The following is a 64663-nucleotide window of genomic DNA, read 5'->3' on the forward strand; positions in this document are numbered from 1 at the left end:
AGGCATGGTAAAATTGATAGTTAAGTTTGAATTTGTGGACATATTTCCATTTGGTTGCCTCCATGGGGAAATCCCCTGAAAACAGTCACAGTTGGTAGGTATGAACTAATAGAGCAGAAGCTGTAAACAGTGACAGTTGGTAGGTATGAACTAATAGAGCAGAAGCTGTAAACAGTGACAGTTGGTAGGTATGAACTAATAGAGCAGAAGCTGTAAACAGACACAGTTGGTAGGTATGAACTAATAGAGCAGAAGCTGTAAACAGACACAGTTGGTAGGTATGAACTAATAGAGCAGAAGCTGTAAACAGTGACAGTTGGTAGGTATGAACTAATAGAGAAGAAGCTGTAAACAGACACAGTTGGTAGGTATGAACTAATAGAGCAGAATCTGTAAACAGTGACAGTTGGTAGGTATGAACTAATAGAGCAGAAGCTGTAAACAGTAGTGCTTAATGACTTCATATAGTGGTTGTTGTTGCTAAATGACAGTTATGACTAAACTTTTCAAGTGTCTGCCTATTATCTCAAAAACCACTAATGATCTATAAATTAACCCCCCTCTTTTTTGTTATTGTCTAGAGCTAGTGTGATCTAATTTACACTTTATTTAAATCAACGTATCGTATGTTGCTGTTATTTAATAGTATGGGTAGTTTAAGTATAAAATTTGATCAATTTAATCACATGTGGTGGAGTCTAAATCATTTTAAACCATTGTGTTGTCCTCAGCGTATTCTTTACCGTGGCTCATGGTTTCTTTTTCAAGAATCGACGCTTATCCAATGTATCTATATCACTGCATAAGAGAAGTTGCAGGTCTTATGGTTGGAGTGTATTTCTTTTGTTTAAACTCATGACAGTTCAAGTTGGTTGGGCTTGTTTCGTTCTTCCCTATTTAGCCAAGGTTTCAAGTTGTCCTATAGGTTAATGTTTGCAAGCAACTGATGCAAGAAATGCCATTGAAAATGTGTATTCCAAAGTTGAATGTGTGCATAGGTATATTTGGTATACATAGAAGAAAAATGTGAAGCTCAAAATGGGGGAATGCTAGACTGATTTGTATTTGGTGTTATTTTTCAATGAAACAAAGTATAGTTAACATTTATTTAATGGAAGTTCGATAATTTTAATTTATAGTTTAATGAAGTTTCAAGTATTTATAATCATGATAATGCAAATGAAAGATTCTGATGGTTTCATAACAGATGGTGAATTTTGTGCAGATATGCATGGGGACACCATGAAGATATAGCTCGACTTAAGCAATTGCAATAGCTACTTACCTGCTGTATACAAACAAGATGTTGAGAGACTTTTAAGGTGTGGTATATTGACAACGAAGAACGAACACTCTCATGATTAAACGGCCCGGAAAATTTACAAAACGAAAGGTATAGATACAGAAGCTGAATAAGACAGGGTTTTTTTCGAGGGCTGATAATCTGCTCCATCTATAGTAACCATTACAGAAACATTTAGTTCTCTTATGTTTATTTGTCAAATCATTTTAGATACAATTAGAATACCACAGTTTATCGAGCTTTGTCGGAGAAAAAACCATTGTTTGGGTTTATTGTAAATGGAAGTCTAGGGTAATTGATTGAACATGAAAGTTGATACTTGCGACAGAATAACACCAAGATAAATGCTGGTTATTTCAATTCTTGTGCAAATTCTGTGTAAGATACATGAGTATCATTATTTATAATGTTATTATTGAATGGCATAAAACCAATTTAGCCATGAAGAGCACCGAGTTCATCTTTATCACTTACGGTTTGCTCCCATTTGACAGCATTTAAGATCAAATTTATTGCAAACCCCAAAGTAGAATTAAAAGATCCCTTTTATGCCATTTTTGTTCAGGTACGTTGCTTTTGTCGCAAGTATGGTCAAGTATCAACTTTCATGTTCAATCAATTACCTTAGACTTTCTGGAGTCATTATATTATTTTATAAGTATATATTACTAGTAATTGGCAGTTTGTAATTCAAAACCTGCCTAATTGGGGATGATGAACATATGTCATGAATGGAGGTGGTTCATGGGAAGACCTTGTTCGAGGGGTATTGACGAGTGTCTGTGTATGGTCGGGAACTTCCTCATTTTGTATTCTCTTTTATTTTAACCATTATTCTCTATTCATTCGATTTTAGCACCTCATTGTTCTCTATTCCTAACTTTTTGAGTCCATTTTGTTCTATTCTTTTTACTGTTTGTCCATTATTATCTATTCTGTAAACTCCTAAAAATACGCACCCTCATTGTAACATCATTTTCATTGTCAAGTGGTGGATTGAAGAAACGGATATAAGGACACATTTTTGCCCATTGAATTCAAAAATGCTAAAAAAATATTATTAATCTACCAAATTGTATCCTTTGGGTGAAGACAATAAAATTAAGAAAGGAAATGGGGCATGTGTCAAAGAGACAACAAACAACCCGACCAAATAGCAGAAAACAGCCGAAAACCACCAATGGGTCTCAAGACGGGCTTCAGCTTGCCCCTAAGCAACAATATGTACTATTCAGTGAATAAGGAGATCAGACTAAACTCCAAAGCATATATTAAACTAACTACTTTTACAAATTGTGACTTGGATGGAGGGTTGTCTCATTGGCACTCGATGATCATACCACATCTTCTTATATCTATAAAATTCAAAAAAAAAATTTAAAAAAACAAAGGCCAGAGGCTACTGACTTGAGACAGGCACAAAACAACTGTGGCGGGATTAACCAGTAAAACTCAGTTTAAACGAAGTTCGAGTTCGATGTCCAGAATAGGTAACAAAAAGAAACTTCGCAAAATGACAATTATACATAGATTAACAAAGGACTACTAGCAGTTACTGACATCTCCAGACCTCAATTAAACTGATGAAAGAGTATTCACCATCATATGAAAAACAAGCAAAATCCCTCCCGTAAAGGGTTTAGTATACAATCATGAAATATACGAAAAGAACATAACCCGTACTTTGCCAGCAGTTTGTTTAAGAATAAATGTGTTTTCATTATGCAAACACCCTATGAGTGAATCAGTATTGATACCAAAATATGCCTGACAACAGAATCGTAACTATATCACTTCTGAACAATTCAGTGTAAAGGTTCGGTTGGCTTTATTTGTAGGTGATTGTCGACATTTTTGTGCTTTGTATAGAATATTACCATAAAAGATTGGATTTAAAATACCTGAACGTATAAAACTTCTGCATGTTGATTTATATTTATGAATGATGTCATTGTACCGATTTGTGACATCGAAAACCATGGTGTAATCATTTTTCAGTGATGCGGAGATTTTTGTGGTTGAAATATAAGTCTGTCAGATCTATGTTGGTTTTTTTTTTTCTTCAATTTTTATATTTTCAGCTGGATTTCTAACTTCTTTTATTTAACATTAAAACAGCCAAATTAGTCCAACTATAGTTAATGGATTATTGCTGGTGTTTAACGTCACTTTAAGTGGTGTTGGCCATATCGTGGCGGTCAGTTTGTATTGGTAGGTGAAGCTGGACGCCCTGGAGATTACCCGATCAACTTTCAGTTTCAGCTAACTCAAAAAGGTTTTATCCCAAAAAGATATTGTGTTGCAAGATGTACTTATAAAGCTGTTAGTGTGTGAACTATCTTCTTCCAATATGCTTAGTTCGATATGAGAATACTATATAACGATTTGACTGGTCAGTATGAGAAGTGACCAATCTCTGTGTTTAAAAAGTCTCAGGTTCGAGCGAGGATTAAGAAGGGGGCGCTTATTTGTAATTGAAGTATCCGTCATTTTTGGGGGCCAAAATATGGTCTTATAACTCTTAATGAATTGTCAAGTTCGACCCCCCTTAACATCAATTCCTGGGTCCTCGCCTTCATGTCTAATTTTTCCAAGAATTTATATATGGTCACTTCAGGTCAATTTATGTCAATTTTGACATGTTTATGGCCATGTCACCATTAGTGTACATTCTGAAATCAATGTCAAGTTATATCAACCTGTCCATTTATCAATCAAATTAACCTAATTTTGAAAGGCTTTAATAATTACACTATTTCTTCAATTTGGGGGGTCAAATAATAGCTCTTATCACCTCCTTTCCGTCTGGTTTATGTGTATTTCAGTAGCGCAGGTAATTTAAATCGTTCTCAGTTCTGTATGAGGATAACATATATATTTTCACATCTAAAATGCATGCTTATGGTTAAGGATAAAAGGGTTTAATTTTATTTCCTAATAAGTTTGATTGAAAATTAAAAATATTTGTATATTAACTTATAACAAGTATATAATCAACCTGATCATAACGGTAGATGGCCTTGGGCGAGTCAAGTATCTATAAATTTCAACCAGTTTAACAGTGTGATAAATTTTTTGTCATTAAAAGCAATGAAGTTATATCAGTATAAACGGTACATCGATCAACCTTGGTGTGAAATATTTCAAACTAGTCACATCTATTATTTCTGACTGTGTTGTGACAAAAGCTTTAGGCCTGTTGAGCGGATCAACTACATTATAGTCGTTTCACTAGCTACTTACAAAAGGAAAGACATGAAAGACGGATTCAGATAAATTTTACATTATACAGAAAAAAAAAGTCTTTTTAAACTCAAACAACTATTTGCTGTTTTAACTTTCAATTGTCATGGTATGATCTAAGAGAAAATAAAATCAAATAAATTACTAATACCACTATTATACTAGCTTACAGTATAATTCTAAACTTTACACAGAGGTAAAAGTTTACTTTTCTCACGATCACGGTATAATAATGTGAAAACTCGAAACTTTTATTGAAGTCAAACCTATCTTTATAGCCCTTGAATATATCAGTCATTTAAGTAACAGCATGAGAGTTATTTAGCCCCGCCCAATTTTGACAGATATAATTGGTTGTACTTTTTTGAATGATAATCATTATTTTTTTTTTCACCCTGAAATGTATTCGATTAGACGAATCTCTCACAATTATATATATACAGCGGTGAAACTAACCGTTATTTCAAGATACACATATAATACTGTTCAAAATAACTTTATAATCTAGACTTTATAGCTTGCTTTTCGGTGTGATACAAGGCTCCGTGTTGAAGGCCGTACCTTGACCTATAATGGTTTACTTTTATAAATTGTTACTTGGATGGAGAGTTGTCTCATTGGCACTCATACCACATCTTCTTTCTTTTATTTGCAAAAAATTCTAACAATAACTAATCACCTTTCGTTTTCATAGGTGTATTTTCTGTATTCGTCCGATTTTCACCAGCCATATGAGACTACTGATAGTTTTTACGTCACAACTATTGTAGCGTTTCTCTCACTGAACCTGAATCTATGCCTCACCTGTCGTCTAGCCGTTGTCAACAAATAAGATTTATATTTGACAAGGCCTGGTTGTTTGTACACTAATACTTTTGGAAAACGTTCATCTAGGGAATGAAAATTGCACTTTATCATGATTATAAATGTCTTGCGTACGGTGTGCTTTTATTGTTTTTCTTCGGCAACACTGAAACCTAACTATTTCGAAAGTCAGGGAGGAATTAATGCATATGATTTTTTTTTTGGCCAAAAGCTGGGACTATTAAGGTATAATATTCACAGCCAAAGGGTACCGATAAGAATATCCAGATTTATCAAAGTTAAACTTTTTTCTGAGGCAGTTGCGACCATAATTTCTACATATGTTTTAAGTGTGTCGAACAGGAATTGGAGAATAGTTTGTTATAAATCATGTCAGTACCAAAGTACTGACTACTACTGAACTGATGATTCCCTCGGCGACAAACAGTTGACTAGCAATGGTTTCGACCTAATGCTCGTGAATTTGAATAGAACTTTATTTTTCGTGTGTCAGAATCGCATTTCTTGATTCATGAATGATATAATAGATGTATGAAATTGTGATTTGGGGGAGGGGGGGGGGGGGTTGCCCTGTTGCCCAGGTCGGAAGTACCTGTTTTGAGACTATCAAAGTTTCGGATACCAATGTGCTCTATTATGTAATATGTTGCTTTTTTCTTCACATATAAGGCGGTATCAGATAGTTTGCTATGAAATAACTGCCGCTTTATTCTAACTTAAGTCGAAATAGCTATATATATATGAATGCTTAATATTTCATAGTGGTTTTATACCAGAAAAGGTGCGTTTCTGCTTTTCTATATAATTCTGGTGTTGCTTTTTTTTCTCTCTCAGAAAAATACCCCCCAAAAAAGAGCAATTGTTTAAGTAGACTTGAGGTGAATTTCTGACCCAATGGCTTTAATTTGCATGGAATATTTGCCACTGAACGTTAAAACGTGAAAAAAAAATAAACAAATCAATCCAATACACTTGATGCAAAGAAACACTGGTAGTGCTAAAGTCTATCCGATTTATACAAAAAAAATTGTCAGCCATTATTCCACACGGAAAATTAAGTGCTGCATAAATAAAAGAAGATGAGAGGTAATTGTCAATGAGACAGCAACCCAACTACAGAAATAACCAAAAGACATCGGCTAGAGGGAGACGTGTAATCTGCAACAATAGACAGCCTCAGGTGTCCTAAAAATATCTCACACGAGTGCTATCAGATTTATATTTTTCGTTCAACAATCCCTTGAACACCAAGGAACATCGACAGTGGTTGAAATGGCAATAGAGGTTAAACATGTGGCATATGAGACCGACAAACGTATAAATTTAACAAAACAACAAACTGCAGGGTCTAGATTGAGGCTTCTAATGCAGTAAACTAGAGAAATTGTATGAGGAATAATGGAATAATATGAAGGACATTGATTAATTAAAAGATATTAGAGAACTTAAGAATCAATGGTTCCACTGGGCTTTCATCTAGACTACAGGCCTTTTACAACGCGTTTAAAAATCTATTGAAATTTGCAGGATAAAACCTTTTTTTATTAAGATTGAACTGCATGCGACTGACAGTTGTTCTTCGATCACGGGACAACATTGGATTGTTCATGTATGTGATTGACAGATGTTCAACGGAGCTCGATTTCGGGTAACATGATGGAACAGGGATCGGTTATCAAAATACTAGATGATGGAACTTTCATGAGTGGTCCAAATCAGGGGTTATAAACGATAAAAAGAACATAATTATAGCACATGGAATTAAGCGAATATATCCCTTGTTTTCCAGTTTTCCAGTTTCAAATGCTAATGAATTGTTTTTATCAGAGGTCAGATAAACAACCAAATATGCATATCAGTTCAAAAGATAAAAGCAATTATATATATATATATATATAAAAAAAAGATGTGGTATGATTTTCAATGAGACAACTCTCCACAAAAGACCAAAATGACACAGAAATTAACAACTATAGGTCATCGTATGGCCTTCAACGATGAGCAAAGCCCATACCGCATAGTCAGCTATAAAAGACCCCGAAATGACAATGTAAAACAATTCAAACGAGAAAACTAACGGCCTTATTTATATAAAAAAAAAATGAACGCGAAAAACAAATATGTAACACATAAACAAACGACAACCTATGAATAACAGGCTCCTGGCTTGGGACAGGAACATGCAGATCTAGAATGTGATATTTTTTGTCATTTTGATACAGATCGTTGTGTCCTCTCTCTTCAAACGTCATTATCAACTATATTCTGTAGTCAAAGATTACTATAAATACAGTCTGCTGGAGAAATTCAAGGAAATATTAAGTCATTTTAGATTAATCTATCAGTAATTTAGTTTTGTCATATTAATTAGGGATATATAAAAAAAAAAAATGTTTAATATTCAAAAGTTATGACAGTATCAATGTTAAAAATACGAATGTCAATTTGCAACTTCAGTAGCCCAAATGAATTCTATCAGACATCTTTTTCCCGCAGATATAAAGATTTTTTTTATACCGACGATACCGTGCATAGTCATTTAAAATGAATACAGACTCAAACTGAGATTCGCTCCACCTTTACTTGCGATAGTGTATTCATTCAAACCGACAAAAACACGTAATAATTTATTTCAATGCCATGTTCTCTATAAATTCTTAATTGATACGCGTATTAGTTCTTGGAAAATATGGACTGGCGGGCGATTACGAGGTGCCGAACAGTAGGTTTGTACAAATAATTTCAAATTAAAAAATGATAGAGGCCATGGACTAATGTCAAGATTATTAGACTTGTTATTTGCTTGTGACTGTCACTTTCAGAAGAATGCACCCGTCCCCTTTTATTTATCTACTCCTACCACAGCGTGGCGACAAAGCGAATTTAGGACTTATATTATATATTAGTCCAAGCATACATTCTGATGATTTCTTTGATTTATTTTTGCCTTAATTGGATTAATACATCATTTTCTTCTGTTAATTGCGTGTTAAAACTTAAAAAGGGAATAGCATTTGAGAATACACAACTTGAATTGTTTTACAGTGTCATTTCGGGGCCTTTTATAGCTGACTATGCGGTATGGGCTTTGTTCATTTTTGAAGGCCGTACGGTGACCAATAGTGTTAATTTCTGTGTCATTTTGGTCTCTTGTGGAGATCGAGTTGTCTCTTGGCAATCATACCACATCTTCTTTTTTTATATTTCCTTGTTTCGTTAATTCATATGTGTATACAAAATCTGTTAATAATGATCAATTATGATATATCGTATAGATTTTGTTTTTGTTGTCTTAAAAGTTCATATGAAAAATATATGATGATATTTTATATGAATTTATGTAACTAAAATACCAGTAAAACTGGAAAGACGGTTGACGTTTGTCATTATGACGTTAAGCACGTAATTGCGTCAATGCACTGAAATGCGACAGAGCAATTTGATAAATAGCTCTTCTATGAAATCTAAATAGTTCAGCTTTATGAAATTTATATCCATAGATTAGGCAGGTATTACTGTTTCCAAACACATAAAAAAATATTCTTTAACTTTTCATAATAGTTTCAAATAATGATACAAATGTTGCCAAAACGTAAAATATATACGTGTCAGACGTAACAAATTATTCGCAAAATAACTTTTGCGGGAATTTTTGTGGTCTAAAAAAAGAGTTTAAAATCCGCGAAAATTCGCATGAATGATAAACGTCATCTATAATTTATTATGTCATTGCTGCTTTTTGTGTTGATGGAACGGTCAAAGCTGATTTTTTCAAAAATAAATAATCCTCGCCATGGTCAGGTTTCGGAAAATGGTAAGTTATCAAAAGTTATCGCTTTTTAAAATATCAGATGATATAAAATTTTGATTTCATAAATTATTCCTACAAAAGTGCTTAGATAGACCATTTCAAATCCGGAATTTGACAGCACTCACACCACAAATAAAAACGCATTGGCTTCGGGAAAATGTCTTGCAAGATTGTCCATTGTCGAATTTCGCCGCTTTTTACCAAAACACTGTCAGTTTCAACGTCATTATATTAAATATTCCATTTGTAGCATACTAAATAGTGCTTTTGCGTAATTGTGCTTTCACCCCACAATACGCTAACATATTTTTTGATAAGCTGTTAAGTCGAAATGACTTCGTTTTTTAACAAATCAAATGTCTTGCAAGTTTGTCCACTGAACAATTTTCTTACGTTTTGAACGTTTTCGATTCGGGACGCTATACATATATGTATTTTCAAATTATTTCTAAAAGTTTATTCTTTGTTTTGGTGTTAAACACCACTACATCATGTACATGTATAAACGACATTTGTTGTATTTTATTGGCCTGTCATCATAGGTAGGAGAAGCCGGACATCAGGCGACCTTAAGTTAAAATATTTGAGTCGAACAAATCTTGCCACGAGTTTATCTTAAAATCGCCGCAGGCTTTTTATCACTTTATATGAACTCATTAGGCCAATCACCCTCCTTGGCCATCGAAATTGAAAGCAGTTCGTATTATCATATGATATATGAACGACATTTCATTGTTTTTAGATAACAAGCACGGTTCGATTTCATGTTTTAAGACCATAACATATCAGATGAATATAATTATTTTTCACGCAATCATTCTCTTTCTTGATTTAATTACTCCGTTGTAAACAATAGAAGTCTTTTTTATTAAAATCCTTTCACTTATCATCACACCCCCCCCCCCTTCCCTAAAAAAAAAAAAAACACAAAAAAACAACAACATTTAAAAAAAGATGAAAGATAACAACACAAAACACAAAAACTATGTTATTTAAGCAATATGAATTGCTTCCTCCCTTCCCTCTCTTCTTAAATTTAAACGGGTGACCAATGCATTATATAATATACTACATGTATAGGCACTATTTTCTCACCCAAATACCTATTTTGTATTGTTTATTTTTGCTTGAGTTACTACCAGTAGGAAATATTTCATACATATTCAAGACTTTGAAGTATCCATATCAATCAAAAATGATTACAAACAAAACGAACAAAGTATACTCGATTACCGACGTAAAACGTCAATTTTTTACGTTACCAATTGGGACGCAACATCGTGCGTAACGTCTTTATAGAATGATAAAGTTATCAAATCGATTACGCATTGTGATGATTTCGTGATTAATTTTATTGATTTTATTAATCACTGAAACATTAGTTCCATGGACATTATAAGTTGGCTTCGAGCAGAAATCAGATACTAGTCACAAGAAAAACCAATGTGTCATCAACAAATCCGTGTACTTTTAAATTGGGACAAAAAACACGGTTTTATAGTATACCTGCATGACTGGGTATTACATAAAAAAATAAATCGGCATGTGTAATTATATTAATTTATTAATATTCGTACGTCAAAAGGTAGCCTGGTATATATAAAAATGTATTTCCAATATGTTCAAATGATATAGTAATTTTCTGTTGAAGCGAGAATTAATTAAAACAATTCGTTTTGATTAATTTCACTCAATATTTTAAATCCGTATTCTATCATACCTGAGTTATGACATCATTTAATCATAGGTGGCGCTAATAATTGAGCGTTAGGCTTGACATCTGAAAGGATATAGAAATGTTTACCTTTTCGAAATTACTGACCTAAATTCCAAACCAAGGTAGGGGCTGGGTCTTATTATATTATTTGTTCATATACGCAAGTATGATTTGCCTCTGTATTGGCAATGACTTCAGAAAAGTTCGATTTTATATGTAAACAATCCGACATTTTCACCTGCACATGCAGGTAAATTGTTCAATTGGCTAAAGGACGGCCTCAATATAACACTCAGTGTTACTGGCAAATAAAGACATCCATAAGTTGCAGATATATATTTATTGTTTTTATTACAGGTAACTTATTTTATTTAAAACCGGTGACCTCACGAGAAAGTTGTAAACAATCATGGCCAACGTTGATAGTCCGGAGAAAACTCGACGCCTTGCCCAAGCTGCCAGTTCAGGAAGGAGTGTAATTTGCAGAGTTTTATTATTAGATGGAACCACGTACGACATTGATGTCGATGTAAGATAGCAAATTTGCAAAAATAATTAAATATTTATATATCAGGAAGTGTTCGTTTGTTTTCACACCTGGGTAAATCTAAAATGAGAATTTCTACCACAAAAACGAACTTATAACATGCACATTTTGGTAGAAACAAAAACAGAACTAATTGATTCACCTACATCATACCTAATGTGGTAAAAAGTTACCTTATTAAAGTTTAAATATGCAGTCCCAAAGTAAGTGATCTACTAAATAAGTATTTTTAAGCAAAACTTTGTTTTATAACTATTTTTTATATAGAAATTTATAATAAAGCAACTTATAATATGAATATATTTTTATAATTTTATTGGTGATCCTCATTGCAAATAGTATCTTTACATCATTATACATACCTTTTATAGGAATAGTGCTACACATTATGTTTATTTAGTACACAAAAAAAAGATTATGTATGCTCTGAGACTACTTAATAAATAACACAGAGATTGGTCACTACCGATAAATGTAATGTGTTATAGTACATGTAGTCTCAGGTACACTATAATGATTGATTAATTCCAATGATCTCTATGTATGTCATCAACGCTTGTTGCTCAGTATAACTACTAAACTGCCACAGTGTTGATGCCATGTGGTACAAAAAGTCAATGTGTGGCTCAAACTCAAAAACATATTAACATGGTCTTGTCCTCAGATGTGTCTTTAATACTTGGCGCTGGACATTACACACTTATCCATCTGATCATCATTCACTACCAACATGATTCTTTTTTGTGGAACTTTCAGAAAGTCTCAATTAACAGCATTCAGTGAACAGGATGAATCTTCCTTTTTTCTTCTAATAATGCTTTTTGATTTTCACAAAGCAAAATTTCTGCAAGAATGATAAAGGGAGGTAGATATTTTATGATTGTAACTTAACTCCTAAACCAGAAATTTGATTTTGATTTTTGGAGATTGAGTTTTGCATAAGGTTCTGTTTTTTTATCATACACTTTAACACTTATTTACCTATTACAGATTTCAAGTATGACATTTGAAAAACACTCAATATTTGCTTCAAGATTTTGATAATTGTGTTAGAAATGTGTTCATAATTATCTCAGACTCTTAAGCTGAAGTTATATTGACCATATTTTTCATTTATTATTTCAGAAAAAAGCAGTTGGTTTGGTGTTGTTTGATAAAGTTTGCGATCATCTTGACTTGTTAGAAAAAGACTATTTCGGACTGAACTTTATTGATCCAAAAACTAACTTAGAAGTAAGTCCAACCTTTATTTTAAGGAAACAGTGTTAAAAATTCTATTGACATTTTTAAATAACTTATTAAAGAACTTAATTAAGTTTCAAGCTTCAGTAATAAATAGACTAATAGTGTACCATACCCAAAAGATCATCTGAAAGTAGTTCTGTAAACAGTCTAATTTTCAACAAAAGAAAATTGGCAATCCTTAAGAATGACAACCAGACAGAACTCTGGAAAATTAACATGAATATTATGCATTGCAAAATTGTTCAAATTTTATGTTTTATTATATAATTATATACATGATGATGTACAGTTAACAGTTAAAAAAATCGTCAAAAAGAGTCTTACAGTACACAGGGATGTAATCTCATACTCCCAACACTTATTCTGGTGTAACACAGTGTCACACTGTGAAACACAGATTTCTCTCCCAAAAAACACCAAGTAATTACTCCCATCTGGGAGGGTTTTATGACCTGTTAATTGCAGGTAAAAGTAATAAAGGTCAACAAAGCATGACTGCATGGTCTGACAGTGACATGTTGTCATGCGCATGCGTCAATAAGTGTGGACGTGTTTTTGTCAGGATAAAAATCTGAGGAAAATTTGTGATTTTTATTGAATTATCCAACTCCATAGACACTATTGAGATATATAGAAGTAAATTAGAAGCACATTAGAGGTTGTGAGTACAAAACATTGATAACACATTAGCGCATATATTTGTAAAAACTTTTGGTTAAATGCAAAACTTTGACCTTGCCGTTTTTGATCCACTCAACCGTAAATCGGCAGATACATATGTTCAATCAGTGATGACTTCGAACAATATAAAAACTACAACAGCACATATTCATTCTGACATGAATAAATATATTTATGATGAATGCGATAAAAGTATTCGTACCAAAAGGCACTTATCAAAAGACTCAAACACACCCTATAATGTTAAGAAGCTTAAACCAGTTAGTGACGACATGATTAACCTAGATATTTTACAAGATGAGTCTGAAATAAACATGGCCCAGCTTAAGGACAACGATTGCCAAGGTCAGTCGACGAACAATGAGCTAGGTGAATTGAAATCGTTGGTAAAGGGATTAGCAGGTACAATGAACAATTTTTGTGAGATGATTACAAAACGCATTGATGATTTTGAAAATAATATACCTAATCAAATAGCAAGTATGATTGACAAGAAAGTTACCATTGAAATACAAAAGGTTCAAAAACAGTTTCAGACGGAAATTAAAGGTGTCACCGAAAAAGTTGAATGTATGGAAAAATCATACGCGGATATAGTTAAACAAGCTTCGGTTAATACGGATATAGACAACAGTGAAAAGTGCCGTATTGTAATTAGGAATATACCAGAATCATCTAATGAAAACGTAGAAAACAAAATTAATGGTCTAATCCGTGATGGGCTTCACTTAAAAGATGTAAAAGTTGTTTCAGCGGAACGCAAGAAGTCATTTAGAGAGGGAAAAAGTGGTGTTATTATTGCATCCCTATCTTCTTCATCTGATAAGCGAAAAGGGAATCAAAAAAATCTAGAAATTATAAGGATGTGTTTGTGGAAAATTCTATTCCATTGGCCCAACGTATATTAAATAGTAATCTTCGCAATATTGTGAATGCTATTGGTGATGATAATCTTGAAGTGAAAGGTAGTCGTGTTCAATTTAAATCCCGAAAATATTGTCATAACAAAAATGTCGATAGTGCAAATAGTCAGTCACGTGATATAACCCGTATTCCAGAAAATGAGGAAATCAATAGGGAATCAAACGGCATGAATCGAGGAGGACATAATAAACGAGGAAGAGGAAATAAAAGTAATCGTGGATACCGTGGTCGTAGTTAGGTTTTATGCGGATTTTGGAATGTAAACGGTTGGAATGATGATTTTAAAAGTGATAAATATAATCTTTTAGTGGCTTGTATTAATTCTCTTGATGTGGATATATTGGGCATTGGTGAAACACATTTAATAAATTCTAATAGTATAAATATAAAAGGATATAAATGGTACGGCCATAACCGTAAGAATATTCATATACGTGCGAAGTGTGGATCAGGTGGTGTTGGATTTCTGATACGCCAAGAAATTGTAGATGTCTTTAATATTCAAATTGTGAATGATGCCACAGATGGAATTTTATGGGTAAAACTACAGGATAAACTATGCTTGTCGAATATATTCTATGTTTGTGCAGTGTATTTGCCACCTGAGAATTCAACACGAGCTGTTAACGTCCATGATTTTATGGAGACACTTATGACACAGATTTATACGATACCAAATGGTCATGCATTTTATATTTGTGGAGATTGGAATAGCCGCTGTTCTGACTTCTCTGACTTCATAGAGGGAGTAGATCAATTACCGGAGCGGAACATCGTTGACTTTCAGCACAATTCGTATGGCAGTGTCTTTTGCGACTTCCTTATTGATGTGAACTGTTGTATATTGAATGGTCGTAACTCACTTCATAATGACTATACTTTTATATCAACCAGAGGCTCAAGTGTGGTTGACTACTGCGTGCTACCATATGAACAATTAAAATCTTTCAGTGACTTTACAGTACGTAGAACTACTGAGCTAATTAAGAACATTGGTATGGTGGATAAATTTGACCTGCGTAGGATTGTTCCAGATCACTCAATTTTAACTTGGTCTATGAGCTTGAATTTTAACTTTGTTGATAATATTAGTTTAAATGATCATGAGCCTGTGAGAAAAATTAAATATAGCGCTGATAATATTCCACAGGACTGGCTTTTTGACCCCACTGTCATAACTAGTATTGATAATATTATTTCTTACTTAGAACATAGTGAAACGACACAATTTGCCATTGATGACATGTATGATAGCTTTGTAACAGTGATGAAGTCTGAGATGTCACAGAAATTACCATGTAAAACTGTTTTATATAATAGTAATAACAATAAGCCTAGGCGATGTCAGAAGCCGATGGTGGACTGACAACTTAGGCACTTTATGGAACGATGTTTGTAAAGCAGAAAAAGTCTGGACTAAATGTAAAGGAAATACCAGTAAAAATTTACGCCATATTTATGTGGAAAAAAGAAAACTGTTTGACAAAAGTGTCCAGAAAGCCAAACGTCAATATTGGTTTTCGTCGCAGGAAGAATTGATGAACACTGCCAGCAACCCAAAAGAATTCTGGCGAAAGATCGGCAAAATCGGTGTGGGAAATGAACGTCAAAACAATATACCAATGGAAGTAAAATTAAGTGATGGTTCCTTATGTAACAATCAAAATGTAGTAATAGATACATGGAAGAATAGTTTCTGTGATATGTTAAACCAAAATCATAGTAGTATTAGCTTAAATTCAAACCAGGTTATTTTTGATGAATTTTTAGATAATGTAATTTCAATAGATGAGGTTTATAAAGTTTTAAATTTGTCTAAAAATGGCAAATCACCTGGGATAGATGATATTCAAGTTGAATTGTTTAAAAATAATACTGCTTTGAATGCATTGACACATATTTTTAATATTTGTTATGATTCTGGTAAAATTCCATCTTTGTGGAGTAAGGGTATGATAACGCCAATTCCAAAGTCGTCCACTTCTGACCCACATGATCCAATGTCATATAGGGGAATAACTTTAGCCCCGTCATCATATAAACTTTATTGTGGAGTACTTAATGCTAGACTTACAAGTAATCTTGATGATTAAGATTGTTTAAATGATGAACAGAATGGTTTTAGAAAAGACCGTAGCACTATTGACCATTTGTATACATTAACAACTATCATTGAAAGCAGAAAATTAAAAAAGCTTTCAAATTTTTGTGCATTTATAGACTTTAAAAAAAGCCTATGACTGGGTTAATAGAGGCTTATTGTTCACCAAACTTGAGTCATTGGGTATAAGTTCGAAAATGTTAAAAGCATTACATGCTATTTATAATAATGTACAGTCATGTGTTAAAATAAATGGCCATATGACAGAATGGTTCAATGTAAAGTCAGGATTAAAGCAAGGGTGCATTTCATCACCTCTTTTGTTCAATATTTTTATTAATGATCTTATTGATGAGGTCAAGAGGTTAAATGTTGGCATAAAACTTGATGATGATATTGTTTCTGTACTTGTATATGCAGATGACATTGTATTTATGTGTGATAATGAAAAAGATTTACAAAAAATATTAGACATTTTAAGTCAATGGTGTAACATTAATGATCTTGTTGTAAATTTAAGCAAGTCAAAAATTGTTCATTTTAGACCCCAGTCAGTACAAAGAACAAAGTTTCAATTTATGTTTAATGATAATAGCATAGATATTGTAGAAAAATATACATATCTGGGACTAGTGTTAAATGAATATTTGAATTATATAGATATGGCAAAAGCTGTTGCTAAGTCTGCCAGTAGGGCATTAGGTTTGTTAATTGCCAAAAGTAAAGCTAATGGTGGTTTTGAGTTTTCAATTTTTACAAAACTTTTTGATACACTGGTTATGTCAGTTATTGAATATGGTGCCTCAATATGGGGAGCTAGGGAATTTACATGTATTAATGCAATTAAAAATAGAGCCATGAGATTTTTTTATGGGTGTTGGAAAATATACCCCAAATTTATCATTATATGGAGATACGGGCTGGATGCCATGTATAATTAAACAATGGTCATGTATTTTTAGAAATTGGTCAAGATTTTTGAAAATGAATGATACCAGACTTAATAAAAAAGTGTTTTTATGGGCAAATAGAATATGTAACAGTAAAATTAAAAACTGGAATTTTAGAGTTCATAGTAAATTTAGAGAACTTAATATTGAAAATTTTGGTAATATAAACTGTACTTTTAGTAAAAATGATATTAAGAATATTGAAAGTAATGTTTTTGATATGTACAAGAGAAAATGGTGTAATGATTTAAACACAAATGAGCGCAGTAAACTGCGTACATATAGATTATTTAAACAAGAATATTATAAAGAACATTATTTAAGTGTTCATATGCCAGGAAAATATAAAAGCGCCTTTGCTAAATTTCGATGTGGTGTGGCGCCAATAAGAATTGAAACAGGCAGATATGAAGGGGTTTTAAGTGAAAATAGATTTTGTTTTAATGATTCATGTATGCAACAGAAACTCATTGAAGATGAAAAACATGTTTTACTCAAATGCCCTTTATATTCACATGCAAGACAAGAGGCTTTTACTAGAGCAGTTTCTTTTAATATTGATTTTTTAGACTTAAATGATGATGAAAAATTTATATTTTTATTTACAAATGAAAATTTGTGCTTTTATTCTGCCAAAATCTGCCATGATATTTTAATTCAAAGGAAGAATGTTTTATATAGATAAAAAATGTTTTGTATTTTTATCGAGCTGTCCTTTTTATGTAAAAGTCTCTCATAACTCTTTTGAGAGTGGCTCTCGAATGTTTTTAAGATTGTTTTGTACTTTTAATTAAAACATGTTGTATATATTGTATTCATGTTTGTATTGTACATGTAGAGAGGTGAGACTATAATAAAATATTTGATTTGATTTGATTTGACATATAATTACAGGTCAACTATTATCTCACTTCTTCCTGTTTCAATGATTTCCTATTTAGTTTTATTTATGAAAGCTATAATAAAAAAGGTTAATGAAATGATTTTTGAAATTTTTATACAAATATGTATTTTTAGTTTGGAAAATTATTTACATTATATTTATATAATCTTCCTTTATTTCTTATCATTTAAATTTCGAAAAAAGAATAAATTCAATTAAAATATATATGTCTTCTATTTTCTATTAATTATACTCCCCTTACAGGTGATGTTTTGTTTGTTTTAATTAATTATGTTTCTTAGGTATGAAAAACCAACACTGTCAGAAAAAAATGTTGAATACAATTTTAATAAAGTTGTGTGCAGGATTCTTTAATAAAATCAGATTATAATATGTCTTTGATTAAATTTAACAAATCTCACACTTTTCATCACTTTTGTGACTGTCATTTAATGACAGGAAACACAAGAAATGTTTATTGTAGTCATTAACTACTGGCACACTTCAAAGGTAAACATAGCAATAAAAATCATGGTGTTGGGAGGAAATACACCAAGGTAATATACAATTTAGGAGTTTTAGGGAGGAATTACTCCAAGTTTCTCCCAATTTCCTCCCAAGATATGGAGAGTGTTGCTGGAGTTTCTTGGTGTGACACCAAGTTTTTACACAGTGTAGGGAGTATGAGATTACATCCTCTCTGTGTGTACTGTATAAGCGAACAAAATAAAAAAAATATAAGCAATTGCAAACATATATTAATTCATAATATATAGGACAATATTATCTTTTCAATCTTGATCGATGTTTAGAAAAATGTACAGTGAAGTATCGTGTGATTTGAGCTCTAAAAAAATTCTTACAATTGTAACATGTCAATTTAGGAAATGAAATATGTTGTATTATTTAGTTGACATAAGTTTTATATAAAATTCTAAATATGTTTGTTTTTTAATTTTCAGTCATGGTTAAATTTAGACAAGAAAATATCAAAACAAATGAAAGGTAGTGTATACATCAGTTTTCGTATGTCTTTGTGAGGGGTCTCATTGGAGGTTCTGATCCCCAATCCCGCTTCCACTGTACGTTAGCAATTCTCATTTTTTTTTTGTAATTTCCCGTGTCCTGCAAGACTTCATTTTTCGTTTTCACGGCACAATAATTTGACTTTCACGTGTCACGCTTACAAAAAATAGGCAATCCCACATCTCACTTAGACACCAATGGGACCCACTTTGAGTGTCAACTGTGGTGAAATGATAAGCTGAATAGTAATGATTTTAAATTAAACCATCTGAAAGAATAGATTCTTAGCTTAGTCAAAACTATGCAATACCAAGATCATCAGGTTTACTTCTGCATACCTGATTTGTAAACACAAATTCCCAATATTTATATTTAATGTAGGATTTGAAAGAAAAATGACAGAATTATTTCAAACCATTTAATAAGGATTGTTTCAAATAGCATTGCATGTATTTGAAAAAGTGTCTGAATTGATCCCAACTGTTTGAAACTCATAATTAATAAATGCATCTCATAACTTGTACCATGTTATACCTTTTAGATGTCTGATTATTTGTGCCTACATTTTGCATTTGTTTTCAAACTTTTTTATATAGTTGACTGAAGTCATCACCTTATAAAAGTTAAGTTAAGAGGAGAGCTAAAAGTTTACTATAATGTACAAAGATACAGTAAAACCTTGTTATTATAAATATCATTTGTTTGGAAAGATACATATGGATTTTCTTGCTTTCATGAATTCATTTTGCTTTTTAGATCAAGCATGGCATTTTAATTTTGAAATAAAATTTTATCCGACTGATGTTCACCAGCTGCATGAGGATTTAACAAGGTAATGAATGTACTAATATATTAAAGTTGTTTTGAATGTTATGTAAATGGTGTTGATGTATTAATGAAGAATTTAATTTGACTGATGCAGTAATCTTAACCTTTAAATTAGATTTGATGAAAATAGGATTATTTAATATTTTGTTTCTGTCATAATTCTGTATATCACATATCTCCCTTTATTCATATTTGTTGTATTTAGTATGAACACATTTTTTTTTATTTACCTTTTTATTTTCACTGAAAAGCAGTTTGTTTTGTTATATGATTTGCTGTTTGAATTACTTAAAGTGTGTATATTTTAACATAAAGATCTTTAGATATGGCATGTCTGGAATGTATTTGTTGTACATAATTTCTATTTTGATTCCAGAGTAAAAGAATTTAGAAAAAAATATGGTCTTGAATCAGGCCATAAAATAGCAATATGCTTGTAAGAAACCAAGGCATGACATTTCACATAAATATTATCAGTTGAAGCACCCTTAGACCTGTCGTTATTGACAAAACGTTGGTTTCTGGCCATCAAATTATTATCTTGGTTTTCTAATCACATACTGTATCCATTTGTTACAACAATACCAATTACTTTAAAAAGTCTACACAACTTCACACTTCTCATAAATATTAAATGAATGATTTTGTAGCTCACCTTGTTCCATGAATCTTATGTTGCATATTTTTCTTTAGAATATGACTATTTATGGCACATGTATTTGTATCAAGAAGAAGTATAAATGTTTAATATATCAGAATTTTGAAATCATAATTAGGAGTCTCTTTCCTCATATTAGTTAACATTAATTTGTGCATAATATCTGAACTATCTGATTGATTTAATCCACATGATTGACAAGTTTTTGGTTCATTCAACCAATAAAATAGCTATACCTGTAGATTTTGTGTCTTGTTTGTATTTCTGTTGTGTTGTTAGTTGCTGTTTTATGGAGGTATACCCTTACCTAAATGACCAATTCTTCTCATAATAAAATCAATAGTTCAAGAAAGTTTCAGTTGGAAAAAGTCTTAAGAAATCAACCATTATAGGTTGATTTTTTAAGTCATTATATCTGTTGTTGTAATGTGGTTTAGCTAAAGATGTTTTTTTATTTATATTGGAATATTTACATGTGATTTGATATAAGACACCTGTGTGATTATTATAGGCAAACAGCTGTATTGAGGTACAAGTATTCTAGATAACCAAAGTTATTACTAAATTTACAATATTTTGTGTCTTCTTTTTTTATAGATACAAGAATAATATAATTTTATTTTCAGGTTTAATAATGATAAAATAAAACTAACTTAACAAAACACATGTATAAATGTAATAAGTATTGTTTCACATTTTCAAGCATTATGTTTATTTGTTAGACTTTTGAAAAATTTATAATGCTGTTCCATTTATTTCACAATTTCATTAAAACATTATGCCACAAAATAAAAAAATATAAAAATTAATAAGATGCTGAACATCATTTTTTTATTATTATGCAAGATATTTTCAGAAAATAATTTATACATGTGTTTTGTTTTCATGATAATTAAAAAGTTATTAACATTAAACTAAAAGGACCACTGGAAAGTGAATTTTTAAATAATAAAACAGCAATAATAGAAATATTTTGAAATTGTTCTTTGGGATGAAATTTAAAATAAGCATGTGGTCAGTGGATTGTTTCCTTAAATAAAAATTACAAATTTACTGATCTTTGGTGAATGTAATCCATAATGCAATGTTTTATTGAAACACATTCATAGTTATAGAACTATTTAAATGTGCAATGGGTCCTGTCTTTTTCTAACATCACCAAATAAGAAAGATAACATATATTCAGGATTACTTCATATGTACATACTTTTAAAGATGACAATAGTATAATCAGGATTAATTGATAAATTATTAAAGATGACAAAAGCATATTCAGGATTACTATTTCTAAAACAGTATGAAATGTATCATATATTTTCTATTTCTCTGTTGGCAACATTATATATTTAACAGATGAATATATATTTAAAATGGTCCAACATGCTTGTTTTTGTTGCATAAATTCCTTTTAAATTACCATTGGTTTCCCTTGAGCTGTTGACAACTTAGTGAAATTGTAAAAGTATATTCACTTATTTGAACCAAAAAGAACAAGTAAGAAAAGCTCATGTTCTAAGAGAGAAAGAAAGATGTTTATGCACCACCTACGATAGTAGAGGGGCATTATGTTTTCTGGTCTGTGCGTCCGTCTGTTCGTCTGACTGTCCTGCTTCATGTTAAAGTTTTTGGTCAAGGTAGTTTTGATAAAGTTGAAGTCCGAACAACTTGAAACTTAGTAGACATAATCCCTATGATATAATCTTTCTAATCTTATGCCAAATAAGAGTTTTTATCCCACTTTCACGGTCCATTGCGTGGGGAATCCATGTACATAATGGACACATTCTTGTTTTTGGTGAAATTGAGTTTTTTATTTGTAAAATTCAACAAGACAATTTAACTTTTGTAATACATGTACAAGAAAGTCATGATAAACAAGTTAGTATAAGTACACAATTGAATACCAATGAGCTATTGGATAAGTCTGATGTTCTTTAGAAGTCTGTAATTATTGTCTATTATATTTGTGATCTGATACAATTTTGTCTTTCCTGCTTTAAAAGGATGGCAAATTTAGCGTATTGTATAATTTGGTTATATAAGCTTGAATAAATTATAACCTTTTTGCTGCTTGAAATTCCATGTTATAAAACATTAAATGCACATCAACAAATCTGTTCAATATTTGCAATAACATGTATAGGAAAAATTCTTTACCCTTCAATTTCACTTCTATAAATAGTAGAACCATGCATTCCATGTGCACTTTATAAGCATGTTGTTAAATATCTCTTCATTACATAAAACTTATTTGCATTTTAAGAAAATGAGGAGAATAATAAGCTATCCTTTATATGACATTCTCAATTTAAGATTTTATAGTATGAATAATTTGAAAAAGAAAATTTCACAAGAACGAAATATTGTACAAGACTTGTAAAACTTGGGAATATTGGTAATATCCATTCACCTGTACATTATAATTCCTTATTAGTAATAAATTGTTACACAAAAAAGGAATGTAAATTTTTATGGCTAAAGTTAAATTATTTTTTTTTCTTTTTTCAGGTACCAGCTTTGTTTGCAAATAAGGAGAGATATTGTCAGTGAAAAGTAAGTGATTTTGGGAACTAATGTGGTGGTTTGTATTATATCTTTTATTTAAGAAACTCATCTGTAAATTAAATGTCCAGTTTAGTTGAACTTGAAAAAAAATAGGTCTTTGAACATGAATTTTAAAAAGTGCCAAAATTATTTGCTCAACAGCATTCAAAAGTATCAATTCACTATTTGGTCGTTCTTAATTTTAGTTGTTTTGTGAACTTTTGTAATGAATACAAAATGTTTATTTCTGCTCAATATATAGTATATTAGATAAAAGAAAATAGCTGTCAGCTTTTAAAAATTTTATTTTTTCCTTTTCAGATTGCCATGTTCATTTGTAACCTACAGTTTATTGGGGTCATATACAGTCCAGTCAGAGTTAGGAGACTGGGAAATGGAAGAATTTGGTCCTGGTGTAGATTATATTAAAGGAATGCGATTTGCACCAACACAAGACAGAGATTTATTAAAGAAAATTGTAGAACTACACAAAACACACAAGTAGGTTTAAATGCTATTGCAGAATAATCAAAATGAGGTACAGAAATGTAGACTTAGAAGGAACACACTTAAAAAACAAAAAAATTACAAGCGTCAAGTTAAACACTTTTGTCAATAAATGAAAGATTTTTTTTTATGTAAGCAGTCTTCATAAGTATGAAGGTATTCAACTATTTTATAAAAGTGGTAAAACAAATCATCACAAAAAAAAGAAAATTGATGTTATTTCATTTCAGATAGGAAAACCAAATATTCTAACGCATGAATAACATGAGAGATATTTTCTCTGTGTTGATTTACTGAATTATTTACTTATTTTATAAAAAAAAAAACCAAATAATCATGACTTGACAATATTTCCTGATTTTCCTTGTTTTCTAATCTTTGAACAATTCATGTTCTATAAATAGTAGAACCATGCATTCCATGTGCACTTTATAAGCATGTTATTAAATGTCTTCATTACATAAAACTTATACTAAATTCAGTTTGTCTATACATTTAGTAGTTTTGTTGTTATCTACATTATATTGGTTCATTTAGATTTCATGTTGTAAATACTTTATTTCTTCTAAATATGTTATTTGCAATTTTTATACGACCGCAAAAGTAGAAAATGTTTTTTACAAATGAAATGAATGATTTTTTCAAATCAACAAGTTGCTAAAAACTTTCTATTAATATCTATATTTTAGACTTTTCAATATCAAAATTTTTCGTTAAAGAATTATCTCACATTTTATCTCAAACCATTTATATTGCAAATATTTATAATTATTAATATTACATGTTGTTCCCAAACTCTATAATGCTCAATTCTTAAATAAGCATATTTTTAGTTTGGTATGAAAATGAAAAAAAATTGAAATCTTTTAAAGTTTTAAGCAAAAACATAAAAAATATACACTTCATTAAAATTTATGTCAGCAGTTAATGTCACATGTTTCAAGAAGGTTTTATTTTTAAATGACTTATCGACTTAGAAATGAAGTTGCTTTACATTCTTTTATGTAACTTTTTTTTTTTTTAATTTCAGAGGTCAAACCCCAGAAGAAGCTGAACTTCATTTTCTAGACAATGCCAAGAAGTTATCTTTATATGGAGTTTATCTTCACGATGCAAAGGTAAGCAATTGTTTTAAATGAAGAAATAACGGACTGGTTGACATGATCATGTGATGCTATGGCCTTTTTCTATCTTTCAAAATGTACGAGAAGTCCTATATACTACAGATATCAACCTGTGAGTTGTTGCAATTTAAATTTACTATAAGTAAGTTCATAGTTTCATGTACTTATGAAACAAAGGTCATTTGAACCTTCTTTCGAATTTGCATGCATTTTACAAAAATACAAGGGATGCAGGTCATGGGGTCAATAGCCAGATGGGTAAAATTAAAGACTTGAAAGTTGGTATTTGCTGCTATTTGTTGAGCATGCAGCATTTAAGAGTAAGAGCAGAGACCGGTCATAGCTCAGAGTCAGAATCTTACATTTCAGTGTGGTGACATGTCTACCTACTGACTGCCAACTCCTGAACTAACATGTTAAAAATCTTGCTCAACATGGACAGATTTAGTACAAAGAAATGTTCATATCAGATCAACATGTTTCTGTCCTGAACATCTTGAATATCAATTTCATTTGTCACATGACTTTAAACAGCCATTCATCTTCTTCATCATTTTACAGTAACAAAAATACTGTCTGAAATGCATAAAATGATTTTGTGATTGAAAATGTCAATACATTTGTTATGGATTATCTAGTCTGCTGGCAAGATATTTATAAAATACTGCATTTTAAAATATATTTTTCAGGATGGAGAAGGTGTTGACATACAGCTGGGTATTTGTGCAAGTGGAGTTATGATCTACAAAGATAAATTACAAATCAACAGATTTGTTTGGCCAAAGGTTGTAAAGATGTCATACAGAAGAAATAAATTTTATATCAAACTGAGACCAGGGGAGGTAAGTCCAACTTCTTTTCTCTATATCAGCTGCTTAGACACCAGTTGGGAGAACTCAAAAAACATGCAATGATTTTCACACTTAAAAGATGAAAGTTGCTTAACAATATAAAATTTCTTTTCAATTTATTTATTGCACAGAATAATTGATTTGTAAGACATGACGAGTCATTATATTGTTCTAAAAACTATCAAATGTTTATAAATTATATAATTTAAATGTGCAAATAACTCCATATTTTGTATATATATTTTTTTTTTTGGAAAACATAATTTAAAGACAAAGACCAAATTCACATTTATTTTATTGTTTTTGCTACCAGGATTGATATTTATAATTACCGTTATTGTTCATGATCGATACAAAAAAGTATTCATATTCTTATTTGCCCATTAGTTTTGTAATAAAATGTACTTACTAATTTTTCTTTTCAGTTTGAAGATTTTCAAAGTATGATAGCATTTAAATTACTCTCAATCAAACATTCCAAGAGACTGTGGAAAATTGCTGTTGAACATCATTCATTCTTCAGGTATTTATATTGGAAAATTATCAATGGTAAATAAAAACTTGAGAAACTTTATTAGATGAATGTGGTATGATTGCCAATGAGACAACTCTCCACAAGAGACCAAATGACATAGATATTTACAGCTATAGGTCAATGTACAGCCTTCAGCAATGAGCAAAACCCATTAAAAGATTGCATAAGCCTTAAAAAACATTTTTCGGTCAGTTTCCTACATTTGGAAGTAAAGCTTCAAAATGTTTTAAGGACTTGTAATCTCAGGTATGGCTATTTTCAAAACACCAGCACCTATCAATAGGCAACTTTTGAGTTCGATACATTTCCGTCAAAAACTGATTTTAGTAGACATTATTCGTGTGTTTAGAGGCATCATCACTTCCATTCCCATGTTGAGCGAGTGGTTGGAAAACTATGATGCTATTGAATTTGAATTCTCATAATTGAAAATCAGCCTTGCTATCGTAAGGGAATTGTGCTTAAGTACATACGGAACATACCATATTTCTAGTTTATCCTGCATAATGGCGTTCACTAAGGCGCTTGATGAATGTTCATAGAGCAGGGATACAGGCAATCCCCTCTATCGGGTAAATGACGTCATAAAGGCGTACATTATTGATGAGTTTTTTCCAGTGAAGGACAAACTCTAAAGTGAACTATTCTCTAGGCTAAAAATTCATTTTCTAGGCTGACATACCAGCTTATATTAGAAGGCAACATAGAAATGTGATATACTTGGTACTGGTGTTTTAAAAATATGCGTGAAATATTTACCTCTGGGCATTTAGCAAGCTACAATCAATCATTTTCAAATTACAAACCTCTCAGCAAACATTACTGCAGTATGTCTTGAAGTATTTGGGCTTTCTGAAATTTTGTTTGTTACCCATGCTTATTATGATAAAAAGTTTTAATTTCTGAAGTTGATTTCGATATAAATATTACTTTCAGTTTGAATTTCATTTTCAAGAAATTGGTGTTTATTTACATTTCAATGATATTTAGAAAGAAACCATGTATGTTACTTTCATAAAGTTTTTTTAGATTACTTGAATAGATACAATAATGAATATAGTAAAAAGTTTTCACTATTTATCATAGGTTTAGAAGCTCAAAAATGTTATTCTGTGAGATGGAAAACTGGGTTTTACATCATTAGAAAATCGGGAGAAAGACAGGAAAACAAAAATAAGGTGTTTTCAGTGTGGTTGTTTAAACAAACAAATATTTTGATTTATATTTCAGGTTTAAAGAATCAGACATGCCAAGGAAACGAGGTTTATTAAAACTTGGGTCAAAGTTCAGATATTCTGGTCGTACATTATATCAGTCAAAGATGGCAGTATCAGCTGTTGATAGACCTATGCCAAACTTTGACAGGATTCATAGTAAAAGGGCAACCTATGGTGGCAGGCCTAACAAAAGACCACATGAAATTGAGGGTAGATTATAATTTATTGTCATTTAAAGAAATATCATGATAATATGGTTAAAAGATATTTATTCTTAAATCTTTGTATATTTTAATTTTTGAGCGTGTGTAAAGATCAGGGACGTAATGGTCATAAAACTTTACTCATCACTTGAAATACTAAATTTGAGCTCAAATACCAAATCCAGCAGTTTGATAGATTGAATTCTTAGTCTGAGAACAAAAAGTATAGCTCTTAACTTTTATGGCCACAGAGCCTGGTAACTTTTATATTTTTCAAATCAATACTTTTATTCAGTCTATTTTAAAAACTTCCATTGGATCAACAAAATTTTTATATATACTGAGCCAAAAAAGTTTAACAACAAAAATGTGAAATTTCGTTTTATTACAAAATCATAACAACATATAATTTTAATAATAACAAAATGGAATTATGACATGTCAGAAGCAACATGAATATTTATCACTCACATTCATTAGGATTGTCTTTGTATGGAGTGCGGGAGGGTCAAAATGCGGAAATGAGAAAAGTGTTATTCAATATCAATTTTCAGCCATACCTTAAGTGTTCCAATGAAGGACTTGCAGGCACACCAGCAGCTGCTTTTAAAGTCTATGCATACTCTTGTGGCTGGAAAAAAACTTGTCACATGTTCACTTAAAGGGAAGGTAGCGCTCCTCCCTTTAACGATAGTTTTTTTTGGTCTACGAAATATCGACCTGTCCTGTGCAGTTGCAATTTGTCGATATCTGTTTGTTAGTCTCTAAACAGTTGCCTCATGCACATTAAATCGAGCCACAATGTCAGCAACACTCATTCCGGCATCAACCATTCCAAGAGCTTTCTGACAGTCATTTTCGGAGGCCTGGTTGACGCCCCATGCAATTTTTTCAAAGGTGTATGTGTTTTTCTTACCAATGGTGTGTTTCTGAACGTTAGTGAAAAAGAATTTTTTAATATCGTTTTAAAAGTTCAGGTACAGAAGGTAAAACATCAATAACACGTGCAAAGCTGAAATGGCGAAATATCAATCACCTGGAAAAAAGTATGACTGTTTTAAATTACAGGTAAAACTTAGGATTATATCAATGATGTTCAAATATTTTTATTCCAGAAAAAACAATAAACAAACAAATTAAAAAAAAGTGTTGCTAAACTTTTTTGGCTCAGTATATTATAATTATATATCTCTAAACGCTAATTGTTCGTTATGTGTTTACTGAAATGTTTGATTTTTCAGACTATTATAGCAGGCCTACTAGAGAACCTAGATCATCTGAAAGGCCACCCAAACCAGAGGTGCGTAATGATAACTTTATAGATAGAAACCCTGAAGATGAACCACCTCCTGCCAGAAATGAACCCGATAGGTCTGAGGATGAAGACGAGGACCCAATAGATACAAAGCATCGTATGGAGAAAATGCATGCCATCCCAACCCCCCTGGCATTAATGAACAAAGAAAGAGAACAGACCGAAAATAACAATGGACAACCAAGGCATATGGAAGAACCTGAAGATGACAGACCTGAACCAAGAAGAGAGAGACGAGATGATTATAGACGGGAACCAGAGGAAGATATGGTACGTACACGAATAATTGGTAGAAGGGCTAGGCAAGGGAAGGGGCGGCAACCCATGTATGGCTTAGGTACTAACCATAATCCTATCCATCGTCCACTAACCTTGTCAGATAGTTATATATCAAAGTCTTGTAGTTCTGATTTGTCTGCTAGAAAATCTGTATCATTTCGAGATGATTTAAAAGAGGCTGAAAATCTGAATCGAAAGAAGAATCGTCAGAAAGTTCGTTATTACAGCAAATACCAGTCTGCAAGGAATATGCAAAATGGAGATTCTCAAAAAGCATTCAGTTCAGAGGACATTTCTAACCAAAGAACAAGAAATGAAAATGTAGCTCAGTTAAAGAAATCTGATCTGCCTAATTTGCCAGATGTCAAACATTCGTTGCAACCTTTTGAGGATTTTACTGATGTTTTTATGAGAGAAGAAATAAGATCACGTTCAAGCTCTGTAGATTTTGTCGATAGTGAAGACGTGAAATTTGATAATTTAATCAAATCCAAACAAGCTCAGTCAAAAACTAAAAATGTTTTGTCTTCTGAAAATCAAAATAATTCATGTGTGAATAATAGATCTAAAAGAAATTCTTATGCTTATGATTATTCTAGTCAATCTGAAAATGACAGTCTTACTGAAATGAGTATTTCCAAGAATGATGAAGTTTTTATACCATCTGCACAAGGAAAATCATTTATTCTGTCAAATTCTGGATATAAGTCATTTGAAGAAGGTATGAAGCAAAGCATTCGGAGACAATCGTCATCAAGTAGTTTAAGAAAAGATGAAATAGATAATGAATCAGAACGTCTCCACCAACAAGGAAGTAAAATGGACTGTATTACTGAAAAAGAGGTTTTTAATCCTGAAAGCAACGAGACGATATTATTAGAAAAGTATATGATCAATAGGCAGCAATCTACAGACACAGTTTCTAGCTGTGGCTTGTTAGATCTGAGTTTTTCTGAGGAACAAAGTTTTCTTAATTCTAGTATTACATCAAACATGTCTGTGGACTCCGCAGGTAGAAAAACACTGATTAAAACTAATGGATCTTTTAACAGAAATGTAAGCTTAGAAAAATATCAAAATTTAATGAAAACTGCAGAGGATCACAATTCTTTGACTGAGAAAACTGTAAAGTTTAACCTTCAATCTAGTCCAAGATCTATGTCTGATTTGTGTGATATTCCTGAAATCATTGGAGAAAGACCTAAGAGTTGTCAGATTAATTCTGCAGACAGAATTAAAATTAAAACATGTCTCAAAGTATCAAAAAGTGTTCAGAATATCGGAAATAACAATTCATCAGTAAAGGATGAGAACAAAAATGGCAGCTGTAATTATACAATAGATACATTTAGTAATAAAACATCAAACTTTGAACTAGACAATAATTCAAATGAGCCTAAGTCTGAGTTCAAATTAGATAGTTACTCTGAAGAGCCAAGGAGGATTGTAAGAGTTAGATCAGAGACTGGTGACTCAAACAATAGTGAGAAAAAATTGAGAAATTCTGTAAATGTTGGAGATGAAAATGAATATCCGATAGTTACTTATAATGATATGAATGATTCAGGTATTTTTGAGAGAAGCTTAGATAACAGAAAAAAGAAGACAGCCAAAAATGTGTCCCTTTCAACAGATACCAAAGGTGTTGAAGCAGCGTCCTGTGATGGTGAAATTGTTTCCACTGAAGTTAGAGAACAGGATTCAATGATAAGCAATGGTAGTTCTGTTGATAATATTTTAAGGTTGTTGTTAAAAGATAAAAACAATGTTAAACACAGTAAAAGTGATGAGTCAAAATCGTCAGATTTAACAGATAGAGACAAAAACCAGGATGTAATTAATTTTTCCCAAGTTAATTGCAGTCAGACTAATTGTGAAAAACTGGAACCAACTGAACAACATTTGTTAGCAATTGATCAATTAGATTCCCCAACAATGGTTCAAGTTTCATCAGGAGATAATCAACAAGAGTCAACAGAATATCTATCAAATCAACAACACAATTGCTTAACAAATGGCCAACAAACTAGGAACCAGCAACTGTCACATCAAAACTTTAGGGAACAGTCACATCAAAACTCAAGGGAACAGTCACATCCAAACAGGGAACCTTCATATCCCTCCCACAATCCTTCAGATAGACCAAGGAGAAGAAGACATCCAATAGCCAGAACACCAAGCTTCAGACTGCCAACTCACAACAGACAAACTATGCCTGAGGATATTCATATCCTTACACAGTTTTTTGTCACTCTTGTTATTTGTGCAATTTCTTTATTAAGTTTGTTTTATGAAATTTCATAAGTTTGCATTTTATTGTTTTTTAAGTCATAATATAGCTTCTGACAATCTCTCTATATACATTTAAGTTTATATACATTATACTTTTTACAATTTATATATATATATATATATATATATACATATGTATTACCAAATTATTTATTTATTTTTTTGTCACACAATTTGTTTAATACAGACATATCAGAACATTAACCATACAATTTTTGCCAAATTGTTGAACAGTGGTGTCAATTAACCATTTTTACTTTTTACTTGTTTTTTTAAATTTTGTATTGTTGGACATGAAATCCACTTAATGATTAAAATCCTTATATATGTTTACTTTTTACAATTTTACAAACATAATTCGAATGTTTATTAAAATGAAATGTACAACTTGCTGTAAGATATTTCTAAAAATAATTTCAGTTTCAGTCCGTTCTTTCACGTTTTATTTGTCAAAATGACTTAGTTAGTTCATTAAAAAAGGATTGAAGTAATTTATTAAAAGGCTTTTTAGCCACAAACAACAAAATTGAATATACAAATAATTTGTAAGTCTAACTTAACTTTACAATATATGTCCTAAATGCTTGAAAGTTTGTTTCAGTATCTTTAGATGTATTTAAATCTTAAAACTTTCTAGTGCCTTTCTATTTGCTTGTATAGTATGAGGTTAAGGCTTTGTTCTGTAAAAAAAATGATAATTGTAGATAATAATAGTATTCAAATCTCTCTATGTTATTTTCTTCAATCAAAATAGTATAGCTTTTTAGAATTCTTTTTTTTTAATCATTTACCCTAAGAATTTATGACGTAAGTTTATAATGATCTATTATGATCAGTGTAATTCTTATTTATTGACTGGGATGTAGAATATGAAATAAGGGGGTGTTTGGATATATGCCTGAGGTGGCCTATGGTTTGATATTTTATACACAAAACATCAAACCATAGGTACCTATGGGTAACCATTGGCTGCCTCAGGCGTATATCCAAACACACCCATGCTTTCAATGTCAATGGTTGTTATTTAGGTTTTACTAGTGAATTCTTATGCCTGTGATAATATTGTGATATAAAAGCTGTCTCCTCTGCTCTAAATCCATCATTAACTAGTCCTTTGTGTGCAATTTTATAAATGGTACTGTGCTAAAGTCCACTTAGTCATACGTTTTCTTAGCTGCAGAACCGTAGCTCTTTGGGCCTTATGTTATTTTTTGACTATTTGCGGACGGTCCGCAAATAGTCAAAAGTAACATAAGGACCTAAGAGCTACGGTTCCTTATCTAACGTTTTCTTGAAAATTTATTGTTTTGTTTGTTTTTTATTTAGTGCTTTATATTTTACAAATTTATTGAAATATTATATTTATATTTTATTTATGTTTATCTGTATACTATTTATTTATAGATATTTACTTTTTATCATTTAAAAGATCTTTTATCTCTAAATTTGGACAATAATTTTATTAGAGACTGTAGATAGTTTATTTATAAATGTTATATTAAACATGTATATTTTCACTCTTAACAAATAAAATTGTTACCCTTATAAAATTGAGAATGGAAATGGGGAATGTGTCAAAGACACATCAACCCGACCATAGAAAAAACAACAGCAGAAGGTCACCAACAGGTCTTCAATGTAGTGAGAAATTCCCGCACCTGGAGGCGTCCTTCAGTTGGCCCCTTAACAAATATATACTAATTCAGTGATAATGAAAGCCATACTAATTTCCAAATTGTACACAAGAAACTAAAATTAAAATAACACAAGACTTAACAAAGGCCAGAGGCTCCTGACTTGGAACAGGCGCAAAAATGTGGCGGGGTTAGACATGTTTATGAGATCTCAAACCTCCCCCTATACCTCTAGCCAATGTAGAAAATGGAAACTATAGTTTTACTGTATGTTTTTGAACTCATTTTGCAGCACATTTGAAGTTTCAGTGGACAATATTTTTTTTCTGTTTGTCTCTCTGTCTGTGTTTTATGTACAACTTTTAAAGTTTTGTTTATTATTTTTAAAGTATACGTTTATTTGTTTTGTGATTCCCTTGCCATAAAAATATCCTTATCTTATAAAGATGGTAATATAATATATTTATTGTTTATGTCTACAAAATTTCATTGTTGAGTTTAACACTTTATTTTTGTTGTTTTTATCCACACTTTCCACATTGTATTCCTGTTTTATATTTAATTTACAAAACCAATCCATATATTATCCATAAGTTCCAATGTGAGAAGTAAGTACTAAGTTGATTAGTTGTCCATACTCATGTGTTACCTTTAGGGACCACAGAGCTAAAATGTGATACAAAATCACTCTGCTCTAGCTATCTAGAAGAAGTTATACATCAATTGAAATTTTAAAACCATAGGAATAATACATTTTTGGGAATATATTTTTAGTCAATTATTTCCTTTGTATTTTTTCTATCAAAAGTTGTAAGACTTGGTAAGAGCTGTTAGAAAAAGACACTTTAGTAAGTCCTCTAAGAAAACCAGGTTTAAGTCTACAGTATTATCACAGAATGCATGTGTTTTTTTATTTTACCAAGAAAGGGAAATAATCTCAGTTCATTTTATCACCTTTTTAAAATCATTGAAACTAAGAAAAGAAAAATTTGAGTTTTTGTTTTGATTATTTCGCATACAATAGCTATCATATGGTAGTAATTGAACAGCATTTTTTCTCTCTCAGAAATCCAAATCAAATTATCTTCATTGTATTATAATAATTATAATGATCAATTAATTGCAGGTTAAGTATAAGGTACGTTAGGTACTACATGTACAATAAAATGCTTGGTGAATGGCTCTTGGCCTCTTAATTTCCAACTAATTTAATTTCTTGTGTTGTTTGTGTTTGCTTATTATTTACTATTTTGACTTTTCAGGTTATAATTTATTGCAAACCATGATGATAATTATAATCATATTTGATTTTAATCCTGTCTTCTTTTTAAAAAATCCTGATTTTTAATTTTTTTTTTGATTCAGAAGAGTTGAGTTGCAAAACTAATTTTATCTTTTGTGTTTAGGTATGCATTTATAAAATACCTACGTTTCTGCTGATCACTAATTTAAGATTTTTTGGCATTTTTGGACCAGCACTATTTAGTTTGACTGTTTTCCACTGGTTAAAACATGTAAAAAAAAATGAAAATAAAATTACTTGTCTACCTACGGCGTCCCTAAAAATGTTCAGAATGTTAGCAGAAACTCAGGGTGTTCTTTTTAGGCAAGAAAAGCTGTATTCAATTATAATTACAGTAGATGTATTATATTATATTTTATTCTGATTGGCTAACTGCACATCACGTGTTATTCCGTAAGCAATTGCATCACTCAATAAAACTTTTCATTCATGATAACACGTGGTCCCACAATAAAATGCACAGGTGAATTAAATAAAAACAATATAAAATTCGTGTTTTCTTGATCATAGCTAAAAAATGTAATTATAAGTATTGAATGCTTCTTTTTGTAACTTCATAGGGTTGTAAAAGCGTTGACCGTGCGCACATTTTTAGAATGAAGCGCTTCCGCGCTTAATACAAAATCGCTTCATACAAAATGTACTTCGGTCAACGCTTTTACACCCCAATGAATTTACAAAAAGAAGCATTCAATTCTTAAATAATGCTTTCAACCTTTCCTTTTGCAATGATAAAATATTTCTAAATTTCTGAATGTACAGTACCAGATAGATGTCTCAAAAGATTTTTCATTTAATGCTTTGCTAAAAATATTGCATGTAATGTTTGTTCATGTTTTATCTCGTAATTTTATTTTCACCTGATTTAATTTGTTGGTTGTGAATTGCTTTATTTTCACCAAGTTTAGTTTGTTGGTTGTGTATCATGTTAAAATAATAATAAAGCAATCCATGAACTGCCACTGTTACTCTGTTCCATACAAAACAAAATTTTGAAGGAAAATTGGAAAAAATGATAAAAAAAAAACCTGGACATAAATAAATTCTTGCTTTCAACTATTTTGATGTAAGGTTATGTAGAGTAAATGCATACCTGGCAAACTGAATAACAAGCATGGGATCAATTTCACAAAAAAAATTATAAGAAAAAGCATTTCAGAATAATGTTACAAAAATATTGAACTTCTGTCATCAATGGTGGCTTTAAATTGCATTACATTCTTAAAGTGATATATGTTCCATTTAAATATTTAGTTGAAGGAAGTTTGAATAGGGTAAATGAGGTCTTTATTATTGGAACCTTAAAAAGCATAAAGACCTGACTTGATTCAAAGTCATGTCGAAAGGATACAGTAGTTTTCCAAATACTCCATTGAACACATTTATGATTTGAGTATTAGGTTGCAGTCAATATTCCAACCTTTTTTAAGGTCATTCAATGAGATATCTGAGAAAAGTTTCCAAAAACTTGTGGTAAAAGTGTGATGAGATCACAATGTAATGATTTATGTGATCCTTCTTGACATTTAACACTTAGATTCCAACTTCTAAGGTGTCTTTGTCATATTGAAATCAAAGATACATACATCAATATCAAAAGCATGGTAGTATAAGATAGGAGTATAGACCTTATCTTTATATTAGGAATTGGCAACACTAAAAATTTAGTTGACCACTTCCAACTATTGACATCAAACAACCATCTTTTTACTTTTGTGGCATCAGATTTACCATTGTGATGTCAAAATTTTATTATAACCTTTTTGATGTACTGTATTGGTGGACAAATAGTGATAAAGTGTAAAGGATAAATCAGGTTCTTGGATAATCAACATAGTACATGTACCCAAAAACAAAAATCTAATCGAGATTGGTTGAACCTCTGAAAGTCTTTTTATTTGATCAGAGGAATAGCAGAATGTACATATAAATAAACACAGTTGAAATCAGATGACAAAAACATGGCATAAAGTTCAACCATTACTTAAGAAAAACATATCAAAGATTGTTTAGTTACATGAAGTATAGAGAGAAGCATTTTTTTCTTTCAGTGACTATGTAATTGTATGTCGAAGCTTTGCTGTTTGGATTCACATTAAACACATAATATTACATGCACACTCTTTGAATATTCATTTCTGATCCTATCATATTTTTGTTCTTATGAAACATTAAAATTCATGCACCAGAAAGTACTGCAATGGCTGATTTTATAAAAAAAAAAAGTTGCATCTTTGAATTAGTGCTTTTTGACATTTCCCACCAAGACATACGATTTGCTTTACAGAATTTGTTTCAGACTTTTTCTCTGCATTTTGTAAATTACAATGTCAATTAATACTTATGAAATATGGAAACATACATGTATTGATATTTTTTTCACAATTTGTAATCTTTACACAGTTCATTCAATTGCATGATTAGACCTATATTTTACAATTTGGAGTTAGCTCCCTTTGTGTTCATTATAAAGATGATGACATTTGGATATAGAGGTTCGGTTTGTAAGAATAAGTAGATTATACCAACATTCCACAATGGTAAAATACAGGTTTAAGAAAGTTTACTACAGTGGTTGTTTATAACTTACTACTTCAAAAGTTACACTTTACTGACAAATTCTTTAAAAAGTTATTTACAATCCATTTTGTAACAATTTTTAAAGCAACTGTTTAAAATTTATTCAATAACTAATTTGAAAAATAATTAAAAAGTTAATATTGACTTTTTAAATGATAGTCGATTTAACATTGAAGTATATCTTTATGTTACCAGTATTTGAAAATTAAACCGAAATAATTGTACCAGACAGATAAAAACCTAAAGTAAATAAATGTACCTTTAATACTTGTAGGAAAGACCAATAGACATACCGCCAAGCCATGCACCTCCTCAATTAGAACCAGGACAAGGCACTCCTTTTCAATTACTGAGTAAAGAGGAGCAAAAAAGACAACACAAGGAAGAAAAAGAAAGAATAAAGAGAGCAAAGGAAGAAGAAAAACGGCGGAAGAAAGAAGAAGAGAAAGAAAGGAAAAGAATAGAAAAAGAACGCAAGTCAAAGAAAGGAAAAGAACATATTGGTCAAGAATGGGACCAAGCTGTAAATACAGCTGTGAGAACAGAAGTATATATACCCCCTGTTGAAGAATCTCCTGAAAGAGTACGGACTAAACGCATGAGTAGTTTCGAAGAAAATAAGGTTGGTATACAAAAAAACATGATTTACATTGGGAAAAGTTTGATATGTATTTTCAGAAATTAATTAATTTCTTGATCTATTAGGATTTTATAACATAAAAATGTTGGTCTTAAATATCATTTGCAAAATATAAGTTTTTAAAATTATGTACACTTCTTAATAATGAGATAATGGTAAGTGTCACATGATAACTGATTGTGTATTTTTTATTTATTACACAGATATTTATGTATTTTTATTAACACTTTAATTAGGAACGACTAAGGCAACAAATAGTAAGTAAATCATACACCAGAGCTAGCTTATTCATTGGAAACCCCTGTGCATGTTGGTAAAAAAGGTCATCTATTCATACCAGCAGTGTTGTTTATCATATTTATGTTACCATACGTTTTGTGTATTCCGAAATCATCAATTATACTGAAAGGGATAGACAAAACTTTGTTATTATTAGACAGAGGATGGTATATTGGTTTACCACTGTTTGGATGTGTGTCCGTCTGTCATTTCCTTGACATGTTCTTTGCAAGAACTAAAAATCAGGGCCTCCTGAAATTTGGTATCAAGCTTAATGTGTAACATACCTAGCTCCTCAACCTTTTAATAAATAAATATACAAATGTATATATATATAGAATGAAATTCATAACAGTGTAGCTATGGCTATTCATTGACTGGGGAAAATTAGGTGAACGTTCGTCTGTAATGCCCACTGCTCACGACGTACTTATCATAGAAATTTAAACTGTGAGGTCACCAAAGGTTCTAAACGCCTAAATAAAATAATTAAAAATACTAATCAGGAATAACCTTTGTAATTTGAAAATAAATAAAAATGGCCTTCAACACGGAGTCTTGGCTCACACCGAACAGCAAGCTATAAAGGTTGAATACTTAAAATTCTTTACTTGATTTTTTGTTATGGTTTGACCATCAATTTTCCTAATATGATATCGCACGTTCTTTCAGATTATTTTTTTTACTTAATTGGCTTTAAAAGTTACAATGCATGATGTCGTCTGTTTATGTAGTTCATATGTGTTTTTCGTTTCTCGTTGGTTTTCCCGTTTGAATGGTTTTACACTAGTAGTTTTCGGGGCCCTCTATAACTTGCTGTTCGGTGTGAGCCAAGGCTCCGTGTTGCAGGTCGTACCTTGACCTATAATGGTTTACTTTTATGAATTATTACTTGGGAGGAGAGTTGTCTCATTGGCACTCATACCACATCTTCCTATATCTATCTATATCTATACATTTTTTTTTCAACAAAAGAATACATCACAAGAATATAAGTTTTGTAAGAAACGTGAGAAATTGTGTTGGACTTGAAGATCAGGCAAAGTGACAAATATCTGAAAGAATGAATCGTTTTATGGTATTAAACAAAGAAATCAAATGATTTTTTAATTATCCAGAACTCTTCACAAATGTATACGCATTGAATAAATAGTAGACCATTCTTAAATGATCACACCGTAGAAGTAGTTGTGCTCTTAATCAATGAGATATTTTGTGAATTAACCCCATCAACTTAATATTTTTTTTTTTACAATGGATAAACCTATTTTTTTATTATTATTAAATAATATCATCTCTGAACATTATTATTCTTATAAATGACACGGTTGTATGTGATGATTATAATAAATATTTAAAACAAATTCCTTTCAAGCTTTGTAAAAAGAAAGTTTCATTTTATGTATCGGAATGTGTAACAAGTGAATATTTCAATCCCCACTGGAAGGCCTCTGACAGACTGGGTGAGCATAAAATCATAGCCGTTGACACACAAGTTACAACCTACAAACGTTTTACTGTCGACCACACTGTTATGCAATTAATTCTATATATATATATATATATAAGTAGTGTGTGTAAGGTTGGGGGGGGGGGGGGGGGTGTATACATAGACCATAGAACATCTTGTTTATTCTAAAGATTGATACAAGCACATGCAATGTCTTTCATGCAAATTATTGAAATAAGCATTCATGTTTATTTTATTGAATACATTAAACTATTTTTTTGTAAACATGATTTAATGATGGCAGATGAAAGTTATATCAGTGCAAATTCATTTTAAATAAAGTCTGGTTTACAAAGGGACACTTTAAAATATATATAATTGACAGCCATCAACTAATAGTTTGAGTTCTCTAGTAAATGTAAAATCCCATAATGGACAATATACTTTTCACAATCTTTTTAAAATTTAAGCAATGGATAATAATTCAAGCATTCTGTGAAATTGGAATTGTAACTTAATAAAATTGAACTGTCTATGTTTATTATCAGAGAAAAGGGACAATTAAGTTCATTCATTGAACTTTCAGATATGTTTATGTACTGTTGATATGCACTGAGAACCAATTCAGAAATGAAGTTGAATTATGGCAGATTTCTACCCAGAAATTTAAATAACATCCTCATAAAGAGAAAAATTTGAAAAGAACTTGAGTCTAACATTTAAAGCATCATGTTAAAAAAGTTCAAATTATTTAGGGTGCTTTGATGCTATAAAACGTACCCTGAAATTGATACTGATAATTGTAATGTCTCTGCAAAGACACACAGACAGAAGGAGGGGAATTTATGAGAACAAAAGTCAAGTTTCTGAATTGGTTCCTTAAAAGAAATGCATTGTGTCATCCCTGCTTCCTAAATGTTGCCTCTCCGTTGTTGTGGTTTCATATCCTTATGAAATAGATCATTATGTTACCTAAAAAACATTTCTAGATGTGTTAGGTTTCTGACTTACAAATATTTATACCACTTTTGAGTCTTGTGTTTTATTTAAACAACATGAAAGTGTGACAAAAAAAAAAATGCAAATATTTTCCTTTATGACTTTCTTATTGTATGAAAATAATCCAAAACTTTCTGTTGACATATAAATATATAAGGTTTTTTTTTTTGATATTTATAATCTTATGGTAAAATTTCATAATGCAATGCACTGTTTGCATTTTTTTTTTTTTTTTAAATTCTTCTTAAATTGTCTTCTGAACGAAAAACAATTTCTGTGATATAATTGAATAAAATAGTAATATTTTTGGAAGACAAAATTTACTTTCATATTCAATATAAGAGTTTGAAAGATATTAGAATACATGTACTAATGCAAATGATACATAGCTTAGGGTTTGATGGAACAAAACTGAAAAAAAAATGGACTTTAAAAATCAAAGAAACGCATGTGTCGTGCATGATTGGGAAGAAACTATATTAAATGATATTGAATGGATGAATGAATTTGCATGTTGATATACCTTATTGACAGGTCTCCAGAGTACACGATGGTCACCTTTCATCCGAGGGTGAACCAGATGATTATCCAAGTGACAAAGAAACTGAGGCTGCTGATGATAATGAGGATGTCGATGATACAGAGGTCAAAGTTCAAACCATTAATGCTTTGCTTCGTTTGACGTTCTTGTCGGTTCTGCACTGCCACTATATATATTATCATATTTGAGAGAATACTAATATAATATTTTTTTCTTTAATAACTTCTCATTTTTTCTGTGTGGAAAAACAAATCCTTTATAGCAAAAATGTAAATACTTCATTGCAATTGAGATGGTGCTATTTATGTTTTGTCTTTCTAGTAGTAGTGGTGATATTGAAAGTATAACCTATTACAAAAATATCTTATCCTCATTTTGACACAAGTGACAGTAGTCAGGTTAAGTTTTCAGGATCTGAATTGTTCTTCTGTAAAAATGCACATTGTATTTGAATTCATTCATAGAGATATATGACTATCTAACATGTATAACATGGAATTGTCCTCATATTTATTTCTAGTGGTCTGAACAAGTTTTTTTAAATTTTGAATCTTCCAAAGGTTCCAAATGGATCAGGTTTAAGTTTATGATACCAATATTACCATAAGGTTGTTGTCAATTCATCTGTAAACTTGGTATACATACATACATGTAAATTATGGTTTGAAATATTTGAGGTATGCCAAAATGAGAGTTTTTACCAAGATTTCACAGATTTTAGAAATGTGATAGATTGAGTTTGGTATGGTCTCTGATGGACATTTTGTATGTGAATTAAACTATACATAATTCTTGGCAGGTTTTATTTGAACTTTGTTTCAGTTATGAGTTCATTGACCTGTAAAATAAAAGAGATATTGCAACAGGCATTACATTTAATTGTACTATTTTAAAAAATTGAAAATCAACCTATGTTATGAATTTTTTGATAAAAGTTATACATGTACAGGTACATTTTGTACTTCTTAACCTAGTTAATAGCTAGACCTCGTAGACAATGGAGTTGGGCCATGACTTGCTTCCTATATATATTACGGTGTGGTGTGCACAAATTAATAAAAAGTCCAAAATACTAATATCATATTTTTTGTATGAAACTACCTTAAATCGCATTTGTATAGATCTTTCATCATATTTTGATATGTTTCTTAACTCATATTAAATTTTCTTCAGTTGTTAATTATCTATTCCACAGCTTTCATCTTGCTCTTAAAATATTTATAGAGTTGCATATGTTATATGTTATATACACGTTTTGCTTATTAGTCCTGAAAGTCAGTATCAGGTCATCCATTTGGATTTATTGTAGTTTGTTTTAAATTTTTTTACTCTGCAGCCACTAAAGTTGTGACAAAGCATAGTGGTCTCATTTATCAACATGGGAACTAGTTACAACAATATGACCAATTTTCATCTGATCAACTTAGGAACTAGTTACAACAATATGACCAATTTTCATCTTATCAACCAATATGACAAACACTTCTAAAAATAGATTATCTGACACCTTTTTACAGACAAGTCCCTCGCATTCAAATGCTATTTTAAAAGAACATTACTAAGATATATCAGTGAGGGAAAAATTTACCTTAACTCCAAATAATCAAAGTAAATTTAGCATTGAATTGGTTATTTTTTTTCAGATGCCTATCTTTATTTGCTTTACATGTTATACAGTGTATATTTTGAATGAAAGTATGAATTTGATATTACATGTACAACTAGAAATTTATAAAACTTTTATTGCAGTCTTTTTATAATTGCAATTTTTGGTTAAAATATATTTGACAATTTATACATCTCTTTTGCTACTTGTCAGAAACATGCAGCATTTGTGTGATACCAATTCTAACTGATGTGTTTTACGTGTTGAACATCTACTTAAAAAAGAAAAACACATACACATAAAATATTTTCCATTGTTTCAGCAATATTTTGATAATTTGTTTGAATATTTTCAAGCAGCATTCAAAAGAGAACCAATGAAATGTTATTGTTTTTCAATGATGTAGAATTAAAATTGAATATAAAAAATTTTCAATATTTGTATACTTTTTTTTACAGAGTCAGGCAGTTACCCAGTCAAGAGTTGGTGAAGAATTTGATCTGTAACTTTCTTTAATCTATGCATCTATGCACATAACTTCAGCAGAGGATCAGAAGAATAAGTGCTTCATTTTAATTAACCATGTCTAATGTGTCATGTTTAACATTTAGAATGTTATTTTTCTTTATATATAGACAATGGGATTACCTTTTTTTTTAACAAATTTTATCAATTTTGATTTTAAAATTATAATTGTTTGAATTATTGATTTTACTGTGAATTTTGTGAAGATTTACAGTTTTACTTTGTTATAAATCACATATCATTTTATTGAAATAAAATTTTAGCATTTATAATTGCAAACTTTATGATATTTTATGTAATTGTTTTGAAAATTTAGAATGGGTCTTCTTTTACATCCCAGTTTTATACATAACATTCCATGAAAGTCAATTTAATTTGTAATGATATTTTTTTTTTCATTTATATTCATTGACTGAAAGTGGTTGTGATACTGGCGTTAGTGATTGAAACATATCATTGAAATGTAAATAATTTTGTTAGATATTGTAAAATTTAAATCAAAATGCTATATTTCAGCTTTGAGGTTAGGAAAGCTTTATAGAATAAAAATTAACATATTTAAATAGTATTTATATTTGATAAAATAGTGCCATCTACTGATTTGTTAGTACTAAGTTGTAGTGAGGTTGAAGATTGATTATTTTTTAATTTTTATTATTTGTAGAAAATTGATTAATTAATTATTTTACTTACATTTTAGAAATTAAACCATCAATCTTGACACAAAATATAGTGAAAAAGAAAAAGAAAAAAAAATATAGAATGCAAAATGACAGCTAATACAGAAATCCTTTTCACTAGTTTTTTAGCTCACCTGGCCCGAAGGGCCAAGTGAGCTTTTCTCATCACTTGGCGTCCGGCGTCCGGCGTCCGGCGTCCGTCGTCCGTCGTCCGTCGTCGTCGTCCGTCGTCGTTAACTTTTACAAAAATCTTCTCCTCTGAAACTACTGGGCCAAATCAAACCAAACTTGGCCACAATCATCATTGGGGTATCTAGTTTAAAAAATGTGTGGCGTGACCCGGTCAACCAACCAAGATGGCCGCCACGGCTAAAAATAGAACATAGGGGTAAAATGCAGTTTTTGGCTTATAACTCAAAAACCAAAGCATTTAGAGCAAATCTGACATGGGGTAAAAATGTTTATCAGGTCAAGATCTATCTGCCCTGAAATTTTCAGATGAATCGGTCAATCGGTTGTTGGGTTGCTGCCCCTGAATTGGTAATTTTGAGGAAATTTTGCTGTTTTTGGTTATTATCTTGAATATTATTATAGATAGAGATAAACTGTAAACAGCAATAATGTTCAGCAAAGTAAGATCTACAAATAAGTCAACATGACCAAAACGGTCAGTTGACCCGTTTAGGAGTTATTGCCCTTTATAGTCAATTTTTAACCATTTTTCGTTAATTAAAGTAATCTTTTACAAAAATCTTCTCCTCTGAAACAACTGGGCCAAATTAATCCAAACTTGGCCACAATCATCTTTGGGGTATCTAGTTTAAAAAATGTGTGGCGTGACCTGGTCAACCAACCAAGATGGCCGCCACGGCTAAAAATAGAACAAAGGGGTAAAATGCAGTTTTTGGCTTATAACTCAAAAACCAAAGCATTTTGAGGAAATCTGACGGGATAAAAATCTTTATCAGGTCAAGATCTATCTGCCCTGAAATTTTCAGATGAATCAGTCAATCGGTTGTTGGGTTGCTGCCCCTGAATTGGTAATTTTGAGGAAATTTTGCTGTTTTTGGTTATTATCTTGGATATTATTATAGATAGAGATAAACTGTAAACAGCAATAATGTTCAGCAAAGTAAGATCTACAAATAAGTCAACATGACCAAAATGGTCAGTTGACCCGTTTAGGAGTTATTGCCCTTTATAGTCAATTTTAACCATTTTTCATAAATTAAATTAATCTTTTACAAAAATCTTCTCCTCTGAAACTACTGGGCCAAATTAATCCAAACTTGGCCACAATCATCTTTGGGGTATCTAGTTTAAAAAATGTGTGGCGTGACCTGGTCAACCAACCAAGATGGCCGCCACGGCTAAAAATAGAACATAGGGGTAAAATGCAGTTTTTGGCTTATAACTCAAAAACCAAAGCATTTAGAGCAAATCTGACATGGGGTAAAAATGTTTATCAGGTCAAGATCTATCTGCCCTGAAATTTTCAGATGAATCAGTCAATCGGTTGTTGGGTTGCTGCCCCTGAATTGGTAATTTTGAGGAAATTTTGCTGTTTTTGGTTATTATCTTGGATATTATTATAGATAGAGATAAACTGTAAACAGCAATAATGTTCAGCAAAGTAAGATCTACAAATAAGTCAACATGACCAAAATGGTCAGTTGACCCGTTTAGGAGTTATTGCCCTTTATAGTCAATTTTAACCATTTTTCATAAATTAAATTAATCTTTTACAAAAATCTTCTCCTCTGAAACTACTGGGCCAAATTAATCCAAACTTGGCCACAATCATCTTTGGGGTATCTAGTTTAAAAAATGTGTGGCGTGACCTGGTCAACCAACCAAGATGGCCGCCACGGCTAAAAATAGAACATAGGGGTAAAATGCAGTTTTTGGCTTATAACTCAAAAACCAAAGCATTTTGAGGAAATCTGACATGGGATAAAAATGTTTATCAGGTCAAGATCTATCTGCCCTGAAATTTTCAGATGAATCGGTCAATCGGTTGTTGGGTTGCTGCCCCTGAATTGGTAATTTTGAGGAAATTTTGCTGTTTTTAGTTATTATCTTGAATATTATTATAGATAGAGATAAATTGTAAACAGCAATAATGTTCAGCAAAGTAAGATCTACAAATAAGTCAACATGACCAAAATGGTCAGTTGACCCCTTTAGGAGTTATTGCCCTTTATAGTCAATCTTTAACCATTTTTCATAAATCAAAGTAATCTTTTACAAAATCTCCACTGAAACTACTAGGCCACAATCATCTTTGGGGTATCTAGTTTGAAAAATGTGTCCGATGACCTGGCCATTCAACCAAGATGGCCGCCACGGCTAAAAATAGAACATAGGGGTAAAATGCAGTTTTTGGCTTATAACTATGAATTCAAAGCATCTAGAGCAAATCTGACAAGAAGTTAAATTGTTAATCAAGTCAATATCTATCTGCCCTGAATTTTTCAGATGAATTGGACAACTGGTTGTTGGGTTGCTGCCCTCCAATTGGTAATTTTTAAAGAAATTTTGCCGTTTTTGGTTATCTTGAATACTATTATAGATAGCGATAAACTGTAAACAGCAATAATGTTCAGCAAAGTAAGATCTACAAATAAGTCAACATGACCTAAATGGTCAATTGACCCCTTAAGGAGTTATTGCCCTTTATAGTCAATTTTTAACAATTTTCATTGATTTGGTAAATATATGTAAATTTTTACCAAATATAGTTCTCTGTTACTAATGGGCAAAGTTCATTATAGATATAATTGTAAGAAGCAAAATCGTTCAGTAAAGTAAGAACTTCAAACACATCACCATCACCAAAATACAATTTTGTCATGAATCCATTTGTGTCCTTTGTTTAATATGCACATAGACCAAGGTGAGCGACACAGGCTCTTTAGAGCCTCTAGTTTTATTCAACTTTTTATAATAAAATTCTGTGTTATAAATGTTGATTATTTCATTTGATACATTATCCAATCCCAAATTTTTTATGTCCTTGAAATTTTTTCACATTTTTTTTTTCATTTTTGAAACAAAATCTTTTTTTGCCTTTATAATTCAAAATTACTTTGTTTTATTTTAAGATAGTAATAAGAGAATTTATAAGATTATAATAAATGGGAATAGGTTTTTTACATCTTGTATTTTTATAAATATCAGATTACCCTAAATTTTAATAAATGAAAAGTTGTATTTTTGTGAGTATTGTTTACCTCATAGGAAACTTAGATATGTGGAATTCCTTGTAGACAGAAATAATTATATGGATCACATTATACACCATCATTCTTTTAATGCTCAACGTTAGATAGAACTGTTCATCATCTTACTTTTTCTTCTTCTGAAATATAACTGAAATATTTGCCACTAGAAGATTAACGAACAACAAATGAGCTCTTACATTATGTTCAAATAATTTGATCACTATATATTAAAAGAAAACTTACACAGATTTGTGAATTAGAGTGATATCTGGTTTTACCATACTTAGACTCAATTTTTTTGTGATGGTGGGTAGGCAATAAAGCAATTCAACCAAATTTTAGAAACAAGAACACTCCACAAATTGTAATCCAACATTTTTATAACAAGTTGACAGTGTCAATTTGATGTAAAAGCAAAAATTTTCTCATCTCTTCTGATTTGACATTAAAATTTTCTATGATTGTTTAGATGAGGACATTTTTACATATTCTTGAATTCTTTTTTGTCTATGAATTAAAATTCAAGGCTGTATTGCTAAAAATATTAGTGATAGATAACATTTGCCACCATCAAATCATGGACTGAAGTATTGAAAAACAATAGAGTTATCTTTTCAGTAGAAGGGAGACAAGAAATGTGTGGCATTATAATGAGATTTTACTTTACTTTAGTTCAAATCATAATCTACAAATATATTTATGTATAGATAAATTTATTTTAACATTTGTAAAAAAATTCATGAGGTTTTTATTCATCATTGGTTTTTCAATTGTTTTTGTTTGCTTATATCATTTTTCCAGATAAATGATGCTTATGTTTAATGACTGGACTGTTATTCCTTGATTTATAATTATTTTGCATGCAAGTTGGCAAACCTTATAATGAACATATATCATTTTTGTGCTTTAAGTGAAAATACTACAGTGTTAAGTTGGTGTAGTGGTTCTTTGTAGCTGATAGTTGATATGGATTACTAAAATTTGAAATTGAACCTCAGTATTCAATTTAGGACTTTGTGTACACAACAGTAAAAGATAAATGTTTGCTTTTTGGCTATCAGCTTTAAAAAGATATGTTTTAAAATGGTTTGCTTATTTATTTGGACTTTGACAATATATCCCCATGCTTTCCCTGAACTATTGATGTACCTCCCAAATTGTCCAAAGGTGACTGATTGAATAACTAGTGATTATCTTCCCATTTTTCAAAAGTCTGTCATTTCTTATGACTGTTTTTTTACTAGAAACACTATGAAGCTCACATCTGACCTTGAAATAAATTGGGAAGGGTGAATCAAAGGGTTTTATTAAGTGCTGAAAATATGCACCTTTGTCCCTTTTATAGATTCTATGCACTTGATCACTATTTAGGTCTAATATTGTTGTAAAAATGATTATTATATATATTTTGAAATTTTAGAAGATTAATACACATTAATCATATGTTGTTCTTTTGGATTTTTTTCAAGTCATTCATTGTAAGCAATATGATTGAATTTTAATAACTTTTCATAACCTTTCACCATATTTCATTAATAAAAGATAAGTTGCAATAAAACCATACCTCATGTACCTTAATGTTTATCATATTTAAGAATTGGAGTCAGTTGTCTTCTTTGATGTTTTTGTCCATATCACATTTGTATTGCAAACATTTGAAAAAACATATGCAATTTAAAAGTTTAAATTGAATTTTTTATTTGAGATATCTTTTTATATGTCAATGTTGATTAATTAAAAATCAGGTGAAACAACAAAATTATTTTTCTTCTTAAGATATCCCAAACATTACTGAGTTTCAACGGATAGTATAGTGATGAAATAGCTTATTAATTTACAACCATCTACAAGTGATTTTGTATTAATTCTATGGATGCAGATATAAATGTGATATGATGTATATTTATAATCAACATGACATAATGTATATAATAAAAGTACATCTATATATTTTGTACCATTTATTTGTCAACTGATGGTTTCAATAGTTACCTAGAAAAATTTAAAGAATTGAGGTATCAATCCTCAAAAATAAAATGAATATAAAATTATTACTTGAGTTATTTGTGTTAATAACTATTAAATGATCTGTTGATTTATATTTTACACATGTTTTACTTGTCAAATTTTTATACACCACCTAGGGGCATAAATATAAAATGTATTTTGATTTGTTTGTTCGTCTGTCTGTCCTGCTTTCAGTTAAAGTTTTTGGTCAGGGTATTTTTTTGATGTAGTCCAATCAGCAAGAAACATAATACACATTTTCCCTAAGATATGATCTTTCTAATTTTAATAATGTTGAATTAGAGTTTTGACCCAAATTTCACTTAACATAGAAAATAATGGGAGTGGGGAATCTGTGTACTTATAATGGTCACAATGGGAGTGGGTCATCTGTGTACTTATAATGGTCACATTCTTGTTAATGTACTGTATGTTCAGAAATTTGATTTTTTTTATATGAGTTAAAACAGGGTTTTTCTGAATATCGCAAAAATAAAAAATCACATTTTAGTCTAAATTGACAAAATTGCAATAATAAATTCACGCAATAATTTCTGAATTAACAGCATTATTTGATTGAAATAGCAATTGAGACAGCAACCAAAAAATTAAAAAAAAACTGTAACAGACATTAAGAGGACGACAAACAATTTTCTGCTATAGACAGTGTGTACACTAATTTGAACATTTCATAGTCTTAAGTTGAAGACAAATTTGAACTCAGTGAGAAACTTTCAATTATCTGCTATCAACAACAAATTCATTACTGGACAAAACATTTTAGATAAAACAAAACAGGGCTTATGAGAAGGGTTTTTGTTTGGAACTAATACACTTACATATAGCCTGGTGAAACTAGATACAAGAAGATGTGGTGTGATTGCCATTGAGACAACTCTCCATCCTAATCACAATGTGCAGTCTAATCTCTATAAAAGACTAGAAACGAGGAACACTTATGAACCACATCAACAAACGATAACCGTTGAACATCAGGTTCCTGACTTAGGACAGGTGCAAACATCTGCAGCACTAGGTTTTTCCCTAACCTGAGACAGTGGTGTATCAATAAGATAAATAGTCTTTTTAGAACTCAACCCTCCCTATTTCCAGTTTCAGAAATAGTAATTGACACAATAATTTAGGTTGTACAATAATTATACATCTAAAGCAGTCATCCAGCAAGCAAAGACTTTATATACTGTAGCTTTAGCAATTTGTGATTGTATTAATAGGGTCACTGTATATCTAAAGAACCGTTATAATTTCATACTTTATACTTGACATGTATACTAACCAACACCAGAGGCTGTGTCATAATGTTTGTACAACTTCCTAGGTCAAAGGTCAAGGTCAAAAACTTTTGCTTCAGTTGAAAACCCAATGTCCTATGGTTAAGATCATGTTTGCTCTATATCGTGAGAACAGTTTTGATTTCAAAGTTTATAATTGACATGTATTTTACCCAACACCAAAGGATGTGTCATAATGTATTTACAACTTCATAGGTCAAAGGTCATGGTCAAAAACTGGTTTCATTTGACAACCCCCATGCCCTATGGAATAAAGATTGTGTGCTCTAACTTGAGAACTGTTTGATTTCAAAATTTATACTTGTCATCTATATTTGTATGTACAACTTCAAAGGTCAAGGTCAAAACTTGGTTTCAATTGACAAACCCATGTCCTATGGTAAAGATACAATTTACCATACATTATTCCTATCCTGGCCTACAGAGACCGCTCCTAACACAATAATATCTAGTTATTGCAATAATAATTGTTCAACAAAAAACCAACGTACAAGATAAAATATTGCTAGAAAATTTATAAAATGTTCGATTTCAGTCACAATTTTGGCAATTATAGAAACATTGCAAATATTTTTGAACAAACAGTAGCCATGACAAAGACAACCAATGTAAATACATGTTCCAAATTTTAACTTGCAAATTAAGGTCACTTTTCAGCCATGCAACTTTAGGCCACAGTTCAGCCTTGCATCTATAGTTCACTATACAACATGGCCCCTTTAGGTCACTGGGCAGCCTTGCAACTATAGGTCACTGGAGATCCATTCAACTATAGATCTCTCTACAACCTTCCAACTCTAGGTCACTGTACAGCCTTCCAACTATAGGTCTTTGTACAGCCTTCCAACAATTAATAAGTCACTGTGCAGCCCTGCAACTACAGATCACTATACAGTCTTCCAACAATAGGTTACTTTAAAGTCTTCCAACCTTCCAGTCTTAATTATAAGTCACTGTACAGCCTTCCACCTCTAGGTTACTGTACATCCTTCCAACTCTAGGTCACTGTTCAGTCTTTAAACTATCGACCACTGTACAGTCTTCCAACTATAGGTCACTTTAAAGTCTTTCAACCATAGATCACTGTGCAGTCTTCTAACTATAGGTCATTGTACAGCCTTGCAACTCTAGGTCACTGTACATCCTTCAAACTATAGGTCAATGTCCAGTCTTCCAATCATATATCACTGTACAGCCTTCCAACTATAAGTCACTGTACAGCCTTCAAACTATAAATCACCGAATAGACTTCCAATTGTAGATCACTTTACACTTTACAGCCTTCCAGTTATATATAGTTCACTGTACAGTCTTTCTACTATAGATCCCTGTACAAACTTCCAACTAGAGATCACTGTACAGTCTTCCAACTATAGATCACTGTACAGCATTCCAACTAAAGGTCTCTGTACAGTCTTCCATAGGACACTGTACAGCCTACCAACAATAGGTCACTGTATAGCCTTCCCACTATAGATCCCTGTATAGCCTTCCAACAAAAGGTAACTGTACAGCCTTCCAACAAAATGTAACTGTACAGCCTTCTAACAAAAGGTAAATGTACAGCCTTCCAACTATTCAACCAAGCAAACTCAAACTAAATAGTTGGCTATATATGGTTATGGAATAAAAATAAAAAACGCTTCTTAACATTAATCTAGTTTCACTAAAAACATACATTCCATAATTTATCTCTGATATTTCACCTTATGGAAAATCTGCAAAACCTCCTCTGTGGTGTGTACGCCTCATCTTCAGTATTTATGCAAGCATCTTGGGGAAGTATGGAGGCTCTGTGTTATGAATTCCAGAAGTTGACTTCTGATGAGAGCTTAAAGTATTAGAATAATACAATCGTCTGAAACAGTTGAAAGGCTATATGTATTTAGACTGTTGCAGCATAGGAGGGTTGACTGGTACCTTATGTCAAGAATGTTATTGAGAATTGATGTTCCACCATGCGCGGAATCTTCACTTTTTTCTTTCAAATATGTATAACAAGGTTTATTACATGTCAATGCACCAATAAACATTGTAGAAAGTTAAAAAAAAGTTTAAAAGTTTGGAAAACAAGGAGCTGTATCCACAAAATGGGAAATCCTATCCGACGCCCATCTGCCTAACCTGTCACATGCCTAACTATTAAAAAGTACCATGCTATAAGCCCGATTTTGAATTTGTGCAACCAATGAATACCACACACGATATTTACTCAGTTTATTTATCTAAAAGAAAACTTCATAAACATAACAAAAAGACATGTTATTTCAAATATACACATCATGGTGTCATTTCAAGAGACTAGACCTTTTGATAATGATGACTCATTTTACCATAAATGCTTAATGAATGACATCAATGGTAACATTTTTTTTTCAACAATAAATGCTCCTTCAGTAATGCTTGTTGCCAAAATATTTGTAATCAAAAACTAATGCAAACTAAAGCTGATTTTGTTTTCAAATACCAACAGTAAAGACTGACCATGAAAGAAATGAAGACTTATGCCAGAGGATAGTATAAATTCCCTAATTTAAAAGATTTCCAACATATTGATACAGCATATTGTTATTAAATAATATCTGCATTTTCATATGCCAGACTCGACGAAATTCTTCAATTTACCAATGCCGTATACGTATAAAAAGTAAAATCACAAAAATACTGAACTCAGAGGAAAATCAATTCGGAAAGTCCATAATCACATGGCAAAATCAAATAACAAAACGCATCAAAAACGAAAGGACAAGAACTGTCATATTCCTGACTTGGTACAGGCATTTTCAAATGTAGAAAATGGTGGATTGAACCTGGTTTTATAGGTAGCTAAACTGCTCACTTGTATGACAGTCGCATCAAGTAGTGATTTCATCTTTTTTGATTGTTTATTGTTTTTGTTGAGCCTGCGACTTTTGTCGCAGAAAGCTCGACATAGGAATAGTGATCCGGAGGCGGCGGCGGCGGCGCTAGCTAACTTCTTAAAAGCTTTAAATTTTAGAAGGTGGAAGACCTGGATGCTTAACAATTTGTATATTGATGCCTATTGTTACGAAGTTTCCGTCAGTCGCATGTCCTTGACATTATTTTCATGGTTCAGTGACTACTTGCTAAAATTGTAATGTTAAATTCTCTCTTATTATAAGTAATGGGATAACTATATTTGGTAAGTGCGTACCTTGCAAGTTCCTCGTGCCCGTCAGACGGTTTTCACTTGACCTGGACCTCATTTCATGGATCAGTGAAGGTTAAGTTTTTGTGGTCAAGTCCATATCTCAGATACTATAAGCAATAGGTCTAGTATATAAGGTGTATGGAAGGACTGTCAGGTGTATATGTCCAGCTGGAAGGTGTCATCTGATCTTGACCTCATTTTCATGGTTTAGTGGTTATAGTTAAGCTTTTGTGTTTTGGTCTGTTTTTCTTATACTATATGCAATAGGTCTACTATATTTGGTGTATGGGATGATTGTAAGGTGTACATGTCTAGCTGGCAGGTGTCATTTGACCTTGACCTCATTTTCATGGTTCAGTGGTCAAAGTACAGGTTTTTGTGTTTTGGATTTTTTTCTTCTAATACTATATGCAAAAGGTCAACTATATTTGGTGTATGGAAATATGTTATGATCTATATGTCAGTTGCGCAGGTTTATTTGACCTTGGATTCATTTCACGGTTCATTGCCCAGTGTTAAGTTTTGTGTTTTGGTCTGTTTTTCTTAAACTATAAGCAATAGGTCAACTATATTTAGTGTATGGAAGTATTTTATGATCTATATGTCAGTGCGCAGGTTTTATTTGACCTTGACCTTATTTTCACGGTTCATTGCTCAGTGTTAAGTTTTTGTGTTTTGGTCTGTTCTTCTTACACTATAAGCAATAGGTCAACTACATTTGTTGTATGGAAGAATTGTTAGCTGTATATGTCTGCCTGATATGGATCATCTGACCTTGACCTCATTTTCATTGTTCATTGGTTAATGTTAAGTTTAAGTGACAGTTGTAATGAAGTTTTATATTTAGGACTATCAACATAATATCAGTGATTAGTCAAGAATGCGAGCCATTCCAGCGTGTGCACTCTTGTTTGTTGTTGTTGCAGTTTTTAATCATATGTTCTTAATTATTCATTTAGGTTTGGGCCCACTATACATAATATACACGGAACATTATAGGATTCATCTTTGTGATATTTGAATGACATTTATAGGGTTTTTTATGAGTAATGCTTTTTATTGGGGACCCCTTTAGAATGGCTCTATCCGCTCCTGATTAGTGTTACTTGAATCAAACGGACTCTATTTAACAGATTGAAAAAGAGAATCAATGTTTTTCCTTTTTCTTTTTTTGTACTTCCTGTTTGTTTGTACTTAAAACATTGCTCAGTTTACTATCCATATCCGTATACTGAAAAATCCTATACGGATCTGGATAGTAAGCAGTCTATTGCATTAGAAAACACAGAGGTATCGATGGCATCGTTAAATACCTTGGAAATAGACAGGAAATAAAAAAAAGTAATTATATTGCTATGTGTTTCTTATTTCTGTATTGGCTAGAGGTATAGGGGAGGGTTGGGGACTTACAAAACATGTTTAACCCTGCCGCCTTTTCGCGCCTGTCTGAGGCCAGGAGCATGCATGGCCTTTGTTATTCATGCATTTTTGTTTTAAATTGCAGGTCATTTATATGTTTTGAAGTTTAGTGTGACGTCCATTTTCACTGAACTATTACACAATTTTATTTAGGGGCCAGCTGAGGACCACCTCCGGTGCGGGATTTTCTCGCTGCGTTGAAAACCCATTGGTGGCCTTCAGCTGTTATCTTATTTTTGGTCGGGTTGTTGTCTCTTTGACTATTTCCATTCCCATTCTAAAAAATAAATTAAAAAAAATATCTTCTAATAGAGTTTCTGGGATTTGAATGACATTTATTCTATAATTTAAAAGACATTTGTGTTTTTTTAATAGAAATAGGTAAGGTGTGTATATTTTGATATTTGTGTTTTAGCAAGTAAAATTTTAAACCCTGGATATACTATCTAGTCAGGGGTGTCTTCACATGGGATATTTGGTACTCGGATTTGGTACAGACATGCGGATTGCATTTTAAAACACCCCTATTCATAGATTGGAGTCTTGTGAAAATCACAAAGGATAAAAAAGCTATTCACAGATATCTTTTCATAGGATGACACTTACTGACCCCATTGACCTTTTTAACTTGTGAAATTGCAACCCATTCAGGGGCGTAGCTGCCGTTAGGCACTTTAGGCACGTGCCTACACATAATTTTTTCACAAATATTTTTTTTTTGGTTAAAAACAATAATAAACAACGTTTTATGTAGATGAACTCCAGTGAAGTTGTCACAACTCTAATTATCGAATGTCATGTGTGCACTAGTCTCTCGTCCTTAGTTAATGGAATATTGGATAGAATTGAATGTTTTTTTTTATGTGTGTACCTTATATAGAAACTATAAACTAGAACTTTGGTTCAGATCATTTCAATTCTATCAACAAAAACTTGAATGAACCTCAACTTAGACACATGAGTTTTTTAATTAGTTGTTGTTAGTTTTGAACTAGCAGCTTTCCACTTTGTCTTGACCCGACTTGCCAATGTTGGTCGTTTGTTTGGCTGTACAGGATGTATAATACGTAGTCACGTCTAGTCAGAATGGGGACATTTAATCTTATGCCTAGTTGTAGAGAGAATGCCACTCTTTGAGGAGTTCGTAGTTGCTCTACTGAAAGGCAAAGTTTCTGCTCCTATCGGCAATAATCCCTCATTTTCCAATGCATGGCATTTTCAAATTTCCAGACCTTCGTCCTGTACAACACCTATTACAGGACTAAGCTCCCTGTTGTGTTTATTGTAAATAATCAATTTGTTTTTTTTTTGTTTTAAACTTGCATAACTATTTTACACTGGATGTTTAAAAATCAATCTATCAACTGGCTTCCAGTAGTTTTGAGTACTCTCAGATCTACGTGTAATGACCACAATTATTCAAATTCCTAAGCCGGTAGGGATTTTACAGTAGAGCAGGATATAAAAAAATACGAATTTCTTGAATTTTGTTACGTTAGTATGAACAGAACAGAACTTTTGCATTAGACATCGACTATGTGTGTATGTGTTTGTGTGGCTAGGGTGAAGGTTTAAGAATCAAAAGATTGATGGTTGATGTCTTTCTAGCCGCAAAAGGATAGTACGTGTAATTATAAATAGTAATATCAGTGTTTACGTGCACGTGCCTATTTTTTTTATGAAGGATCGTCAATATGTACTATCAATTAAGTTAAACGTATATATCGATTATAACGGAACAGATTTGAAAATACCAAACAGGGTGTACTACTGTAAATAATTTTTTTTTAACGATTTGATTTTCCAATTGTACTGCGTTATTCAATTCACCATTCAGATGTTATGGTAAATTATTCATAATCCTTCGAACTTTTCATCATGTATATTATAATTATCATGATTAAATAACCAGAAAATTTAATATTTTGGTGCATAAAATTTTGCAGCCAAAACGCTGAAAGGTCCTGGACCTGCTGGGGGCCTTGAGCGGCCCGCAGACCCCCTGCCGATTTGTGCCTACAGTTGAATGAATACCTAGCTACGCCCCTGCCATTGATCTATTTGACAATTAGAAAGCAGAATATATATTCCAATAATGAAGGGGGCAACTTAACATGTTAACAATACCTCAATTTTGGCAAAAACAGTTAAAAACAAATGCAAAAAATACTGATAACAGTTAACACAGTGGGTTGAAAACAGTAAACAGTTTGAATTTATCTCAGATAATAGTTAACAACACCTTGAAAAAGGCCATAGCAGGTTAGCATAAAAAGGTATCCCCCCCTCCTCAACAATGAGTGTAGTCGTTTGGTCAACTGAAATACATACAGCGGGAAAATTTGCTGCTTATGAATGTTAACGACGATGATAAACGAGAGACGACGAAAGATCAACAGACAATAATGAACATCAAGGCATGGCAATGGCTCATCTGGAATTTCTGTCAACTTCGGTGGTCTAATAAAAGAGGGCTAAAGTACATTTAGACTACTTGAATCAAACTACTACCGGGTATTTGACAGTATTATATAAAAGCTTTGGATATGAACCCAAACCCAACTAAATTAACTGTTTATCGATTAAGTAATTATTTTCATTTGTTGTATACATGGTATATATGCCATAAAAACCGGAATATTGTAAACTTTTCATTTAAAGGAAGTTGAATATACATGATATAGTGGGTGTTGAATATAGTTTGGATTTCCATACATTTAAAAATAGATAAAATGGATGTCAACATGTTTACATATCCACCCACTGATTTTACCCGTTGTTTTCCGTAAATTTCGGTTTTCGAGATACATGAAAACGATTTTCATATAATTATATTAAATAAATGAATTCGAACTTTACAAATTGTGCAGGTCTGTGTTTTCAAGTTTCATTTTACCGTTGCACTGAGTAGGATTATATTTTGTCTGTTTCTAGACTTTATTTTAAAATGTTGGTTATATTTGTTAGGTATAGAAATTACAATGAGAAGCTGATCGAAGTAGTGTGTTTCTGCAAAGAAAGCTAAGATGATCATTTTGCTACTGTTCTTAAATAGATCTGATCAGAGACATATAAACATACGTCTTTGCTCTGATGTAATGATTTGCAATTTTACATGAGTAGTTTGTACTTATAAATTTATTTCCGAGAGAGTTTTCAAATTTGGAATAAAATAACTCTATATTCAAAGAATAAAGATTACAAAAAGTGCTTGATCAAACCAAGTTTATGGCGTTCCCCCTATTCCATTTAGTTTACAGTGACATAATAGAAACCTCGGTTTTTAAAAGCCTGTGATCATTCAATATAGGCACGGTAACCAAGGAGTCTGAACCCCTTTTCCAATCAGTTATTTAAGATACCGGTTACTACATCTTGAAACCTTCAGAGCAAATTAAAAGCATACAATGGAACATGAAAGATCGTAAGGCATGTAAAATAAAATCACAAAAATACTGAACTCCGAGGAAAATTCAAAACGGAAATTCCATGATAATCAAATATCAAAATCAAAAGCTCAAACACATCAAAAGAATGGATAACAACTGCCACATTCCTGACTTGGTACCGGCATTTTCTTATGTAGAAAATGTTGGATTATAAACCGGGTGTTATAGCTACCGGTTTTATAGCTAGCTAAATCTCTCGCTTGTATGACAGTCGCATCAAATTCCATTACATTGACAACGATGTGTGAACAAAACAAACAGACATAATAGGTAAAAATGTCAAAAATAGGGGTACATTAGACATCATTGGGTTATAATCTCAATGGCCATAAAACTAAGAAATATGTAACAAAGAAGCACAAAACGGCATATACATTGTAGACAAAACACATTAGCGAAAAATTACAATAGCAAAATAACATTATGACGGGATGTATCAGAACAGAGTCACTTCATATGTATCAAAGAAACACAAAAAAAGTATTTAGACAAAGCACATTAGCAAGCACATTAAGATTACAATACTTTATCGTTTGTACGTGTTGTGGTGTTGATTTTTTTTTGGTTACACTTCAACTAATACCGATTGACTCGTCTCTTACTCCTTGTCTGAAATTACTCTATAAAAGGAGAAAATTTCAAGCACATATACAGCAAAGCACCTGCATATGTATGTAATCTATAATCTTTACTGCAAATGCTGATTTTAGTGTACTATAACTTATGAACAGAATAAAACGTTGAATCCATTAATCCATCATACAATCAGAGACTATAAATAAATATAAAACAAAGTTATAGAGAATGGAAAAATTGCTCGCGCCTCTGTATTGTTTTAAACCCAAAATAGATATTGGAAGATGTGGTATGAGTGCCAATGAGACAACTCTCCATCCAAATAACAATTTATAAAAGTAAACCATTATAGGTCAATGTACGGCCTTCAACACGGGGCTTTGGCTCACACCGAACAACAAGCTATAAAGGGCCCAAAAATTACTATTGTCAAACCATTCAAACGGGAAAACCAACGGTCTAATCTATATAAATAAACGAGAAACGAGAAACATGTATAAATTACATAAACAAATGACAACTACTGTACATCAGATTCCTGACTTAGGATAGGTGCAAACATTTGCAGCGGGATTAAACGTATTAATGGTACCAATCCATTCCCTTTTTCTGAAACAATAATATAACATCACAACATAGAAAAACACATATAACAAAATAACGTTTTACGAAGAAAAAACGTGTTTTCTATGATATCGAACAAAAATCTTGTTAACATTTGTAAAAGTTCTGATACATTTTGGAGCATAGAAAGAAACTGCAAAAAAAGTGGGAAATGATATAATTATTTTAAACTAAAATATGAAAATAAGGAGATGTGGTATGGTTACCAATAAGATACCTAGTATGATATCTACCAAAATTTCAAATGTAGTAGATGTAAGCAAATATTTTGGCAACCGTATGAATGGCCATCATTTATAATAAATCCCCATACCGCATAGTTACGCAATTTACGAATTTAAAAAACAAATTTGACATACATGGACCAACAAGAACCACTGAGATACACGCTCTTGACGTTTTCGTAGGCACTTAAATAATGTGACGGTGTTAAACATGTTTGCCTATAACATAGGCCAGTGATGTAACTGTACAACGCAAGAATAAAGTATAAGAATCACTCATCACATCGATACAAAGCAGAAAAAAAACATCCAACAAAAACACAAACCGGACGTGGCAGGGAATTTATACATTCCTTACAATGGAAAAATACACTTAAACTTACTAAAGAAATTGATCCTGCCTGTACCTATCTCTAAGTCATAAAACAATGGTTCACAGTCAGGACCTTAAAGGGGCGCTAGCTGTCAAATTCATGTACACCAATTTGACTCAAATTCTCATACTTGTGTTATAACAATGTTAAACATTTATCCTATTTATAAAAAGTCTAAAATAAACAATTCACATGCCATTGGCTCGATAATATGTAGCAGCTTCGTTAAAATTTCGTGTATATTTTAGTCTAGACGCCATTTAATTAACTGTCGAGTTGACCTCCCGAAAGCCACCGATGCCCATATAAGCCATATAAAGATAAATATAGATATAAATAGATATCGAATCTCGTGCTATGGCAAGCCGTTCTCGTCAAAACTATGTTTAAACCCTTTTTTCGAAAAAAATACACACTGAGATTTAAAAACCTAAAATAACACACTGAGAAATCGAAACTACACACTGAGATTTAAAAAAATAAAAAACACACACTGAGAATTCAAAATTACACACTGAGATTTTAAAAAGACACACTGAGATGAAATAAATTGAAAAACACACACTGAGAATTGTTAATTACACACTGAGATTAATATGCAAATTACTAATGAATATTCATGAGATGAATAATTCAACAGATTAATATCTTGATCTCAAGAACTCTTGTCATTATAATGAAATGCGATTCCTTCAACCAACATTCGTAATAAATTTCAAGACTTAACATCGCTTATATTCATAAGTTTGTTGCCTATAATTCAGATCATTACTACCAGTAATTAAACATGTGTCCCTTTTCAAAAGTCTTCCAACTGTTTCCCTGATTTCGCTAGTTAATCTTTTATATGTTTGTTACGTTTATATGCTATAATAGACACTTGAGTAAAAATTTCACTGCATTCTTTTGCAGATTGTTCCAATGTTTTACTTATAATTTTAATAAAGTTTTTCACCATTTGGTTATATTTTGCAATAAGAGTAAGTGGGTATTTTTCTTGTTCTTGTATTTTTAAAGGTTTTTTGGAACCAAATCGAAGGACTAACGAGTTATGTCCCCTTGTTGTTTTAAGCTTGTAATAGATTCAGATTAAGTATGCTAATTAGATATGTGCGCATAAAAAGTGCGCACAAATCTCAGTGTGTAATTTAGTCTCGATCATCCAGCCGCTTTATTTTTCAAAGTAGAGCGTCTGGATGACAAGTGATATAAAAATGGTAATTTATGACATTCGGAATAGTATCGGATTTTTTAGCTTGTATTTAAAGATAACGTCCAAGACGAATAACCAAGAAGTTGGTTATTGACTTCGGAAGAAATTGTATTACGATAATACTATTGAAAAGCCCGAGTGTACCGATTGTTGTTTAAAGCTATTTATATTTTTTTGTGACGACATACAACTGGTGGAAAACACCAGACAGCATGGTTTCCATCACCGCGAAGGAAAATAACAGCACATCAAACTTTGGTAAGATGATATAACAACACAAACTGTTACATACATTTTAATACAACCTGAAACTTCGAGCAGTTATATTATTTCATGCATGTCCGTGCTACGCAAGCAAGTTAATAATTATATACAATATATGGCAATTTTTGTATTGATTGGGACCACTCGAACAGTCGTGTGTACGCTAATGTGCCTGTGGCAATTTTGTACACATTTAAAGGAGGGAACGCAATCCAAATCCATTAGCAGAAGAAAACCAAACAAAGTATATCTAGAAGATGCCAATTTTAACATACACCAAACGGTCAAAACGATTTATGCTCGATTTTTTGTTAAAACAAATGCATTTAGCTTATACAAACATATAAGAATTGGGACACTTTGTTATAAAAAGTAATTAAAATATACTGTTAGTAAACACAGTCTGGACAGGTCAACTGGACAATACTTTTTTTGCACTTTTAAAAGGCATTTTTTCCACACTGAAAAAAATCATAAAAGAATACATGCAATGTTGTCGGTGAATATATACCAATTGGCTTTCTAAACCTTGAAATAAAACCATGGCATGAGGAAAACACTGAAAATTCGATTTTATGTAAAACAATAGATCCAGCATCAATGAAAGGAGGTGTCAATGAGGCAACAACCGGTGATCCCAGTGATATACATTACCAAAAGTAGACATCAACATGATTAAGAGGACAAACTGTAGACTAAAACAAAAATTGAGAATAAAAGTACCAAAAGTTCAACATTATACAAATACAAAGATGCGGTATGAATTCCAATGAGACAGTTATCCACCCCAAGTTCAAACGAGGTGGATGTGAGCAATTATAGGCAACTGTATGGCCTTCAATAATGATAAAAATTCATGCATGATTTTGATGGAGAATACAAACAGGGAATGTGTCAAAGAGACATCAACCCGACAAAAGAACAGGAAACAACCCAATGCCACGGTACCAATGGGTTGTGTCATCAACACAGCGAGATAATCTCGCATGCCGTAGCAGGATTCAGCTTGCACCAAGACATTTTAAAATGTATATTTATATATTTGATGTTTTTTCCAAACATTTTGTTTTTTATATATGCTATGCTGGTGACCAAAAATTAATATGATTTTAACATTTACTTTCTTTTGTAGACAAACCATTGAAGATTTCTGGACATAGATATTATGTGTAAAATGTGAAGAATTAAAAAAAATCTATAATACTTGAATTTTCATTGTATCATAAACAGCTCCAATTTTATAAGAAAAAAAGATTCATAGATTTGTTTTTAATTACTGCAGCAGCCAGCAATCATTATAATCACAGTACAAACATTATTCTGACAGTAACCATGAAGCGAAAAAAGGTACACAGACATTTATTAAGTAAATTAATAAAAATAAATCAAGAATCACATTGTTGTCAGATATGTCAGAGAATTAAACAAATTAAAAATCAAATAAGAAATTTAACAGTTTTCACGTTTGAATTGTATCTCATTTACATGTCTGGCCCTTCTCAGTTATTTATTTGGTATGGAGTTTTCTTAATATTGAAGGCCGAGCAGTGATTATATTTGCGAACATCCATGTCATTTGAGTCGCCCTATGTCTCCCTTGGGACGAAGTGGATTAAGTCAAGTAAGTCGTGTCATTTGAAGTCTGCTAGGTTGTTGCCTCATCAGCAATCATACCAATCTCCTTATTTTATATAAAGGTTCACATGTACAGGATAATTTTTGTGAAGCTGCCCTTTAATACATGATGAATCCGGAGATTTGAATCGAATTCGTATTACGTGTGAACTCAGCATAATAGTTTGTAGTAGTAGAATACACTTTTCAGTTAATTTTTTTTACAAGTTATCATGCAGTATGGGATAAATCCCATTCCATCTGTTCGATGTGATTGATTCAAAGAGTATTGGGTTTCATGAATAACTGGTTAACTTATGTATTTCTTCATTGACACGGAGACTGGCAAAGTGGTATTGTGTGAAGATTGGTCCCTAAATGTTTTCTTCCCAAAAGGATAAGCAGATATAGATTATTGTGAAACATTCAGACTATTCTGTCGTTTGCAATTTTAAGATCAGTTAATTTTGTAAATAAAAATTGAGTTGGCTCATTGTATGATCTCACTGATCTGCCAGTAATAAGTTGTTATGGAGGTTTTTCTACATTGAAATCTTAGTATTTGTATGAGTTGTTTTTTTCTTTCCATAAACATAACTTGATGTGTGCTCTTCGAGTAAGATAAGTGCGTCAGATATCTGAAAGATTATATAAAAAGGAAAGCATAAATTATTACAAGAATTTATAGAAATAAGAAAAACGAGACAAAATTAAGAAAAAAGGGAAAAATAAAGAATACAGACTAATGTGGATACAATATAGATCAATATACCGACTGTTGGTTGCTAAACGTCAAGTGGCAAATATTTCATAGAATAGAGAGTGTACCATGTATACCTATGCTTTAATACAAAAATATAAAAAAAATGGCATTTTATAGTATGAAGATAAGAGACTATTACACGTGGTGTGTTATAACAAGGATTTGTATAGTTGTCTAACTATACAAATCCTTGGTTATACTATACAAATAGATTTATTTTGGGTTGCTTGGTTATCGTCTTGTGGTAAATAATGGTAATATTCAGGACCGAAAAAAATGACAATAAATGTAAAGATGAGGTCCAAGATTATAGGCCGTTCGGGATACATGTCGAAGAAACTATAACTCACCAGAAAATTAGGGTATATTGTATGGCTTTATGTACAACGGTCCACCTATACGGATCCATTGGCTCTCTTAGCGCACAGCGGAGAGTGGTATCCCCTATAGATCCCTATACACAAACAGTGGCTGATCCAGACCTTGTTATAAGAAGGGCACTCTACAGTCATGTTACATTGTTTCCCTATTTAACATGTTTAATCAACCAAATTTTTCCCACGAAAAAAATCCTGTCTTAA

The 64663-nt window shown here is 31.5% G+C and overlaps 1 protein-coding gene across 5 annotated transcripts; it reads left to right on the top strand.

The window, feature by feature from the left end:
• The first annotated feature begins 10894 nt into the window (after window positions 1-10894).
• LOC143072774 (band 4.1-like protein 3) lies at window positions 10895-43298 on the top strand. Of its 5 annotated transcripts, XM_076247869.1 has the most exons (17): window positions 10895-11021; window positions 11257-11428; window positions 12572-12679; window positions 19193-19235; window positions 20013-20088; window positions 21254-21271; window positions 23251-23295; window positions 23608-23787; window positions 24824-24911; window positions 25607-25759; window positions 26194-26291; window positions 27534-27730; window positions 28965-29308; window positions 37401-37748; window positions 38003-38023; window positions 41029-41139; window positions 43100-43298. In XM_076247869.1, exons 2-17 carry the CDS (start codon window positions 11309-11311, stop codon window positions 43145-43147), a joined length of 1998 nt encoding a protein of 665 aa, XP_076103984.1. In that variant the 5' UTR covers window positions 10895-11021; window positions 11257-11308; the 3' UTR covers window positions 43148-43298. The 5 variants fall into 5 exon arrangements, with proteins under 5 accessions (XP_076103984.1, XP_076103988.1, XP_076103987.1 ...); XM_076247873.1 differs by lacking the exon at window positions 41029-41139; XM_076247872.1 differs by lacking the exon at window positions 38003-38023.
• Window positions 43299-64663: the final 21365 nt, after the last annotated feature.

The sequence above is a fragment of the Mytilus galloprovincialis genome, chromosome 4 (assembly GCF_965363235.1).
Source record: "Mytilus galloprovincialis chromosome 4, xbMytGall1.hap1.1, whole genome shotgun sequence".
NCBI classification, from domain to species: domain Eukaryota; kingdom Metazoa; phylum Mollusca; class Bivalvia; order Mytilida; family Mytilidae; genus Mytilus; species Mytilus galloprovincialis.

Coding starts and splice junctions, on each gene's coding strand:
- LOC143072774 (XM_076247869.1), top strand. CDS start 11,309: ATGGCCAACGTTGATAGTCCGGAGAAAACTCGACGCCTTGCCCAAGCT. Junction 23,788..24,823: donor GAACTACACAAAACACACAA/GTAGGTTTAAAT, acceptor TTTTAATTTCAG/AGGTCAAACCCCAGAAGAAG. Junction 37,749..38,002: donor GTAGTTTCGAAGAAAATAAG/GTTGGTATACAA, acceptor CACTTTAATTAG/GAACGACTAAGGCAACAAAT.